General features: G+C 39.4%; 1 protein-coding gene across 2 annotated transcripts; it reads left to right on the top strand.

The window, feature by feature from the left end:
- The first annotated feature begins 30,923 nt into the window (after positions 1-30,923).
- SMIM13 (small integral membrane protein 13) lies at positions 30,924-58,797 on the top strand. Of its 2 annotated transcripts, XM_069493070.1 has the most exons (3): positions 30,924-31,183; positions 53,791-53,874; positions 54,513-58,797. In XM_069493070.1, the coding sequence occupies exons 1-3, from the start codon at positions 31,108-31,110 to the stop codon at positions 54,698-54,700; spliced, it is 348 nt and encodes a 115-aa protein (XP_069349171.1). In that variant the 5' UTR covers positions 30,924-31,107; the 3' UTR covers positions 54,701-58,797. The 2 variants fall into 2 exon arrangements, with proteins under 2 accessions (XP_069349171.1, XP_069349172.1); XM_069493071.1 differs by lacking the exon at positions 53,791-53,874.
- The last annotated feature ends 13,292 nt before the right edge of the window (positions 58,798-72,089 follow it).

Raw genomic sequence — 72,089 nt, 5'->3', positions numbered from 1 at the left:
ATTGTCATCAGCAGAGAGGCTTAACTGCACAATAAATGTAATGCCCTCCAGTCATCCCAAAACCATCCCCCACTTTGCACAGGGACATGGAAAAATTGTCTTCCATGAAACTAGTCCCTGGTTCCAAAAAGGTTGGGGACTACTGCTTAAAAGGACACATACTTTGATTCATATGAACCTATCCTGATCATTCTCCCTATAGTGAAATTGAATGAAACTTGACACTTCCAGTTGAATTTGTGCCCACCTGCTCTTTTACATTAATGTCTGCAACTTTACAAAGCAATGCTCTAATAGCTAGAGTCTTTGTGCAGCAATTTATAGTTCATCTCGAGTGAACTGAAGTCACTAAATTCCTAAACTTTGATACATAGAAGTCATTAAGGACCCCACCTCTGGAGGATGGGCTCTTTTACCATGCACCTCTGGACTCACCCTGCTCCCCCAACTCTCTCATTCCACCTCCAGACTCTCTAAAAAGTATTGCATAGCTTTTGACCTTGCTAAACGAACTTCTGCTGCTGACTCTGTATAATTTTGTCATCCAGACTAAGCTATATTCAGTAACCAGACTATCTTTTGGAACTTTAGCATGCTCTTTCATAACAGTACTTAGAGCATGCTTATAACTGCAAAGGTCTGACCACCTTTTGAATTCCTTAAACAAACAATTTAAAACAAACTGATATCCTTTGAAACTGGCTGGGGAACATATCAATAACCTTTATTGCACTTCAGGAAAAAGAATACAAAAAAAGAAAAAAAAACCCTGACCCATCTTTTAATGAGAATACTTAAGATCCTTATCCTGTCAGAAGATAGGTTGCAAATTAAAATTAAAAATATGAAATAATAGAGACCAAGTATATAGTCTCAGAGGCCTCTAAAGGTCATCTGGTAAAATCTTCAAGAAAAAGAAAAGTAATAGCAACTTTTAACACTTAGCTACTTTCTGCAAATGAAGAGAGCCAAGGAAATGAAGTGTTAGCATCGAAACCAAGCAGAGACTCCTTCCATTGGTGAGATGGTCTTCCAGTCAGACACATGACCTTATTGGGGTCCTTTTAATGGATATCCATCTGCACTCTGAGTATTTGTCTATTAGCATTATCTTGAACTCACCAACACTGAAAGCCTAATTGAGAAAGGAATTTTTTTTTTTTTTTTTTTGAGACAGAGTCTCACTTTGTTGCCCAGGCTAGAGTGAGTGCCGTGGCGTCAGCCTAGCTCACAGCAACCTCAAACTCCTGAGCTCAAGGGATCCTGCTGTCTCAGCCTCCCGAGTAGTTGGGACTACAGGCATGTACCACCATGCCCGGCTAATTTTTTCTATATATATATTTAGCTGTCCATATAATTTCTTTCTATTTTTAGTAGAGATGGGGTCTCGCTCTTGCTCAGGCTGGTCTCGAACTCCTGAGCTCAAACGATCCGCCCACCTCGGCCTCCCAGAGTGCTAGGATTACAGGCGTGAGCCACCACGCCCGGCCTGAGAAAGGAATTTTTTATGGAGACTTGTCATTTTTGTAATCTTGTCTAAATAGTCTAAATCCATCCCTGCATTAAGCCAAATCTTTAGAAAGCGGAGGACATGGACCAAATCAAATGGCCCCCACTAAATTGTTTGACTCAACTGAACTTTGCACAATACCATAATTTTATATTGATAAAAATCATATATATCCATTTTATATTGATATATTTATGTCATTTTATATTAAGAAATACCATAAGAAGTCCTATGGAATATTTTATTGTGCTTATCTTAAATAGCTGACTTTTCTATTATTCATCCTACAAGAAAGGACCTGAGATAGAAATCCTTACAACTTATTTTTGTCTGACTTTAGTATGTATATTTGTACTAAAATAATTTTTACTCACTCTAATTGCTAGAATAATCATCAAAAGGAATTCGAAAGAGTTAATCAAGCAGGGTACCTTTGACAAGGCCAAAATTCATTCATTCATTCATTCATTCATTCAACAGGTATTTCTGAGCTGTTTTTAACGTATGTATTTGCCACCAGTATGTCATCTCAGTAAAGAGTCTCTTCAAATTTTTTGCCCATTTCTTAGTGGTTTGTTTTCTTATCACTGAACTTTAAGAGTTTTTCATATATTCTGGATGCAAGTTCTTTATCGGATATTCATGGTACAAATATTTTCTTCTAGTTTATAGCCTGTTTTTTTCTTCTTTTCTCTCTAACAGTGCCTTTCAAAGAGATGTTCTTAATTTTGATGAAGCCCACGTTATTTTTTTAATGAATTGTGCATTTGGTAACGTATATAAGAAGTATTTGCCTCTGAAGGTCACAGAGATTTTCTTCCTCTTTTCTTCTAGAAATTTTGTAGTGTTATGTTTTACGTTTAGGCCTATGTGATTCATTTTCAGTTAGTTTTTGTATATGGTACAAGGGATGGGTCAAAGTTTCTTTCTTTTTTTTGCATGTGGGTATTCAATTGTTCCAGTACCATTTGCTGAAAAGACTGTTATTTTTCTTTTGAATTGCCTTTGTACCTTTTTAAAAAATTATTTGACCATATATGTATGGGTCTATTTCTGAAATTTTTATTCTGTTCCATTGATCTATGTGTTTACATTTCCACCAATACCACACTGTCTTCTTCATCACTGTTTCTTTATGGTAACTCTTAAAATCAAGTTTTATTAAGTTTTCCACTTTTTTTTTTTCAAAATTGTTTTGGGTATTCCAGCTCCTTTGGTTTTCCATATAAATTTTAGACTCAGCTTGTCAATGTTCCACAAAAAAATCTTAGAGAAAGTGTGACTGAGATTGTGTTGAATCTGTACACCAATTTGGGAAAAACTGACATATTAATGATATTGAGTTTTCCAATCTACATACTGGTATATCTCTCCATTGGTTTAGATCTTTGACTTTTTTCATCACTATTTTGTAATTTTAAGCATCTCTTGCATATATTTTGTTAGGTTTATACCTAAGTATTTAATGGACTTTTGGTGCTATTTTAAGTGACATTTTTTATTTCAATTTATGATTGTTTGCTGCTAGTATGTAGAATTAAAATGAATTTTTGTATATTGACATTGTAGCTTGTTATATTGCTAAAATTTTTAGATATAGAAGCTTTTTGGTAGATACTTTGAGATTTTCTATATATACAATAAAATTGCATATGAACAGAGACTATTGTATTTCTTTCTTTCCTATTTGTATATCTTTTATTTCCTTTTTTTGACTTGTTATACCGATTAGGACCTCCAAGGTAGTGTTGAATAGGCATAGTAAGAGCAGACACCCAGTGCATGTTCTTTGTCTCAGGTGGAGAGCTCAGTCTTTCACCATTAAGTCTGAGGATAGTTGTAGGGTTGTAGGTGTTTTTTATTTTGTAGAAGTCTTTTATCAGGTTGAGGAAGTTTTCTTCTTTTTCTAGTTTGCTGAGAAGATTTTTTTAATTGTTAAAATAGTTGAATTTGATCAAATGCTTTTACTGTGTCTATTGAGATCATCATACTTTTTTTCTTCTTTAGTTTGTGGACATGGTACATTTCATTGATTAACTTTTGAATGTTGACTTAACCTTTCACTTCCTGGATATAAAGCTCACTTGGTCGAGATTTATTATCATTCTTATATATTGCTGGATTTTAATGGCTTTTAAAGGAAAAATGAGGAGGATTACATAATTGTTTTGAGACAATTATCCTTGGCTACAAAGACCAATAACAAGGTGGTGCCAGTTTGAAATTGGCAGATAGTAGCTGGGAAGATGTGCTTGCAAAAGTTCTTTTCTTTTCTTTTGTTTGTGTGTATAAGGTCTCGATGGCTTTTGTGCAAAGTTGTGGTTTTTGCAGAGTCTCTTCTGGTAGTTCTTGTTATTAGGCATTTGTGCATGAGATTTCCCCGTTCATGGCTTTCCCTGGCTCTGTTTGTCAGGGTTTTTAAGACAAGTGACTTCATTTAGATTCTAACAATTTTCTCAGTTCCATTTACTGATTTTTTTTTTTTTTTGCAGCTGTGTCCTTGAGTTATTGTTCTGTTGTTTTCTGGTAATGTCTTTGTCTGCTTTTGGTATCAGGATAAAGCTGGCCTCAATAAATGAGTTGGCTATTCCTCCATCCTCTTCTATTTTCTAAAGGGGTTTGTGTTGAATTGGTATTATCTCTTTTTTAAAATGTTTGGCAATATGTACATTTGAACTCATATGAACCAGCAGTTTTCTTTCTCAGCAAAATGTAAAATATGGATTAAATTTCTTTAATAGACATAGAACCATTGGGGTCATTTATTTCTTCTTGAGTGAGCTTTGGTTAATTTGTATCTTTCAAATAATTTGTCCACTTTATCTAAATTGTCAAATTTGTTGGCATAAAGTTGTTCATCATATTCCCTATTGCCCTTTAAGTATCTATGCATCGGTAGTGATGTTCTTTCTTTCATTCCTAATACAGGCATACCTCGTTTTATTGCACTCCACTTTATTGTGCATCCCAGATATTGTGTTCTTTACAAATGTAAGGTTTGTGGCAACCTTGTGTCAACCAAGTCTATTGGTGCCATTTTTTCCAATAGCATGAGTTCACTTCATGTCTGTGTTGCATTTTGGTAATTCTCACAATATTCCAAACTTTCATCACAATTATATCTGTTATGGTGATCTGTGGTCAGTAATCTGTGATGTTACTATTGGAATTGTTTTGGGGCGCCGTGAACTGCAGCCATATAAGATGGCAAATTTACTTGATCAATGTTGAGTGTGTTCTGATTACTGCACCAACCAGCTGCTCCCCCATCTCTCTCCCTCTCCTGGGGCCTTCCTGTTTTCTGAGGCACAATAATGTTGAAATTAAGCCAATTAATAACCTTACAATGGCCTCTAAGTATTCCAGTGAAAGGAAGAGTTGCATGTCTCTCACTTTGAGTCAAAAGTTAGAAATGATTAAGTTTAGTGAGGAAGACATGTCCAAAACCAAGATAAGCCAAAAGCTAGGCCTCTTGTACCAAATGGTTAGCCAAGTTAGGAATGCAAAGGAAAAGTTATTGAAGAAAATTAAAAATGCTACTCCAATGAACACACGAATGATAAGACAGCAAAATATGCTTATTACTGATATAGAGAAAGTTTGAGTGGTCCAGATAGAAGATCAAGCCAGCCATAACATTCCCTTAAGCCAAAGCCTAATCCAGAGGAAGACCCTAACTCTCTTCAATTCTATGAAGGCTGAGAGAGATGAGGAAGCTGAAGAAGAAAAGTTTGAAGTGAACAGAGGTTGGTTTAAAGAAATAAGTTGTCTCCATAACATGAAAGTGCAAGGTGAAGCAAAACGTGCTGATGTAGAAGCTTCGGCAAGTTTGCCACAGGATCCAGCTATGATCATTGATGGTGACTACACTAAACAACAGATTTTCAATGTAAATGAAACAGGCTTCTATTGAAAGAAGATGCCACCTAGAACTTTCATAGCTAGAAGGAAAGTCAATGCCTGGCTTTAAAAATCCAAAAGACAGACTGACTTTTTTGTTAGGGGCCAATGCAGCTGGTGACTTTCAGTTGAAGCCAGTGCTCACTTACCATTCTGAAAATCTTAGGCCCTTAAGAAGTATGCTACATCTACTCTGCCTGTGCTCTATCAGTGGAACAACAAAGCCTAGATGACAGCACATCCACTTATAGTGTGGTTCACTGGATAGTTTAAGCCCACTGTTGAGACCTACACTCAGAAAAAAAGATTCCTTTCAAAATATTACTGCTCATTGACAATGTACCTGGTCACTCAAGAGCTCTGATAGAGATGTACAAGGAGATTAATGTTGTTTTCATGCCTGCTACCACAACATTAATTTTGCGGCCCGTGGATCAAGGAGCAATTTCGACTTCCAAGTCTTACTGTTTAAGAAATAACATTTTGTAAAGCTATAGCTGCCATAGATAGTGATTCTTCTGATGGATCTGGGCAAAGTACATTGAAAACCTTCTGGAAAGGATTCACCGTGATTCTAAATGCCATTAAGAACATTCATGATTCATGGGAAAAGGTCAAAATATCTACATTAACGAGTGTTTGGATGAAGTTGATTTCAACCCTTGTGGGTGACTTGGAGGGATTCAAGACTTCCTCAAAGTAACTCAAAATGGAGGAAGTAACTGCAGATGTGGAAATAGCAAGAAAACTAGAATTAGAAGTGGAGCCTGAAGATGTGACTGAATGGCTGCAATCTCATGATAAAATTTTAATGGATAAGGAGCTGCTTCTTATGAATGAGCAAAGAAATTGTTTCTTGAGATGGAATCTATTCTTGGTGAGGATGCTGCAAGCATTGTTGAAATGACAACAAAGGATTTAGAATATTACATAAACTTAGATGATAAAGCAGCATCAGGGTTTGAGAGGACTGACTCCAATTTTGGAAAAAGCTCTACTGTGGATAAAATGCTATCAAATAGCATGTCATGCTGCAGAGAAATTTTTCATACGAGGATGAGCCATTCAACGTGGCATTGATGCAGTCATTGTCGTCTCGTTGATTGCCACAGTGAAATTGCCACAGCCACCCCTATCTTCAGCAACCACCACCCTGGTCAGTCAGCGGCCATCAACCTCAAGGCAACACCCTCTACTAGAAAAAAGATTATGACTTGCCAAAGGCTCAAAGGATCATTAGCATATTTTAGCAATAAAATACATTTTAATTAAGGTTTGTTCATTTTTTAGACATTAATGCTATTGCACTCAGTAGATTACAGTGTAGTATAAACATTATTTTTATAAGCACTGGGAAACAAAAAAATTTGTGTGACTCACTGTATTGCAATATTTGCTTTATTGCCATGGTCTGGAATGAAACCTGCAATATCTCTGAGGTATGCCTGTATTGGTAATTTGAGTGTCTTTTTTTTATATCCGTGCTCAGTCTGGCTAAAGGCTTATCAATTTTATTGATCTTTTCAAAGAATCAGCTTTTCTGGTTTCATTGTCTTTATCTATTGTTCTTTTGTTTTCAATGTCATTGACTTATGCTTACATGTTTGTTATTTTCCTCATTCTCTTGCTCTGAATTTAATAGGTCATTAAATATGAAATGTCTGATTTCAAATCAAAATCAAAAGTGTAGTTTATTATATCTCAAATGAGAAGCAGTACAATTAATCAAAGTATGTGGCTAAACTATCGACACAATTTGGCTAGCTTAAGGGTAGCTTATTTATATCAGCAGTGAAGAAACCTGGCGAGCAAGTGGTGATGAAATCACAAAAGGCATTTTCTACAGCTTGTTGAGAATTCAGTATTTTTCCTTGCATGAAGTGGTCCAAAGCCTGGAAGGAAGTGGTAGTCAGTTGGTGCAAGGTCTGGTGAATATGGTGCATACAGAGTGTTTCCAAGTGCAGCCTCTGTAGTTTGAGCAGCATTGTTTGTGCTACATGTGGCCAAGAGTTATCTTGTGAGAGGATTGGCCTGTCTGTATTGACCAGTCTTGGCTGCTTAATCACAAGCATCCTCATCATTTCGTCCAACTGGTTGCAGTAGACATCCACTGTCATCGATTGACCAGGTTTCATGAAGCTGGAGTCGATAATACCAGCACTGGACCACCAAACAGACACCATTAGCTTTTTTGATGAATATTCGTTTTGGGGCTGTGTTTCAGCACTTCCTCTTCATCCAACCATTGTCCCAAATGCTTGCGACTGTCAGAAAGTATCCATTTTTCATCACACATAATAATACAGTGTAGGAATTGTTCACCTTTATGTTGTGACAGCGAAGAAAAGTAAGCTTTGAGATGATGTCTCTTCTGACACTCCTTTAATTCATGCACTACCCATCTATCCAGCTTCTTTACCTTGCTAATTTGTTTCAAATGGTCCAGTATTGGAATAGTAACGTCAACCCTTGCTGCTAAATTCATGTGTAGGTTGAAATGGATTCACTTCCCCTACAGCTTTCAGCTCATCATTATCCACTTTGGTCTCAGATTGCCTATGTGGCTCATTTTCAAGATTAAAATTACCAGAATGGAACTTCTCAAACCATTGACATACTGTGTGTTCATTAGCCACATCCTTCCCAAACACTTCCTTGATATTTTGAGCTGTGTGTGCTGTATTGGTTCTACAACAGAGATCATATTCGAAAATAACACAAATTTTTGACTTATCCATGGGTTCACAAAAATTGCTCTTAAAAAAATTTCGAAAAATAATCACAAGCCACAGCATGCATTTGAAAGACTGAGGATGTACCTTCACAGTTAAAAAAACACAAACAAACAAGAAGTGTCAAGGTGAACTGTCAGAGAGGTGAACTGTTAAACTTAGTATGTAAGGAAATTGGACATTTCATACCTAATAGTTTGCTTTCTTTTTTACAGTTTCTTATACCTTAAGAAATTTAGATTATTGTCTTCAGTCTATTCAGGCTGCTATCACAAAAATAACTTAAACTGAGTAGCTTATAATTAACATAAATTCATGTGTCACAGTTCTGAAGTCCAGGAAGTTCAAGATGAAGGTGTCTGCTGATTTGGTATCTAGTGAGGGCCTACTTTCTTGTTCATAGACAGCACCTTCTTGCTGTGTCCTTACATGGTGGAAGGCGGGTGAGCTAGCTCTGTGGGGTCTCTTTTATAAGGGCACAATTCCATTCATCAAGGCTCTGCCTTTATGACCTAATCACCTCCCAAAGACCCTACTTCCTAATGCCATCACATTGATAATTAGGTTTCAACATGTGAATTTGGGGGAGACACAAACATTCAGACCATAGCAATTACTAAGATTTTTTTCGTTTCTGATGTAAGCATATATAGTCAAGCCTTTGTATCTGTGGGTTCTGCATCCATAGATTCAACGTTTCTGATGTAAGCATATATAGTCAAGCCTTTGTATCTGTGGGTTCTGCATCCATAGATTCAACCAATCATAGATTGAAAATATTCAGGAAAAAAATGGATGGTTACATTTGTACTGAATATGTACAGACTTTTTCTCTTATTATTATTCCCCAAAAAATTCAGTATAAGAATGATTTACATAGCGTTTATATTGTATTAGGTATTATAAGTAATCTAGAAATGATTTAAAGTATACAGGAGGATATGTATAGGTCATGTCAAATACTACACCATTTTATATAAGGGACTTGAGTATTGATTTTGGTATCAGTGGGGGATTCTTGGAACCAATCTTCCATGAATACCAAGGGCTGACTGTAATGCTATAAATTTTCCTCTAAGCATTTGCTTTAGCTACATCCCACACATTTTGGTGTGTTGTTATTTCAAATTTATTCAATTCAAAATACTTTCTACTCTCTCTGTGATTTCTTCTTTGATACATGTATTATTTAGAAGTGTGTCTTTTCATTTCCAAAGATGCGGTAGTTTTCCAGACATCTCTTTGTTATTGATTTGTACTTTAACTCTGTTATGGTTAGAGAACATACATCATATAATTTTTAAATTTTTTAAAATTTGTGGAAGTATGTCAGAATATGAATGTATTCATTTAGTCCAGAATATGGCCTATCTTGGTGAATGTTCCACGTGCACTTGAAAAGAATATGTATTGGTGATGGAATGTTGGTTTCACCTAATGTCAGCTAAGTCAAGTTTGTTCATAGTGTTAGGTTTTCTACATACTTAGATTGCCCTGGTCATTAATCACAGTATATTTTTAAATAATATTATATGGCTTCCAATATAGTAAAATAACTTTATGACGGTATATTTCCAATCCCCCACTTCTATCTTTTGTGCTATTGTTGGCATGCATGTTATTTTTTATATGCCATAATCCTATAATTCATTGCTCCTATTTTTGCTTTAGATAATCAATTATCATTTAGAACAATTAAAAAAAATGTCTTCTGTACTTCCAGTTTAACCATTTTTGGAGATCTTCATTTCTTTGTGTAGATCCAACTTTTTGTCTAGCATTACATTCCTCCGCCATAGAATTTCCTTGACCATTTTTTGTAGTCCATTCTCAGGTAATGAATTTTCTCAGATTTGTCTGTCTCATAATTATGTGAGATTTCAAATATTTTCCCTGAGGTAGATACATCTCTAGAGATGAATGCCATCAATTCCTTTTGAATGTAGCAGAAGTAATTAGATGTGGGTTCTGAGTCTAGCCTTTGAGTACTGGCAGCTTCTGCTTTTGCTTGAGAAAGCCAGCCACCTTGGTAAAAAAGAAACTCAAGCATACTACTGAATTACAAGACGCAATATGAAGAGAGAAACACCATAAGAAGGAACATCAGGCACGAGACAGTGAGCGAAGCCTTCTCGGACCTTCCATTCCAGCCCCGCCACCTACTGCATGCAGCAGAGAGAGTGGCCTTAGCTGATTCCACCAAGAGTGGAAGAACAACCTGGCTGCCCCTCCCCAGATTCCTGACCCTATCATGTGGTGATGAGAAAATTCAGATAAATGTTCAGTTCACTTTTAAAATATTTTTTACATTCTTTACAAATGGTGTACCACTTTGGCCTGCACCCACACTGAACCGCTCCCCCACCCGGTGATATGCTGCAGGATAAGAATGAAAAATTTGAATGACGTGGAGCTAGCTATTCTATTCTTTAGCAAATCAAGATTATTAGGTCTCCACTAGCTGATTGTGTAGGCTAGCAATAATAATTTTTCTATGTATGTTTAACTAACAATTTCATCAAATATAGCTTACAGCTCCTCTTCAGATACTGTCACCAAGATTTCAGATATTCAGGACCTACTAGCATTTTTATTCGGTGAAAAAAATCTTATATTTTTTCTTCATTCAGATTTTAAAGTGTATTGTGTTTTTTGGCAAAAGAGAGTAAATGTTGTTTTACCCTCAGTTGAAACTGAATCCCTACTCTTTGGATGCGGCTGTTAGCTGGTGACACACAGATGCCCAAAGCATTGTTTCTGAGCTTAGCAAGGTGGGACTCCCTTGTGAAATGGAATCAGAAGCCTGCCGGTCAGTCTTAGGAGATAACAAAACTGGCTAGGATACTGTGTTAATTAATGTGGCTATCTAGGAATTTTCAGTTTGTATTTGCCTTTAGCTTTCTGTCAAAGAAGTTTTCAAGAGAAAGCTACTCAAACACCTAAGGGAGCATATAAGCCTAGATGGTCCACTCACTTGCACCCATTCTATAGAATGATATAAAGTAGCAGTCCCCAACCTTTTTGGCACCAGGGACCGGTTTCATGGAAGATAATTTTTCCATGGACTGGTAGGGGGTGGATAATTTTGAGATGATTCAAGTGCATTACATTTATTTTGCACTTTATTTCTATTATTATTACATTGTAATATATTAATATAATGAAATAATTATACAACTCAGCATAATGTAGAATCTAATGCTGATAAGAGGCAGAGCTCAGGTGGTGACGCGATTGATGGGGAGAGGCTGTAAATACAGATGAAGCTTCACCTGCTCACTGCCACTCACCTCCTGCTGTGCAGCCGGTTCCTAACAGGCCACAGACCAGCACGAGTCTGCAGCCCACGGGTTGGGGACTGCAGGTATAAATGATTTCCTCAAGCTAGTAACTAGTAGAGTAATGAAGAAAAAGATTGGTTTCCTTAAATACATGTAAAAATAAAATACCTGCTATCAGGCAGCCTTTATGAAGAATATATATATTTTTTATTCTTATTTCAGCATATTGTGGGGGTACAAAAGTTTAGGTTACGTATATTGCCCTTGCCCTGCCACCCCCCCACCCCGAGTCAGAGCTTCAAGCATGTCCATCCCCCAGACAGTGCGCATCGCACTCATTATTCGTATATACACCCATCCCCTCCCCCACCCACATCTGCCCAACACCCAATGTTATTCCTGAATGTACTCTTAGGTGATGATCAGTGAAACCAATTGGATGGTGAGTACATGTGGTGCTTATTTTTCCATTCTTGGGGTACTTCACTTAGTAGTATGGGTTCCTTAAAAGGTATTTATTGTATTTAAGATGGAATAAGTAAAGTGTTTTGCTACTGACTAATATTCATCATTATTCACGTCCACTTATTTCCCCAGTTGCTGCAAACCTTGACTTCTGATAGTTGAGCATGTTTCTGGACTTGTCCTATGCTGAAGCAGAGCCTGGCTGCCTTGATCAAAGTTACACTCCCTCTTTTGCCCAGGTTATGCCCATATCCAGTGACTGCTCAGATGAGGGTGGAACAGCCCAGCTCCCTGTGCCACTTCTGGAACACCCAGAAGGATGGAATGAGTCCCTCCCCCACTGCCCAGTCCTGTTCCTCACACCTTCACGGGCGTTGATCCCAAGAGCACGCCCCTGCAAACGTTCTCCATCTCAGAGACTGACCACAGGCAAACTGACCCACAACAAGATATTTAGGTAGGTATCTCCCCGAAAATTGAGATGTTGAAATCCTAACCCCTGCAATGATGGTTTTAAGAGGGTGGAGCCTTTGGGAAGTGATTAAGTAATCAGGGCTCTGCCCTCATGCTTGGGATTGGTGCCCTCAGGAAGGAGACCCCACAGAGCTAGCTCACCCTTTCTGCCATGTGAGGACACAGCAAGAAAGTACTTGCCAAACCAGGCAGTGGGCTCTCACCAGGCACTGAGTCTGCAGATGCTTTGATCTTGGACTCCCCAGCCTCCAGCACTGTGAGAAATAAATTTCTGTTGTTCATAAGCTGCTCAGTTTATGGTATTTTGCCATAGCAGCCTGAGCAGACTAAAATACCAATTCAGCAGCTAATCTTGATTCACCTAAACCCGTATTTATTTCCCCTGGTCCCCATCCTACCCTATATTATTTTGAAGCAAATCCAATTTTATAAATTTTAATCTGTAAATATATCAGGATATACTATATCTGTAAAAGGTAATGACACTTCTTTTTAAAAATCATAACCATAATACCATTATTATACTTTTAAACATTAACAGTAATTCTCAATACCATCAAATAAAGTTAATTAGCTTGAAACAGAATCTATATAAGGTCCTATAAACTGCAATTGATTGATACGTTTCTTAATTCTCTTTTGATATTTAGCTTCTTTCTCAGTTTTTAAACAATGTCATTTTCAACTTTTATGATTACTGTGCTTGGAGGTTCAGTCCCAAAAGCTTATGGTACGCATATGGTACTAATAGCAGTTGCCTTTTGAGACATTTTTCTGAGCCAGGTACTAGGGTAAGTGCTTGGCAGGTATTATCTCATTGAATCTGTATAACAACTCAGTGAGCTAGGTATTAGCAACCCCATTTTATGGACAGAAAGCTGAGAGTTAGAGAGATGAAAGAATTTGCCTGGGATCACATAGTTAATAAAATCAGAGCTGAAGTTGAAAACCACATCATTCTGACTCCAAAGTCCATGTTCTTAACCTCTAGGCTATATTGTCTGAATAAATGCATCGGGAAATATCAGTAACCATGCTCAGTGGGTGCTATTTTATTCTCAGTATTTTTATGGGTGTTTGACATTTTTCTTAGGTTAACAAAGGAAATTGAATGCCATCATAAAATGGCCACATAGTCACTCTAAATCAACAGACCCTTTGTGTACATGGAACTGGGTAGAAACTGAGCAAAATCCACAAATAAATGATATTTGATCTCTGCCTTCCAAATGCTCACAACCTAGAGGCTGGGTGGAAGGAGACAGAGAGATACACAGGCAGATCCAATAAAAAGTGGACATGGTTAGTGCTATAATAGAGCTGCAGACAGAAAACAATGGAGGCAGAAAGAAGGTAATTCTAATTTGGGAGGTTAGGGAAGGCGTTTTGGAGATTGTGGGAGCTGCGGGGCCCTTGAATGATGAAAAGGATATTAGCAAACAAAGTTCAGGTGGATGAGAACTGAAGATGATGAATATTAAAGCATAGTACCACATTTTTATGAAGCTCATTTGGGGCTTCTGTTTCTGCCTGTTGATCATGTGGAAATGCACAAAGCATTTATTGCAGGTTTCTCCACAACTCAGCAACTTGCCACATAGGCAGATGGGAACTAAGCCCTGACTCTACCTTTACTGCCTTTCGGGGTGGGATCCAGGTTGAGGGGGCAACATTAAGGGCATACTATCCACCCATATTGACTGCTATTATCTGTTTAAGTCAGGCAACTTGCCAGTTCTATCTTGGCAGGAGAGCCTCAGTTCCCAAGATAACCAGTTTTGTGCCTCTCTGGTTACAACCTGATCACAGCCGTGGATTGTTCTTGGTGAGCAGCGAGCAGCTATCACTGCAGGAGGTGGTCAGACCTGTGCTCAGTGACAGATCCATCTGAGATTCCTTTTAGGTCTACTGAATTAAAAAACGGCTCTCCTTTCCAGCACTTGGAAGGACTACTTCATTTTACACCTTTATTAGAGAAACCTGCTCCTCTGGCTTTATGAGACTAAGAAAAAAGGTAAGCTGAGCAATAGAGTCTTCATTTCTGTCTTGTCACCTGTCAGCAGCAGAAGCTCAGCCTCAGCCTACCTGACCTTTTCCCCAACCTAGTTATTCCCCTTCCTGCCTCCTCACACCTCGAGCAATTGTGTTTTCAAGAAAGACAAGGAGGTTTTAGCGTCAAAGCAAAACCTAAGTAGAGAAGTAAATCTGCTACCCACTCCTCCCCTCCAAGCCACGTGTAGCAATGAATTTAAGCCTCAAAAGCAAAATATTTGAATTATCCATACTAGCAGTTCTCACCATTAAGAAAGAAAATTGAGTTAATCATACAGCCTGCAGGCCCTCACTTCAAAATAACTTCAATGTTGCCATATTATTTGTAATAACATTAAAAAAATTTTACATTTGTATTTTTTATTAGTATAGTTATGGCATGTGGTAGTGATTAGTGCTATCCATTAAATATTTCAGGTTTTTCTCCCAGATGCATGATGGTATTATATTTCCTGAACTCTAGGAGTTAGGTGTGGCCATGTGCTTGCTGTGGTTAAGACACTGTGAGTGAAGGGAATGGATGCCACCTGCAGGGAAGTTTGGAGAGCCAGTGTGTGATTGCCCACGCTTTGCCTTCCCTCTGCCACCGTGGCTGGTAACCTGCCAGGTAGTGGTTGCTCCATCCATCTGGTTCCCCTGGTACAGGCCCCCGCCAACAATATGGTGGACATGCAGCACAAGTTAGAAGTAAACTTTTGTTGTTTTAACTTACTGAAACTTTGCAGGTGCTTGTTACTGCTGCCGTTATGTAGAGTCACTTGGCTGATGTATAGAGTTTCTTAAAAGCTTCTGAGGATTAAAATGAGCCTTTAGATAACCTTTCAGATAACTTCAGAAAAGATTTTGGCTTGATGAGTGTGATAAAATACCCTCTACAAATTAGAAGGACTAATGATAATTTTGTCAAACTTTCCAAGGACTCATTCTCCAATCCTTTGATGATTTATATAGCATAATATACAATTATGATGTATATAATACATAATATAGCCCCCACAACAAGTGTTTTCAAGAACATTAAAAGTTTTACAGAGTGGCAAGCAGGCATGGAAGACATTACCCTTATATTTAAGATCTAATAGTAAAAAATTCACACTTTTAAAACATTGGTTCTAAGACCTCCTATGCCTGTTGTCTGTAAGATTGACCCTTTCTGGATATATTTGCTGCAAGAACCTCATAATAAAGACTGAACTGGCTGGCAAATCTACACCATTATTCAACAAATTTATGCTAAGCTTCACTGTGCCAAAGTTATATTTTAGCACCCTCTGCTGGAGAAATTGTATACACCTCTGTTTTATATATAGGTGACTCCTGCCAACGTGATTTTTTTGACTTGTGCCTTTTAATGTAAACTCTGGAGAGTATATTATTTAAAATCTCTACTAAAAGAAGTCTCTCCTTTAAACAAATGCACTTCTGACAAACTATCCAGGTATCTATGGTATTTGTCTCCTGCAGATCCTGTAGAAAAAGAAAGATACATGCACGTGTAGTCATTAAAGTGTGTGTAATTTACACATACAAAAAGTAAAAACATACTTAGTGAAAATGAGAAATTTGTAATCCTATGCCTTTCTCCTTCACACCCCCACACATACTTGTTGAGCAAGTGTGCTTATCAGCCTTCAGTCTCTCTATGATATCTTCTGATTTATCTGCCAAATCTCAGTCCGTAGGATGTCATTCCCACGTATTCATTCAGCAAACCATGAGACAAAGAGCCAAGTGGTGAGAATCACATTTTAAGCTAAACAGATGTTATCTCTTGTCTTAGTCTGTTTTGTGCTGCTGTAACAGAATACCACAGATTGGGTCATTTATAAAGAAAAGAAATGTATTTCTTACAGTTCTGGAGGCTGGGAAGACCCAGGTTGATGGCATGTGGTGAGGGCTGTGTCCTTCCATGGCAGAGATGGAAGGACAAGAGGGCGGGAAGGCACAATTGGAAAGGGGGTCACCTTATCCTTTTTATCGGGGAAACAACTCACTTGATAACTAACCCACTCCCAAGATAATGGCATTAATCTCTTCATAGCCCTCATTACCTAAGCATTTTTTTAAAAGGTCCCACCTCTTAATACTGTCACAATGGCAATGAAATTTCAATGTGCGTTTTAGAGGGGACATTCAAACTATAGCATCTCTGTCCTCAGGGAGCTTACAGTCTTATTGTGGAGCAGACTTTTACCAAATGAAGAGATCAATAAGTATTTCATTATGAACCGTGATGTGCTTTGAAAGGCTGCAGCTAACTATGTGAATATGTTAGCTGTGTGAATATATTAACCTAACTTAGGCTGGCTAAGTCAGAAAGCAGTGTTTGGGCTGAGATGAACTGGACTCTCTGGACAGGTGCTAAGGGGCTGCGGAGCAGGATGGGCTGGGGAGGAGGAGAATTGCAGCCGTAGGAAGCGGCAGGTGCACCACTCTGGGTCCCCAGGGGGCAAGGGAAAGACAAACAAGGTTCCAGAGTAAAAAGATCCAGGGGGAGTTTTGCTCTTTGACTTAAGAATGATGAGTGGGGGGCAGGATACATGGGACAGGCAGTACACCATCCGCTCTGTGTTTCCAAAAAAAAAAAAAATTACTCTGTGTGTTTTGGAGAAGTAATAACTGATTGGATATAATGAGTGGCTTCCCTTGACTCCAGAGTTGAACCTAGTGCCTGAGCATGACATGTAGAGTTTTCTAACTAGGCTCGTCTATTTTTCCAATTTCATCCTTCATGTGATTTCTCTATGATTACTTATTGTTTCTTGAGTACATGCACCAAGCTCATTTGAAATGCCCTTTCCTTTTCTCCCCTCTTCTCTCTCCATCTATGGAAATGCCAATTATTACTAAAAGACAAGGCAAAACCACCTCCTTTGGGAAGCTTTCTCTGAGTCCCTATGCAGCATGAATTCTGCTTCTGTTTCCCCTCCACTTCCCTAACATAGCATCTGCATTTCTATACAAGACACCTCAGATTTCTCTCTGCCATAAAATTGTAAAATATAATAGGGACAATATCCTCTTCATCTTTATATGCGCCCCCTAAATATTTCCTAGATCATTGCTTTAAACTCAATAAATGCAGTTTGATGTGAAATTTCATTGTTACATTTTACTCCCTAATAAATTTCATTAAATCTCTCATAGACACAAACTAATAAGGATGCATTCACACACATAAATACATCTAGATGCACACTCCTAAGAGCAGAATGGGCAAGAGCTCAACATTTTGCTGGAGTTAAAAGAGAATACTGTAGAAAGGAGACAGAGGAAGGGAGGGGAGGTGGGAATGAACAGGGAGGTGAGTTGGAGTGAGTGGGCAAGTGGGTGAGAGGGGGAGTGGTCAGTGAGGTGGCCAGAGGATGAGCGTGTAAGTAGCCCTGCCGATATAAAGCTGAAGGCTTGCTCTGCTTCAGACGTCTGTCTTCTGCACATGTTTACATTACGGGTTGGAAAAACAGGTTTGCCACAATCACGGACAGATAACCTAGTTGAGGTATATATGTATATCTATCTCAAGATGTAAGACAAGATGTAACATGTACTTGCTATTCTCTTTGCCATTTTTCTAGTTTGGGGGAAAGCCCTATTAAATCTGAGTTGATGAATGTTATTCCCCTGCTAATGGTGAAAGTCCTGATTTGTAGGGATCAGTGCGTAAGTATCAACTGGGCATCTTGTGAAAACTTAGATTCTGATTGAGTGGCCCAAGGGTGGGGCCCAGATTCTGCTTCAGGTGATGCTGATTCTGCTGGTCTGTGGCCCATACTTTGAAATGCAAGGGACTGGATGATTTCTAGTAATCCTTTCCAGTTCTTTTGCAACTGTTTTGTTGGGAAAAAACCTTCAACTTTTTGGAAGTATTCATCTATAAATCACTTTAGTTTAATCTATATAGTTTTCGGGTGAAAACAAAATAGGTCATTGTAAAGCAAGGAATTAAAAAGGTACGTAACAATCCTAAATATAATCCAGAGTTTTTCTTAAGGCAATAAAAACTTCCAAAGTAAGTGGTAAGTGCTAGGCCTGAATTTTTAAGGGTGCCCTTAAAATCTGGTGGACAGCCACTGTTGAATGAAGGTTTGGTCCTCATCTCTCTTATAGGCAGAATGGACCAGATCAGTAGATATCAAAGTTTTTTGTTGTGATCACAATAAGAAATAAATTTTAGATTGTGATCCTACATATAAATAACAGTTTCACAAATAAGATAATACCTTTACTATATGCAACATACTCTGATAATTTTTATTCTATTGTGATCCATTAAAAAAATGCTTCTCACAACTCACTGTGGTGGCCTGTAGTTTGCAAAATCTGGACTCGATGAGCCTTTCAGCTTTCTTGCTTTTTTTTTTTTTTTTATCACTGTTCATTAGCAAAATGTCATAAGACTGTGTTGCATTTAGATTCCTGAAGCATGTATTTGTCTCTCTTTTTGTGCGAGATAGAATATTGGAAGGTGAGATTCCAGGTTAGGCTGGATGGCAGAAAAGACCTGCTATGTCTTCCAGGAGAAATTTTTATTATAGGTGCCAGTTATTTGATTTTTTTCCCCCCAATCTACAACATAACTACATGTTTGATCTTTGGAATTTTATGGAGGCAAGCTGGGGTATTTTTCTGCCCCTCAAACCTTTTAACTGTCACCTAAGCAAGGCAGTAGAGCAGAATGGTTATGAGCCTGGGCCGAGGGCAGACTGGTCAGCACTGTAGCCCTCACTATGTAGCTTTGGTCTAGTTATTTAACCACACATGCCTCAGTTTCTTCATCTATAAAATGGGAATAAAATAGGTTGAATATCCCTTATCCAAAATGCTTGAGACCAGAAATGTTTTGGATTTCAGATTTTTTTGGATTTTAGGGTATTTGTATATGCATGAGCTATTTCAGGGATGGGGCCCAAGTCTAAACATGAAATTCACCTATGTTTCATATACACCTGATACACATAGGCTGAAGGTAATTTTATGCAATATTTTAAACACTTTTGTGCATGAAACAAATTTTGTATACATGAGTTCAAGTGTGGAATTTTCCACTTGTGGTGTCACGTTGGTGCTCAAAAAGTTTTAGATTGTGGAGCATTTCAGATTTTGGATTTTTGAATTAGGGATGCTACAAGTTCCTACCTAATAGAATTGAGGTAAAGATAAAAGGAGTTAACATAGTAGACAAGTATGACAGAAATGTTATCAGTCCCTGTTAGTTAGATGTAAATTACAATGTGAAGTTTTGAGCCAAACTCTACTTTTCATGATAAAGTAGAAAAGTATTACTGTATTAATAAGTACTTTTTAAACAGTGGCTTGAAAATAGTGGCTTGAGCTAGAATATAAAGTTCAATAAAAGTCTTTTTCGTAATCTTCAAATGTAATTTTCCCCCAATCCTGATTCAGATGGGCCTGTAATCACTTAGTTATCCAACTGATTAACATCCTAAAACTATATTGGGGTAATAAAGATTCCACCAGAAATTTAAATTTTGTACTGGAAAATAAAGATCCAGTAAAATGTCACATTTCTCTGGAAATGTAACAATCAGGGCTTTGTTTAAATGGAAGGATTCTGGTTCCATTCTGTGTATAAACAAAGAAAACATGACACATTTTAGGAATTTGTTTCTTTGTGCTTGGTGGTGGTCTTCCCCCCACGCCCCCACACCCCCCGTTGTTACCCAGTTTTTTGGCAGGGGAAAGTGGTTATGGAAGTTTAGAGAAAGATAGATTGAGCTGCTAAAGGAAAGAAAGATGGTATCTATTTTTCAAGTATTCTACCTATTCAGTTGTGAAAATAATAGTATAGCTACCTTTTAAAAGTTCTAAATTGATTAACTTTTCCCTAAAAAACTAACAAATTAACCTAAACAGCTACAATGTAAACCTTTATACATATGATCCAGAACCAAATATTCTACCTGTCCTGGGAATGATTCCACTGGGAAAGGAAAGGAGCAACAGCCGTATGTGCCTTCCTGCCCATGACCAGTCAAAATCCGTTACTGCAGTTAGCAGTTTAAATTGCCGTACGGACGCTGGTTTGTGTCCCGTGCTTAATATAACTTAACCAAACCACTGCTAGGACTTGAACCACAAAGGCTTCACATTTACGTGGATTTCCATAAGGTCACAATGGAAATAGGGGACAGAGTATTTGAAATAAAGGTATTTTTCCAAGTAAGGTCTAAAAGGAAAATTTGAACTGTCTCCTTGGTTCCTCACTCCTGTTGGTCAGGAAGCCTGCCCTTCTCAATGACGCCTAGAACACCTCCTCTCCTCCTCACCTCTCCGCCCCACCCCATGCCCTTACCCAGCACGTCATGAGTCCAAATTTGCATTTCTGCAACCTCCTTCAGGTTGCCTTGATATATTTCCAACATATCCTCAATACTACTGCTAGGCCTAATCTTTTTTAAATGCCACTTTGGTCTTGTCACTCCTTTGGCTTTACCTTTCCCAAGTTTGCAGATGACTGCTTCAGTCCTGATGGGTCTCTTGAATTCCCTGCATACGTACACTGGAGTCTTCCTGCTGAACTCCTTTAGTCAGATGTCCTACCATCACGCTCTAAGTCCTGCATGGCAAATGTCACTTTATTCCCCTCCTGTCAAAGATTTCTGTTCAGGGTACTGACGTTCATTCAGTCACTCAGGCTAACAATCTAGAAGTATTGTCGGCTCTTCCCACGTCCTCGGCAGCACAGACAACTCGTGGGTCCTGGCTCTGCGGTGTTGCTCCCACCTGCCCTTCCTTCCCCAGGTTCAGCTCTTGTGGCTAAAAAGCCCAGATGAGTGGAATGTGCAATATATTAACATATAATACTATATATTTATATAACACTGTATATTGAGGACTTAAAAAGAAAATATGAGAAAGCTTATGTTTTTAAGATTAAGCTTTCCCTAATGTTTGCTGTAAAGACAGACACTTGGTCCTTAGGTTACATGTTCCAGTGTCAAATAGGATAACAGGAAGTATCCTGAGGGCATAGGAGTAGTTCTACTTTCAGTGTATCACTATGAATTTGTTTCCTTGCTATGAGTTGTTTTCCCTGGGCCTAAATTTATAAAAGCAAGCCTTTAAAATAATAGGTCATCACTAAAATGGCCAGGCAAACTTTTTGTACCACACAGGAGTTTTCTGGGTTTTATTGTGGCAAAGTATGTACAGAAAAGTTACACTTTGTTTTCTTTTACTTTTAGGTGACAGTGTCGTAGGTTGGATTCCTGGGAAGAAAATTCTGAGACACATTCTGCAGGATGATTCTTAGGGCACATCCTTGGTTTCAACACCAGCAGAGGGAAGGGGAAGAAGGAAGTAGACTGAGCAGAAGGAAAAGTCGAGATGCATTTCAGGCCAGCGACGGCTTGGCTGACCCCACGGGAGCTCTGGAGCTAGAATGGGCCTTCGGAGTTATCCTGAGTTGGGCTAAGATGGCCAGATCTTCAAATTCCTGCACGGGCCAGTCACTGGATGTGGGCTACCCCAGGAAGGGGTGTAGACAAGGCACACTCCCTGAAATACCACCAGCACTCCCTACAGCTGGAACAAGACCAACAGAGAGGGGGCTACATCTGGGTGGTGGATCACAGTGTACATCCCAGAAGACAAGTATACAAAGTTTGCTGACTGCTATGGTCTAAATGTTTGTGTTTCCCAAAATTTGTATGTTGAAACCTAATCCCCAATATGATGGCATTAGGAGGTGGGGTCATCAGTGATTCGGTCATGAGAAGGGAGCCCTCATCAATGGGATTAGTGCCCTTATAAAAGGGACCCCCCAGAGCTGCCTTGCACATTCACCAAGTGAAGACATAACTAAAAGGCACCATCTATGAACGAGGAAGTGGGTCTTCACCAAACACCCAGTCTGCAGGCACCTTAATCTTTGACTTCTCAGCCCCCTAAACTCTGAGAAATAAATTTCTATTGGTTATAAGCTACTCAGTCTATGGTATTTCGTTCCAGCAGCTGGAATAAACTAAGACACTGACCTTTTCTGCAACAAAAAGATAAAGTGACCCTCTTCTTTAGCATACCATGTAGCAGATGTTTTTGGGAAAAATAACCACATTTAATCTGGTTCCTCAACAAAGGGAATGTATTAACAATAAATGAGAAAGTTGTTACTTTAGAAAGAAATCCACTCTGGGGAGAGAGTACTATGAAAAGGAATGTTGATCAACATTTCCACTGTTAGATGATTTAAGTCCATCTCTGCAAAAGCAGTGGTGAAAAAAATCCAAAACTATATAATTCTGTCACCTATATGCACACAAGCATGGACAAAGAATTGTTTCATATTGCTTAAAATTTTCTAAACAAAGAGTTCCTGTGAATTTTTAAGCTATTTATAAAAACAGTAAAAAAGCAACATCTTCTAATTAGTGTTCAAGAACAACTAACATAGGAAAGATGGAATGCTAGCTGAATTTCACAAAAATCTTTGGTTAATAAATGGACAGGATTTAAAAAACGTGTCACAATTCAAAGTCAGTCAGAGATGCACTGCTATCATTTGGATCTCTGCATCTTTTTTAGGTATTAAAGGAAAACTGTTTCTCACCACACTGCTGACACTAGATGTGTATGTGTGGCGGGGGGCGGGGCGGGGGGCGGGGCGGGGGGCAGGGTGTCTAAGCCAACAAATTCCCTGACTCTGTAGATACCAACGGGGTGTCCTATAATTCAATTCTGACACTACCCAGAGTTAGTGTAGACTCTGGGTAGTATAGGCTCCCACGAGACTGTGCCCACTTCAAATGCCAGTGGCAAATCTGGGCTTCCTATACTTCTGACTAATGATCTATAAGTCAGAGTTTCCCATGATACTCCCTCAGGTTCCATAATTTGCTAGAATGGCTCAAAGAACCCAGGGAAACATTTTACTTTAATTTACTTGTTTATTATAAGTGCTATGATAAAGGATACAAATGAACAGCCAGATGAAGAGATACATAGAGTGAGGTCCGGAAGGGTCCCAAGCATAGGCACTTCTGTCCCCATGGAGTTGAGATGCACCACCTTCCAAGCACATGGACGTATTCACCAACCCAGCAGCTCTCTGAACCTGGTGGTTTAGGGATTTAGGCTTCATCATGTAGGCATAATTGATTATTAACTCAATCTCTAGTCCCTCTGTCCTCCTCAGAGGATGGGGGTGGAGCTGAAGGATCCACCCTGCTAATCATGGCTTGGTCTTTCTGGTGACCAGCCCCATCCAGGAGCCCACCAAGAGTTGCCTCGTTAGAACAAAATACTCTCCTATAACCCGGGAAATTCCAAGGGATTTAGGAGCTCTGTCTCAGGAATCTCAAGGTCAAAGACCAAATATTAGAATAAAAGATGCTCCTATCATACCTATTGCTCTAGAAACTTTAAGAGTTTTAGGAGCTCTGTGTCAGGAACTGGAGGCAAAGACCAAATATATATAATTTTTATGTCATAGTATCTTTTAAAATGACAAATTTTATTAAGATAAACTGAATATAGATCATTGAACTGTTGAATCTCAAAGTATTAATTATATTCAAAAGATTTTTTTAAAGCAATGAAGACTATTTGGTGATTGTGATGAGTTGAATTGTGTTCTATAAAAAGGTAAGTTGAAATCCTCATGTCCCCAGAATGACCTTATTTGGAAATAGGGTTATTTCGGATGTAATTAGTTACATTAAGATGAGGTCCCACAGGTGGACCTTTATGTCATCTTACATGCCTGGTGTCCTTATAAAAAGAGAGAAGAGACACACAGAGAAGAGGCCAGGCAAAGAGGAGGCAGAGACTGGATTTATGTAGCCACAAGCCAAGGAACAGCTTGGGTCACCAGAAGCTGGAAGAGGCAAGGCAGGGTCTTCCCCTAGAGACTTCAAAGGGATCATGTGACCTGCCACCACCTTCCTTTGACCTCTAGCCTCTAGACCAATGACAGAATAAACTTCTGTTGTTTTAAGCTACCCAGTTTATGCTAATTGTACTTTGTGTTTCTAGCAATCTTTCTTTTTCTTTCTTTTTTTTTTTTTTTTGGTGGAGACAGAGTCTCACTCAGTTGCCCCAGGTAGAGTACAGTGGTGTCATCGTAGCTCACTACAACCTCAATGCCTGGCTAATTTTTCTATTTTTAGTGGAGACAGGGGCTCACTCTTGCCCAGGCTGGTCTTGAACTCTTGACCTCAAGCCATCCACCTGCCTCAGCCTCCCAGAGTGCTAGGATTACAGGCATAAGCCACTGCACCTGGCCTGTTTCTAGCAATATAATACAGTTATATTAAAATTTTTCCCTACCATTAAAAATAAAATTTTAGGTAGGGGAGATATCACTTCACCAATTGCAGTGCATTTGTGTGTTTTTAACCCACAGAGAACTCTACATTGTTGGGTACTTGAGGCTGACTTGCAGATTAACTAAAGTTTTACAGTACCTTTTTTATTGTAAATATTTCTGTAAATACTACCAATTGGAAATTAGAATAGTAGAGTACTTTTCTGAATCCAATTCTATTTTTATTTTATACAGTATTTCCCAGCTGTGATCTTTGGATCAAATGCCAATAGCTGAAAAGAATAGTTTGTACCAGTTTCAAGAAGTATGTCTTTGGGTTTTTGTAAATAATTTTAACTCAAAACTGCCACTTTTGATACAAAAAAATAAATTTTTTAAACTTAAATTTCTCTTCATCTCATCTTTTTAAATTTCTTTTTTTGTACCTTTCATAATGTAAAGTAACAAGTGTAGTAATTTGTAAACATACATATTAAAGGTGTGCGCTCAAAATTTTTTTGTTTTAACTAAACAATGGCATACAATAAAAATGTTTGAGTATGTGCTATAAATTGTGTTTGAAAAGTTATTTGGAGAAATAATTGAGTCCTAGCATGGTGAGCTTCTTTGTTTCTGCCAGGCCTTGAGGCCATACTAATCCAGGATTCCCTTAATCCAATTTCAGAATTTGAACTTTCCTGGGTCAGTCAGATCAGTCAAAGCCAACCCAGGCTGCAGGTTTATTTTCTGGTCCCCACTTGTTCCTGTGGTGCAGCCCTTTGGTGTCCAAGCCCTGAGCCCTGTGTGCCTGGAGTCTCCCAGCGCCCCAAGCCTGAAACTCCAGCTTCCTCCCTGGCCCCCAGAGCTTTGGAAAGCACTGCTCAGACTCCTCGTAGGACCTTCCAATGCCCCCCTGGGTAAAGAAGCCTCCAAATGTTTCTGATTTTCCATTTCTATTTTCTCCCCAATCTTGGCCCAGTTATTTCTCATTGTCTTATTAGCTCTTCGATACCTGTGGAAAGATTTTTTTCTTAATTCTGATTTTTTAAGTTATATTCAGCAAGAGAGTTGGCCTGATTTATCTAGGCTACCATTTCCGAAAGCATAATCAAAAAACATTTAGAGAGACCACTATTCTAAACTGTGCCAATGATTTCTTAACTCTCCAATCTTTTCTCACCCCCAATCTCACCTCCACTTTGCTTCCAGATCTATATTTTTAAAACAATATTCCCATCAAGTCATTTTCCTGCTCAAAAAAAAAAAAAAAAAATTTTTTTTTTTCTCAATGACTCTCACTGTGTGGTCGCTCTGTACTATGTCAATTTAGTCAGGCTGGACTTTCCCAGTATTTCCGTTCCTGTTTATTTCTGGATTTTCTGCATTAGTGTTGGCCCATAGAGACATGCCGGATGATATTTGGGAGATCCAAATGAAACAGCTGCCAATTTTTTTTAAAGTTTTGATGGCTGGTGGGGAGTGCTAGGCATATTGTCACTGATCTGCAGCTGGCACACTTAATTGGCATGGAAAAGCACCCCAAACCACAGTTCTTTTATGTTCTAGGTTGAACATGCTGTCCTTCCAAAATTCACATTCAGAATGTGACCTTATTTGGTAAGAGAGCCTTGACAAATGCCATCAATCACATTAAGATAAGGTCATAAAGGATTAGGGTGGACCCTAAATCCAGTGACTGGTGTCCTTATAAGAAGGCCACATAAAGACACAGAGACACAGACACAGGGAAGAATGCCACCTGAAGGTGGAGGCAGAGATTGAGGTGATGCAGCTTGGCCACGGAACACCAAGGATTGCCAGCAGCCACCAGAAGCTAGAAGGGACTCCTCCCTAGAGTCTTCAGAGCGAGCACGGCCCTGCCAGCACCTTGATTTTGGATTTCTAGCCTCGAGAACTGTGGGAGAATATCTTTCTGTTGTTTAAGCTGCCTAGTTTCTGGTACTTTGTTCTGGCAGTTGTAAGAGGCGAATACACTCAGTTCCTGCCATATCTCCTCCATCAGTTTCTGCAGCTGATCAAACAGCTAAAATTCAGGCCAATTGCCAGGCTTTAGAGATCAAACATTTGGATCAATATCTGATAAGCACCTACTATGTGATAATACATAAATGCTGAATCTGTGGCTGCTTCTCTTACTTATCTTAAAAGTAGTATGGGATTGCTGAGAAGGAACAATGAATGATGTCACCCAACTGAGAAATTAAAAAAAGAAGTAAGATATCGGGAGGCCATAATATGACCTTTATTTATAATGAAGGCTATGTCAGAGAACCAGCCAGGCCTGTTAATTAAACCCCAAGTGAAAACAACTAGGGTGGACCTCCCTATGCTGATGGCCTATGTGGATATAAGGTACAAGGCAGCTCATATTCACGAGGAATGTGGGAGGAGTGGAACTTAGCAAACCCAGCTTATTTTTCCTAAATTTACCAATTAAGTCACTCCTCCTCTGACCACGGACAGAGCATAGAAGAAAAGCATAGGGAGACCAGACACATTATACCAATTGAGCTTCCTCTCCCCTGGAAGGAAATAGCAGTGAAGAGGCAAGTAAGTGTTTCCCCCCAATCAGATATGGGCAACAAGGCATATATACATATTTATATGCATGTATATATACCGGTATGGTTTGAATGTTGGGATTCCCCCAAAATTCGTATGTTGGAACCCAATATGATAGTATTAACAAGTAGGGCGTCTGGGAAGTGATCAAGTGATAAGGGTTCCACCCTCAGGAATGGGATTAGTGCCCTTATAAAGGAGGCTTGAGTGAACTCCCTTGCCTTTTCCACCTTGTGAGGACACAGCAAGAGGTGCCATCTGTGAACCAGATAGTCCTCACCAGACACTATATCTTCTGGTGCCTTCATCTTGGACTTCCCAGCCTCCAGAACTATAAACAACAGATTTCTGTTATTTATACGTTACCCAATTTGAGGTATTTCTTATAGCAGCCTGAACCAAGACAGATACAAACTTATGTGTATATATATGAATACTAAATAACACTATAAAACAATCCAAGGGATATCACAAGATAGGCACATTGCTAAATGTAGTTCATACAGTGTTCAAGTCTGACTGTTCATCAAAATCTGGAAGACATTAAAAAATTACAGATCCTCTATACTCCCTTCCCTACCTTCAGTATGCTATGCCTGGCATGAAACCTAGGAATCTGTTTTTAAAGCTCCCTGGGTAATTTCAGTGTACAGGTGAGGCTGAGAACCACTGGCTTAGAGGAGCTAGAAAGACAAGTGAACAGGAGTCAGGGATGTCTCATGGAGGAGGAATGTGGACAGACATTGCAGGAGAAGTAGAATTGAGGTAGTCAGAAAGGAAAGGGCAAAGCATTTTATGAAGGGATGAGAACAGTAGGACTCCAGAAATAACTATAGCTCAAGAGTAAACTCAAGATCTTATTTTGCAAACTCTTGCAGAATTTATCCCTGGAAATACGATCTGTGTTAATATAGCAAATAATAAGACATATGACAGCAATGGTTAGCACAAAAGATCTTGGACTTTTGAGAGTTAAGAGACTTTGGTTCCTGGCTGTGTGACTTTGCCCAGTCGCAATATCCTTCACCCTTAATTTCTGCAAAGGCTGATATTTAAGGATCTCTTCTAAAGATCAGAGTTTTGTCAAGACAGGAGTTCCTTAAGCATCCGGAGAGATGGTTGCACAGTCTTCCTCAGTTCAGGAAACGGCACCACCATTCACCTAGCACCTTGGGCTAAATATCTGGGAGTCATTCTTAATTCTTCTCCTTTCTTCATCTGCCCCAGATCAACTAATCCTGATGATTCTCCTTCCAAAATTTGTCTTAAATCTGTCCTCTTTCACTAACTCCATTGGTAACTACCCTAATCCAAGCCACCACCTTTTACTTAGATTATCCCAGAGTTTTGGATTCAGTAGTTCTGGGGTAGGGCCTGAGAATTTGCATTTCTAACAAGTTCCTGGTTGATGCTGATGCTGTTGGTCCACAGACCATTCTTTGAGAACCACTGCTTTAGAGTAATGGTTCTCAACCACGAGCCAACATTAGAACCATTTTAAATTCTAATGTTCGCTCACGGATGACAGAACATTAAATTCTAATGGGAGCTTTAAAAAACAACCATGATTGGGTCCCACTCCTAGAGATTTTGATCCTTTGGTATGGGGATGAGGTTTAGCCATCTGTAATTTTTAAATCTCCCTAGGTGATTCAAAATGAAATGCGCATCCTGGGTTAAGAAACACTGCCAAGGCTTAGAGGAATGGACAAGTTTATTTGCTTCTTGTGGCTTTTGCTCTAGGTGTTCCTATTACCTGGCATGCTCTCCTAGGGCTTTTCATGGATTCTTCTTGTCCTTCAGGATTCAGAATGTCACTTCCTCATTATGGCCTTCCCTGATCCCCTCAACCTAAAATAACACCCCTAGCTTTATCACACCGCCCTGCTTGTTTTCATTACAGGAATTAGCAGTTCCTGAGATTTCCGTATTTATACTTTTTGTCTGTATGTTCCAATTATAATATAAGCATCTTGAATGTAGGCACCTTGTCTGTCTTATTCAACGCTCTATCCCCCAGCACTTAGAATAGTGTCTGGCACCTATAGGTAATCAACAGATGTGAAAGAAAAATGAGGAAAAAAAAAAAAAACTTTAAGAAATTCTTTTAGTTCTGTGTTATTTTCGACTGGATTTTAATAAAATGTTTTACTTATGCAATAGAATTGAACTATCCGTGAAAAAAGTACAGAATTGATTTTTTGTAAATATATCTTAATTAATTGCACTGGGTTCGTTCTCTCTTCATAGGAACCCTACATTAAAACTTCGGCAAAGTAATTATTCCTTAATGCATTTTCATATATGGCATTCATTCATGATGCTGCTTCTTAGGGAATACAGCTCACACAGTAGGGCAGCTAGATATGGCCAGGATATTTTTATTGAATCAAGGGATTGCTGCCTAGATTTGTTTGTTTTTGGAGACAGAAGAGAGGGAACAGTAATTTCTAGAAGAGTAGAAAGGTAACGCAGAGAGCAACAGAGTTACAGGAAAACGTGAAGGCTGTGATTACTTCTAAAAGAGGGACACATTTATCCTCTCCTCTTCTGGGGGCACCTCTTTAACGAATGAATGGAATCTGGCGGAACTGGTGAGTTTTAATTACAGGTGGAGATAGAGTGCTTGAGATTATTAAAGTGTCTTGTTTCACAAAGGTTTGTTCAAGCCAGTGAGGCAAAATCTTCAACTGTGGGTCACCTGTCGTTTGGCCTCAAGGAAGCAGCTGAGTCAAGCTTAAAACTCAGGTAGGTGAATTAAGGGTACTGCGGATGTCCTTAAGTCACCCACGGGCCATTGCTGAAATATATTACCTATGAAAACACAGAACATAACATCTGTTCCGGGGGGGTGGGGCGAGGGGGAAGGAGACTCCTTGTCCCTGACGCCTCTCTTTGGCAGAGACCTAAGTACTTCCCCAAAAGTCCCAAGAATCCAACCTTCGCCCCTGGCAATAGGACTGGTTCAAGAGCAACCAGTTTTTCGGGCAGCCACCTCCCCTTTCCTCCTTCTGCGTACTTGGTCAATCGCAGCTTGAATCAAAATGACTTTGTGTATAGAGTAAGGGTTGAAATCTCACTGTCGCCTCGGCAGGAGGGGCTGCCAGCTCCGCGGGTCCAGAGAACACCATTCCACCCTCGGCGGACAGAAGCGATGGCTTGAGAAAGACCAAAGGCATAAGGGGCGAGAAGGAAGATGCAGCAAAGCCCCCGAGCTAGCGGTGCATTCTGGGAGTTGTAGTCCCTGCAGGGCCGCGCCCCTCACCCCAACCAAGCTCCGCACTCCATTTCCCAGCGGCCCTCGCGCCGCGGAGGAGGCAAACGACGGGGGCGCTTGGTGATGAGCCACCGCGGGGAAAGGGGGCCTGGGGCGGTGAAGCAGCTGCAGCCGCCACCAGGAGACGTTGACATTTGGCGTCTCTGGGGACCGCGAGACCCTTGGGCGGGCGGCGACGAGGGCATTGTGGCTGCCGAGTGCTCCTGTGCTCACCCTCTCTCCTCCCCACAGGCGCGGGGCGTCTGCCATGGAACCGCGTCCGGCCGTCGCCAGGGTTCCCGAACGCCGCGGCCCCGGCTCCCCCGAGCGATGAGGGGGTAAAAGCGCCCCGCGGTCCGCCTGCTTCCCGCATTCCGGCCGCCCGGGCGAGAAAGAGGGCCGGTTGGGCGGGTCGTTCGCAGTGCCCGCCCTTGCGCCGCCCCGCCCCGTGGGGGCGCTGCCGAGGGGGCGCCCGCCGCCCATGCCGCCCCGGCGCCCCGCCGCGCCCGGCGCCCGCCGCTGAAGCCCAGGACGCACCGCCAGCCTGCCCGCGCCCGCCGTCCTGAGCCGACCACCCTCCTCCCCCCAAGATGTGGCACAACGTCGGGCTGACCCTGCTCGTGTTCGTGGCCACGCTACTGATCGTCCTGTTGCTGATGGTGTGCGGTGAGTGGGGGCGTCCGCCGCGGGGGCACTTCCACACGCCAGGCTGCTGACTTGCTTGTTTTGTTTGTTTTTTTGTTTGTTCGTTTTTTAAGCGTGGATGGACGAGTGTTCTTAAAATCAGCTGTGTCCCCTTACCTCTCAGGAGTGAGCGCAGAGGAAATGTGTCCCTGACCCATGGCAGGCCCGCGGGCATCCTGGAGAGGGAAAGGTCAGGATCCAGGGCTGGGCATCTTGTCTGTGGGTTAAAGCAGATACTGCTTCACCGGCAGCGTCTGCTCTGGATTGCCGCTCTTACCACAGTCTGCCCAGATTTTAACCTTGGCCTGTATTCGAAGGTGAAGTGATTGGGTACTCCTTTTTCTCTCTCACAGGTTCTGACCTTAATGATAATGAGAGGTTTCACTACCTTGATTTAATCCGGGAGTGACATAGAGTTGGGCTTTCAGCACACGTGAAATCGTTTGTTTACTTAGAGTTCAGGCTTAAACTAAATTCCAAGCAGAGGTGTTGAGACCAGGCAGAACTTAAAAACACCGGCTATATTAAACTTCCAGGGTCAGGTAATCTAACCCTTAGTTTTGTAATAATGGCGCTATTTTGTTTGCTGTGGGTATTTTCCTTCTTGGAATGAGAGGAACATTATCTCAAGCTAATGTTAGTGCAATTTTAGCTCTTTTTGATTTCTTTATACACAGTAACTGATAACTACAGGTTTTTTAGCAAAGTGGCTGAGCAGTTGTGAAAATTTGAGAAGAATTTAGAACAGATGTCAGTGAGTCTGTTCATATTCACAGGACTGAAGAATGGGTTCAGGTTGATGCAGTAATTGGTCAGCATTCATAAGAATACTATAGGGCTTATTCAGTACACGATTAATGTACTAATGAATGCTTAGTAGAGCTATACTTGGAGAAGATATATGTGTGGACTTGTGCAAATGTATATGTATGTCTTTGTGTTTATATACTTGTATGTATATTTAAATTTTGTTCTATTTTACTATGATACCAGAATTAAAGCTTCTAACTTGCAGCCTTTCTTTTCTGATGAGATAAAGCAGTTGAATAACCTTTTGCAATTTTCTCGTGAAGTCAACATTTTGAGCTAATTGCAGATGTTTAAGGTTCTTGAAGTAGGGAAAACTAATTCCTTTAGATGTTTGTTTCTTGAAGTAGGAAAGACAAATCCTTGTGATTTGTTTGCATGTGGGGAAGGAGGAAAGAATGTGTTGTCCTTTCTAATTTGAACGTGCAAGCTACCTGGATGTGGGAATATGACGTATAGACTCTACCACACCTTGGATAGGATTTGCCAAACTTACCTTTGGGGCATCAGAATTTCTAATTGGTCTCTTCACTCTCGACAGCTATTTGATGATTTAATCTTACTCATTTTTCTAAAAGTGCCTTTAGTTTCAGAAAACATTGTGGAATAAGAGGTGAAGTATGCTAGGTAAAAAGATCTTATTTTGGTTGGAATCGTCAAGAACTAATAGCTCTGTGAAGAAATAATCCAAATACTTTTTTTGTTGAGAGAACTAATAATGGGGTGGACTCATGTTTTGACTAGGATGGGGCAGGGATTTGGGGAGAGGAGGGAAGATCTGACCAGACTTGAGAGAGAAACTAAGGCACTGTTTCTAGGGCTGCCATAACAAACTACCACAAGTGGGTGTCTTAACAGAAATGTATTTTTTCATAGTTCTGGAGGCTAGAACTCTGAGATTGAGGTATCAGCTGGGTTGATTTTTCTTCTGAGGCCTCTCTCCTTGGCTTGTAGATGGTAGTAGTCTCCCTGTGTCCTCTCGTGGTCTTTCCCCTGTGTGTGTCCCAATCTCTTCTTATAAGGACACCAGTTACTGGATTAGGGCCTTTAGATGGTGGTCTTCTCCCTGTGTCTTCACGTGATCTTTGTGTCTGTGTCCTAATCTCCATTTATCGGGACACTAGTCACTGGATTAGAGTCCTCACCCTTATTACCTGATTTAGTCTTAATTACCTCTTTAAAACCCTTATCTCCAAATACGGTACAGTCATATTGGGGGTTAAGACTTCACTCTATGAATTTTGGGGGGACAAAATTTAGTCTGTATCAAGCACCATGTCTTCAGCACTGGCTAAAAGATAGGGAGTAGCTGGATACCTTAGGTGTAAGCCCATAAAACAATCCTTCTTACCTTTCTGGTGGTCACAAGCTTTTTTGAGAATCTGATGAATGCTGTGAACCACCACCTCCCCTGCCCCCTCCTTTTTTTTTTTTTTTTTTTTTTTTTTTGAAAAATGCACCAATACATTCCACTCCTCCTGCGCCCTTTGAGAGATTTCCTGGACTCCTCTTCCTTACTCCCAACATGGAGATCAGATTAAGAGCCTCTGCCCTTTGGGCTGGGTTGCCTTGTTTTCTGATTTCATTCAGTTTTGCAAACTGAGTGCCGAGTGTCTACCAGGCAATGGGAACACAGAATTTGTGACAGGAGTCTGTCCCAAGGAATTCGTAGCTTAGTTTGCTTTAGAATTCTGACAGGCTCTTTCACATAGTGAATTCTGATTTTTAAATTTTAGGTTCCTAGGGAGGTTTTCCTTCTCCTACTTATATTGACTATCTCTGCTTTCTCACCTCTCATTCATTCTAAAATGTTTTCCACCTCTACTAGTCACTGAAGCTACCCTTGTCAAGACCAGTAACAAATGGCATCTGTATTTCCAAGCTCTTGGTGGTCACTTAACAGTGCTAATTGAACTTAACCTGACATACTCAATTCTCCACAGAAGTACAGCATAAAGATATTTCTTTGAGAAGCATTTCTTTTGGCTTTTGTAAGCTATACTTCCATGGTGGTCTTTCTACCACAGTGGCTAATTAATTATTTTTTCTTAGGTTCTCATCCCCTAGAATTTCTTAACTTTCTTTAACCACAACAAGTTTATGGACTAGTGTTTACCTTTACTCCATGAGATGATTCTATTTTCTATTTTTTTCTATCTCCATAATATAATACAAATATATTTCTATTTTCTTTTTCTCTTACCTATTTTCTCCCTATAGCATCTTATCCAATCCTAGAGATTTAAATACCAACTCTAAGAGTCTAAAATGTATGTCTCTAAATTTCACTTCTCTCCTGAACCCCAGGCTCAAGCATCAAACATTTTTATTATTGATATCCCCACTTGGAGATCTAATAAGCATGTCAAATTTAATACATTTAAAATAGAACTCTTGATTTCTACCACCTGTTCCTCCCCCCCTCCATTTTTAAATCCCATCTGATGTGTTAACCTGCTTTCACTCAGTAGTTCCAACCAAGGACTTAGGTGTCATCCTTGATTTTTGCCCTTTACTTTACTTTCCAGCCTTCTTTCCAAAAACTCATCAATTCCATGTGCAAGTCTTCTCACTTTTATATCTTTAAAAAATCAGAAATATGTTCTCTTCTCCATGACCACCACCATCACCATCATTATCTTTGTCTTGCCTTAATTTCCTACCTAGCCTTTTTTCTGACTCATCTTTTCTTTATAATTTACTTTTCGCATACTAGTCAGACTGTTTTATGAAGGAAATATTTTGTCAAAAGTTTTTAACAGAAATGTAGTTTCAAAAGTCCACAGTACTTATAACAAGTAGTTCCTTTCAACCCTCAGTTTCACTATTCTCCTAGTTATTCCATATTTCCAAATTACATATTCATTGCTGTCTATTGGTTTTGCAATTTTAGACATTATTAACCTTGGTAGATTCCACATTTCTTTCCATGCTTGCCATTAATAGCATAATTTTTGTCTAATTTGACAGGATTTATATTTTGATTGTGTAAATATTATTCCGTGCTGGTCAAATAGTGTATGTGATATGACCATACACCTCATTTCTTATATGGCTCTTCATTTTTTTTGAGGTTAATAATTGCGTTTTTAATTTACATAGTATTATTTTTTTGTACGTACCCATGTTATCTGTCTGCTCTTCCAAATGTTCCATAATCTCTTATACTCATCAGTAATATTTCCCATATTTTCAAATGCATTGCTCTTTCTTCTCCTCCTTCCACCCAGTCCCAGAGCCCTCCTTCTCAACAGCTGTCATTCTCCTACAGAAAGCTGTACTTTCTTTGCTATCCTGTTCTATATCCTGTTTTCTGGATCTCATGCCATCATCTTTCTCAGTTTATACTCTTGTTTTGTTGGAGCACATTTTTTAGTAGCTTTCTAAGAAAGAATGCCTTGAAAATAATTTTGAGCTAATGCCTGAAAATGTCTTTTTATTATTTTCTACTCTTATACTTGACTGATAATTTGAATAGATTTGAGGTTGTAAATAATTTTCATCCAGAATTTTGAAATCAGTATTCCATTGATTTCTAGCTTCCAGGACTAATTTTGAGAAATCCAGTGCCTTCTATTTCCTTGTCCTTATAGGTGACTTGGTTTCTCTTTCTTAATGCTTTTTGGGTAGCCTTTTTATCATTGGTATTCTGAAACATAATAGTAATATACCTTGGTATGTGTCTCTTTTTTTAGAACAGTAGGCCCTTTCAATTCAGATTTTTCTTCATTCTGAGAAAATTTTCTACTTGATCTTTGATAATTTTCTCCACTTCATTTTCTTGGGTTTTTTCTCTCTGAAATTTCTGTTAGTTGGATGTTGGACCTCATGGGCTGATTCTTTAATTTTATCTTTGTATCTCCCATTTTCTGTTTCAGTTCCTTCCTTCCCCTTTCTTCTGGGAGATATTTTGGGTTTTGTCTTCTCTTATATTGAATTTTTAATTTTAGCTATCCAGTTTTTAATTTCAGAGCTTTCTTGTTCTTTGATTCTTGCTTTTGTATGGCACTTGTTCTTGCTATATATATGCAGTATCTTATTTCCATAAGCTTATTAGTTATAGGTTTTTTGTTGGTGGTGGTTTTTTTTTTTTAAATAACGTGTTTTCGCCTTGCATTGTTTTGCCCATGTTTTCTTTCTTTCTGCTTGTTTGCTTTGGAATCTTTTATTGGTTAGAGGTTTTCATTAAATGTGTAGTGATCTGTTCTTTGTTTGTATTTAAAGAGTGAAACAGTAAAAGGTGTTGATAAAAATTCTGTGTTAGCTCTGGGCTTATTGCAGTATGATTAGGCAGCGACTTGGCCTCTTCTCTAGGGGTATCTGCAATTGTTAGTATCGGGAGATGTATTCTCTGTGGGTATTCTATTTCTCCAGAGAGGAATTCTCTCATTTCCCACTTGGGTGTGGGAAACTTGGCTGTCTTCCTGAATAGACTTTTACCCAATCCTCCTTTTTTCTTCCCTCCCCTCCTCCCACTCCTAGTCCCGATCTTTTCATGGTTCTTCATTGCGTTTTGTCTCCAATTGTTAGCTCCTCTCCTGCCATCCAGATTTTTGTTTGCTTTGCTTTGCTAGACCAGTTACCACTTGTTCTCAGAGTAATATTTTAAAATGCCTCTCCTTGTTTAAAACCTATTCTTTGATGGTTTCCCATTTCTCTTGAAATACAATCCAGATTTCTTACTGTGGCCTATAAAGATCTATGTGAGTAGCCCCACCTACCTCTCTGACTTCATCTCTCTACTCTCCTCACTACTCATAACATTCCAGGAACAGGTCAACCTTGTACCCTCTGCAGTGTCTTTATCCTCAGTCTTCCTCTTGCTCTTCATATGGCTGGTTGTTCTTCATTCAGGTTTCGTATCAAATGCTAACTTCGGAGGGACCTTTCCTGACCACCTGTGGTAGTTTTTATTCAGTCATTTTATCTCATTTACCTATAGTTTTCAGAGCACTTAGCATTATCTGAAACGAGCTGTTTTTGAGTCTATTTCCCCCATCTACAGTGTAAGCTTCTTGAAGTTATGGACCTTACCTGGCTTACTCATTGCTCTATCCCTGGATGTTAGAATAGTGCCTGGAGCATTGTAGGCCCTCATATGTTTGAAGAATGAATGAAGAAAGATTCCTCAGTTTAAATCATTAAATTCCCATTACAAAGAAGTCTTACTATTATTATTTTTTTAGCAAAGTACAAACATGTGTTGTTCATGGGAATAACTCATTTTTAAACTAAAAAAAAATTTTATTATGGTAAAAACACATAACAAAATTTACCATCTTAACCATTTTTGTCTACAGTTTAGTAATTTTTTTTATTTTTTTATTTTTTTTTTATTTCAGCATATTATGGGGGTACAAAAGTTTAGATAACATGTATTGCCCTTGCCCCCCCCAACAATCAGAGTTTCAAGCATGTCCATCCCCTAGATTGTGCGCATCACACTCACTATGTATGTATACACCCATCCCCTCCCCCCCTCATCTGCCCGACACCAGATTAATGTTATTCCTCAATGTGCTCTTAGGTGATGATCAGTGAAACCAATTTGATGGTGAGTACATGTGGTGCTTATTTTTCCATTCTTGGGATACTTCACTTAGTAGAATGGGTTCCAGCTCTATCCAGGAAAATACAAGAGGTGCTCTATCACCATTGTTTCTTATAGTTGAGTGGTACTCCATGGTATACATATACCACATTTTATTAATCCACTCAGGTATTGATGGGCACTTGGGTTGTTTCCACATCTTTGCAATTGTGAATTGTGCTGCTATAAACATTCGAGTGCAGATGTCTTTTTTATAGAATGTCTTTTGTTCTTTTGGGTAGATGCCCAATAATGGGATTGCTGGATCAAATGGTAGAGATCTGTTTAAGGTATCTCCATATTGCTTTCCACAGAGGTTGCACTAGTTTGCAGTCCCACCAGCAGTGTATGAGTGTTCCTGTCTCTACATCCACGCCAACATTTATTGTTTTGGGACTTTTTGATAAAGGCCATTCTCACTGGAGATAAGTGATATCTCATTGTGGTTTTGATTTGCATTTCCCTGATGATTAAAGGTATTGAGCATTTTTTCATATGTTTGTTGGCCATACTTCTGTCTTCTTTTGAAAAATTTCTATTCATGTCCTTTGCCTACTTTTTGATAGGGTTGTTTGATTTTTTTCTTGCTGATTTTCCTGAGTTCTAAATAGATTCTAGTTATCAGCCCTTTATCGGATGTGTAGCATGGGAAAATTTTTTCCCATTCTGTAGGTTGTCCGTTTGCTCTCGTGACAGTTTCTTTGGCTGTGCAGGAGCTTTTTAATTTGATCAGGTCCCATTTATTTATTTTTGTTATTGCTGTGATTGCCTCTGGGAGTAATGTTAAGTATATTGACATTGTTGTGAAACAATCTCTAAAGGACAATTTGTTTTTGACTGACTGCTGTTATTCCACAAATTCTTTTTTTTTTTTTGAAACAGAGTCTCGCTCTATTGCCCGGGCTAGAGTGCAGTGGTGTCATCATAGCTCACTGCAACCTCAAATTCCTGGACTAAAGCTATCCTCCTGCCTCAGCCTTCCCAGTAGCTGTGACTACAGGCGTGTGCCACCACACCCGGCTAATTTTTCTCTACAAAGAAGTCTTAATGTGACACAAACCATGATTCCCTCAAGATGGCTAGCCCTTATCCATCAATAAAATACACTTAGTGAAATTTATGTTCATTTGCTGTCGGTTGTGGTCATGGGAGTCTACAAATTGATAAAGCATAATCTCTGCTCTTGAAACACCTCATACTCCAGTAGGGAAGACATTCATAAAACAGGTAAAGATAGTAAAACCTAGGCTTCTATTCCTTTTTTGGGTCATTTGCCTAAGGCTCCAAAAGTAGTCAGCACTAAGTTCATCACTGTGATATAATAAAAATATATTTGGTCTTTGTTCTGGTTTCTGGCACAAAACCCTTGGAATTTCTTGAGTGCTGGAGTGTCTTTTGCCATTCAAGCCTCTTTTGACCACACCTGAGTTTATGCTAATAAGGTGACTCAGGTTGCAGCCCCTAGTTACTGTCAAGATGGAGGCTGATTACTTGAAAGACCAAACAGGTGATCAGAAGGTGGGAGGTTTCAGCCCCACCCCTGGCCTTCAGGGAGTGCAGGGAGGCTGGAGATTAGGTTATAAAAACTGTTGAACATTATGAGTGCGATAAACATTTCAAACTTGGCATATCTAAAACCATATTCCAGATCTTGCTCTTCTTGTAGCCTTCTCCATTTCAGTGAATGATAACTTTATCATTGCAATTGTCAGTGAGGCTCCCAAACCTCTCTGTAAGGTACTAGCCTCCCTCACACACACATGGCCTCTTTCCCCTTACTCTGGGTTATTTTTTCCTATAATAATTATTGGACAAATATGTTGCAATAAGGATAACGTTTGGAACATAGTAGTCCACAAATATTTGAATGAATGAATGTTCAGCCCTTGAATAATCAGCTAGGATGAAGTTATAGATGGAAAAAGAGGGATCTAAATTGTGGCACTATATGTATTGCCTCCAGAATTTATGCTTTCTTATAGGCGATGGAGAGCTAAGAGTTTTTAGCAGGAACTTAAAATTTTATAGGCTGCTTTGCTACAGTGTGTGGAGAGGGGGAGGCTAGAAACCAAGAACGTAGTTATGAGGTGAGCATTACGTGCCCATGAAAGTTTGAACTAAGGCAGCAACAGTCGAGGCTGGGAGTGGGTGGTGGCCTTCTGATTGTAGAATGACCCAGCAACAGTAATACCACTGTGTCTGCTCTGTCTGCCACTGTGCCTAAGGAGCATGTGGGATTTGAAGACTTTGGACAGAATTAGAACCCAGTCAACATAGGTCCTGGGAGAATATCAAGAGTGTGGGCCTACATGAGGAAAGAGGAGTAGTCATTTATCATCAGACCCTCCCTTCTTCAGAGGTTGTCTTGGTTATATCCCCTAGTTCAACCTGACCTGATAGACCCTGGGCAGACTATAATTTGCAGGCATGAGCTAGTACCCAGTCCCAAGTTCCTTCTGCGCCTAGCAAAGTTAAGTATTATAGTTAGTGAAACAGAACAGAGTTGGATCAGGGTGATCTGTGACTCTGTGATCAAGTTGCACAGCTAGCACTGCCAGTTACTACCTGTGTGACTTGAGCAATGTACTCAACCTCTCTAATTTTAGTAAGTAGGCAAATTCACAAATAGTCCAGGAATACTGAGGATTGACTGTGTTTCTGCTTATCTATCTCACATTGACGTGCAGGTGAATAAATATGAATTAATTGATATTTAAAAAGATTTTCAAAGATTAAATATGGTGTTAGAAATGTAAACTATCCTTAGATTAATGTGGTTTTACTTAAGATAATATCCATTTCAAAGATAATAGTAGAATAAGATAAAATGTGTTGATCATAGAAAAGCGTGAACAAATTTTGCAGATCATCTAATTCATTGGTTTTCAGTGTGTTAAAAAATAAATTTTGGCCCTTCAACATTTTAAACTGCAAGCAGTTGGGGTCTACCGGGGGAACGCAAGGGAGAAACTTTTATAAGGTGTTCATAGAAGCAAGACACAGAAAATATTCTCTTGGTTAAAGTAGAAAGTCCCTATCTGGAGGTTAGTTGATGGTTTCTGATTGGTTAAGCTTAAGTTTTGCTTGACTGTTTACTCCGAGTTGGGCATCGGTTTGCTTGTGTAGGAACCCGAGGTGCTGAAGTCGTATCAACCTAATGGCCTCCCAGTTATTTTAACAAGTGCTTCAGGAGTTTGACAAAGAATTGATTCTGTTTTCTGATTTTAGTCAGCTTTATTGAAGTATTAACATACAATAAAATTTTAAGTGTATTTGATGAGTTTTGGCAAATGTATACAGTAGTGTGACCACTACCACAATCAGGATGCAGAACATATCCATTGCTTCAGAAAGTTCTGTCATGTCTTTTTGTGATCAATTCTTAAGCTCCAGTCAACAACTGAACTGCTTTCCATTACCATAATTTTACCCTTCAAGAATGTAATATAAATGGAGTCATATATTGTGCTTTCTGTGTTTGACTTCTTTCACTCAGCATAGTAATGCTGTTGAAATCCATCTGTGTTGTTGTGTATATCAGTGATTGAGTCTTTTTATCATTGTAGAGTATTCCATTATATGGATATGCCACAATTTGTTTATTCATTTGCTTATTGACAGACATTAGAGTTGTTTCCAGCTTTTGGCTGTTAATATTATTACTATTAACATTCAATTATAAATTTGTAAATTATGAACGTATGTTTTCATTTCTTTTGGGTAACTTTGTAAGAAATTGCCAAACATTTTGCATTGCCAACAGCCACGTGTGAGAGTTCTATTTACTCCACAGCCATCAACAACTTTTGGGATCATCTGTCTTTAATTTTAACCATTCTAGAGGCTAGGTAGTGACCCATGATGGTTTTGATTTGTGCTTCCTTAATGACTAATGATGTTGAGCATCTTTTCACATGTTATTTGCCATTCTTTCTATCTTCTCTAGTAAAGCATCTATACACATTTTTTGCCCATTTAAAAATTGTGTTATTTGTCTTTTTATTATCAAGTTGTAACATCTCTTTGTTCTGGGTACAAGTCTTTTATCAAATATATGTTTTGCAAATATTTCCTTCTAATCTATGGCTTGCCTTTTTATTTTTTGTGTCCTTTGTTTTGTATTTTGATTGTTTGACAAGTCCAGCTTATCAATTTTTAAGTGTGACCTGTGTTTATTCTTTTAAAAAATTTTTAAGGTTTTTAATTGCCCAATAAAATTGTATGTGTTTATGGTGTACAATATGATGTTTTGAAATATGTATACATTGTAGAATGGCTAAATTGAGCTAATTCACTTATGCCTCACCTCACGTATTTTTTGTGGTGAGATCAATTTTTTTTCTTTCGTTTCGTGCTTTTTGAGCCCTATCTAAGAAATTGTTGCCTCCTGCAAGGTCACAAAGATTTTCGCCTGCATTTTAGGAGTTATACATTTTAGGCTTTACCTTTAGGTCTGTGATTTACCTTGAGGTAATTTTTGTATATGGTTTGAGGGAAGGATTGAGGCTTTGCCTATTTTAGGTTCTTTGCATTTCCTTATAAGTTTGACATCTTAACAATGATGAGTCTTCTAATCCATGACCTTATTATATCTCTCCATTGTGTATCTTTCAACATTGTAAGGTCCTAGCCAATGCAATGAGGCAAAAACTAAAAGAAATGTAACCTAAATTAAAATAAATATAATAAATGAAGTTAGTGGATACGTTATTACACGTGATTTTTGTAAATTCCTTAAGATTTTCTACCCAGAGGCTAGCATTAACTGCAAGCAAAGATAATTTTATCTTTTCTTTCCCATGTGTATGTTTGTCTCTTAGTTTTTGCCTCATTGAACTGTCTAAGGACTGTACAATGTTGAAAGAAAGTGAAAGCAGATCTTCTCTCCTGATCTTTTGGAGCAAAATATAACATTAAGTATGATATTAGCTATAGGATTTTTGTAGATGTTCTTTATCAGGTTGAGGAAGAAAAGGTCCCTTCTATTCCTACTTTGCTGAGAATTTTTCAGAATAGATGTTGGATTTTTTTTTTCAAATGCTTTTTCTGTATCAAGATGATCATGTGTTTTTTTCTCAGTCTATTAATATGGTGAATAACATGGATTGAGTTTTGAATATTAAAGCAGTCTTGCATTCTTCAGATAAACCCACTTTGGTCATTACATGTCTCTCTTTTTATTGTTGCAGGAATTGATTTACTAAATATTTAAGGTTTTTCTACTTGCATTCATGAGGAAAGGAGTATTTGTACTTTTCTTAAATGCCTTTGTCTGGTTTTGGCATGGTAGTGCAGACCTCATCAAATGGATTGGGAACTGTTCATTTCTCCTTTGATATTTTTAGAAGTGTTTGCATACAATTGGTTTATTAGTTTTCTATTGATTCATAACAAATCCCCACAAATTTAGCAGCTTAAAACAACGCACATTTATTAGCTCACAGTTTCTGTGGATCAGTAGTCTGGGCCTGGCTTATCTGGGTCCTCTACTCCCTACCTCCTACGTCTGCAGTCAGGGTGTTTGTTGGCTTGCTTACATTCCTTTCTGAGCTTGGGGTCCTCCTGCAAGCTCATGTGGTTGTTGGCAGGATTCAGTTCCTTGTGACTGTAGGGCTTATGGTGGCTTCCTTCTTCACGCCAGTAGGATCTCTGACAGCACGGAAGGTCCCAGTCTCTTTCAAGGCTGTTACCTAATTGAGTCAGGCCCACCCAGGGTAATTTCACTTTTGAATAACTCAGAGTCAGATGATTGAGACCTTAATTACATCTGCAAAATGCCTTCACCTTTATTGTATAACATAACCTAATAAAGGGAGTAACTATCCCATCACCTTTGCCATATTCTGTTGGTTAGAAGCAGGTGACAGGTTCTACCCACACACAAGGGGAGGGGGTCAAACAAAGGTTACACAAAGGCTTGACTCATTGGTATTACTAGAGTGTGTCTGCCATGGTTGGCATAATTTCTTTCTTAAATCTTTGGTGGAATTCATCTGGACCTGGACTTTTCTTTTTGGAAAGGTTTTCAACTCTGAATTCAGTTTCTTTAATAGATATTGGGCATTCCAGTTACTGTTTCTTCTTGAACCAGCTTTTGTATAATAGTTCGTGTCTTTCAAACACTGCTATTTACTTTGAATTGTATAATTTACAGGAATAAAGTTTATAATTTCATTATTCTTTTAACACCTGAAAGGTATGTGGTAGTGTCTTCTCTTTCATTACTGATGTTGGTTATTTGTGTCCTTTTTGGTTTTTTGTAATCAGTCTGGCTAGAGGTTTATAAATTTAATTATTGCCTGCCCCCCCACTCCCCCAAAGAACCAGCTTTAGTTTCATTGATTCTTTTCTCCCTATTGTTTGTGCATATTCTATTTCATTGATTTATGCATATATCTTTATTTCCTCTTTCTGCTTATTTTGAGTTTATTTGTACTATTTTTTTATAGTTTCTTACTGGGGAAGCTCAGATTATTGATTTTAGACTTTTCTCATTTTAAAGTTTTTTTTCCAGGTATCGCTTGTGGGTTGTTTTCGTTTTTATTCAGGTTAAGATATTTTCTAATTTCACTTGTGATTTCTCCTTTGAACCACGAGTAATATTTAGAAGTATGTTGTTTAAATTTTGAATATTTGGTTTTTTAAGGCTATTTTGTTATCAATTTGATTTTTTTATGGTCAGAGAATGTATTTTATATGATAAAATTTAGGAGGATTTACCCTTAAATTTAATGACTTATGATATAGAATATAGTCTGTCTTGGTGAATGTTCCATATATAGTTGGAAAGAATGTTTCTTCTGCAGTTGAGGGGGATGTTCTGTACATCTCAGGTGAATTTGGTTGATGGGGTTGTTCCGTATTTTTGTGAAAGGGCACCAGCAGTTCTTGCCATACAGTAGCCACTGTATTATATATTAATAGTAGAAATCTTCAGGCTCACATTGACTCTGAAATGGATCAATTGATGAAAGTCATCAAATCCTTGAATTCATGGGTAGTTTTTGTGGGGAAGGGGGAGGATAGAAAGGGAGGGAGGATGGAGGTTGGTTGATTTGTTTTGAGTACCTATTCTGTGCCAGGTACTGTTTTAAGGCATAGGGAACACATTGGAAAACACTGATTATTCAAGCCATACATTTCCCTCCCTTAAGAAACTTGCATCTCATGGAGCTGACAGTATTAATACAATGAGTGATGGATGTGGACACGAGGTGCTAAAGCAGTCACCCAAGAGAGCTCATGTTGAAGAAATAGTATTGTGGAAAGATTTTAAAATTATATATTAAAGATGCTTAAAATTCTCAGTAACAATGGTAGTAGTCTCATGTCCTTGTAGTTTGCCTCAGAGGGGAGGAGGTTGGAGCCTAGGAGATGGTAACAGTGCCAATATTTGATGACTGTTTATTACGTCTGACATTTGTTTTAGTTTGTTACGTGTATTAACTTTTAATTACCACATTGACCCTTTGAGTGTGGGTACTGTTATCCACATTTTATTGAAGAGGAAACTGAAGCCTGTAGAGGTTAACTTGCCCAAGTTACACGTAAGTTGTTGAGTTAGGATTCATGACAGAGCAGTGTGGCTCTAACATGCCTCTGAAATATAGAAGATTATTCTGATAACCCAGTTGACAGATAATAAGGGTTTGATCTAGGATAGAGATGGATAGGATGGCAGTAGGAATGTAGAGAAGGAAACAGATGGGAGAGTGTATGTTAAAGTAGAATCTATAGCACTGGAATAAAGTAAAGGAGGGCAAAATGCTGAAGGGGAACTCTTTCCCAGCAGAGAGATGGGGAGAGGATACAATACCCATTAGGAGCTGATGGGTCCAGGTACACATGTGTACACACACACTTTTTTGAGATGTTTCAAGCCAACTAGGTAAATTCCCTACTGGAAAGGTGGAAGGTATGGATGAAAAATTTGGTCATCTGTAACAGAGGTGATATTTGGATCCATGGGAATGTTGTGACCACTGAAGGGAAAAGAGAATGGAAAGAGGAGAGGAAAGATTTTAAGAGGCAACTTTAAAGATGTCTTACATTTATTGGATAGAGTTTGGATATGGAGGTAGTATGGTTCAAAATTATATTGATTCAGCAGTGGCAACTCCAGGGCCTTCTAGCTTTGCCTAGTGTGTCATTGAGAAAGGGGTGTTCAGTAGAGGGGGCATTGTAGTGGAAGTTGGAAGAGGTTGGCTCTATTTGGCTTTGTCTACATTGTGGACTTGGATGTATGATCTTGTAAGTGAGCCTTAGCTGCCTTTAGGTAAAATGGAAATAAGGTAGTAGGATTGAAAATGGAAGAGAACTTTATACAAATGTGATATTGGTATTGAGCCAGTCAGCCACTTAGATACTGTCACAAAGGTGAGATTATGTAACTCCATTGGAATGAGTCCATAATTTACAAAGAATTTGTGGTTATACTGCACCTGGACTGTTGGACTAAAAAGATCTTGGGTAATGTCTTAGTCCGTTCGGGTTGCTTTAACCAATACCATAGACTGGGTGGCTTACAGACAACATCAATTTATTTCTCACAGTTCTGGAGGGCTGGAAAGTTCAAGATCAAGGTACTGGCAGATTCACTGTCTGGTGAGGGCCTGCTTCCCAGTTCATAGATGGCTGTCTTCTAGCTGTGTTCTCAGATAGTGCAAGAGGAAGGGATAAGGGAGCTTGGTGGAGTATCTTCTGTAAGTGCATTAATCCTATTCATGAGGACTCCACACTGTGACCTAATCACCTCCCAAAGGCTCTACCTCCAAATACCATCACGTTTGGGATTAAGTTTCAATATGAATTTTTGGGGAACACAAACATTCAGTCTGTAGCAAGTAATGAAATCATATTCTCATTCCCTAAATAGTGTTATGTGTATTAGCCATATTTTCACCCTGAAAATCTGAGAAATTTGATACACAGCTAAAATTCATTGCTCTGTCTTATGTATCTGGCTCTCTTCAATAGTTGTGAGTCACTTTGAGCCTTTATTTTCTTATCTAGAAAACAGGAATAACGGTTGCTGGTCGAACTAATTCAGAGGGATTGTGAGGACTAAATGAGATGTTGCATGTAAAAGCACTTTGTGAACTGAGAATTGTGTAATTGAAGGTGAAATTAGTTATCTCCTGGGTTTGTGGTGTGTAGATGATGATGGTTCATCACTCAAGTTCATCTACTGTCACTACCCTTCTGTTACCAGCATGTTTATCTTACGTGGAAAAACAACATACAGTGTGTTTCATGAAATTCATTTTTTGAACTAATGCTTAGTTCTTGGCACACACAAGTGATTGCTCTTTGGATTATCCCAGAATACACACCCTCTATTGCTGGCCAGTTTTTCTGTCATACAGTGCTTGTCAACGTGAGACTGGAGCAAAGCATAAACTTGCCCTTTAAACTGAAAAATTCGTTTTAACAATCAGCATGAATTTTTTTATTATAGGCACATATAATTGTAGACAGTCCTTTTCCCCGTAGCTCTTTCTTTTCTCTCCCATTTCTCTCATTAAATCCCAGGACTGGTACCAGACACATGCTTATAGAATAAGAGTAGGTTTCTGGTGTGTGTGCATTAGGTTTGGGTGGCAGGAATTGTAGGAGCTATACTTCCATAAGAGGTCCTGTCTGCTGTAGGCACATAGTATACAAGGGGAAGGTCCTTTTCAATAAAAGGTAGCCCGGGTCCTAGTGGTTATTCTTCCTCCATCCCCTCTCCTCCCAAAAACATATGCATACCTGGGAGAAGTCAGTCACTAGGGCCCGGAGTCCAAATTAGGCTGGTCTATTCTTATGGTAAATTGGAGTTATCAATCTGAACTAATGTTTCTTTCTCATGTGTCTGTGGTGTCTCTTCCCCTCCCAACACACACACCTACACGCACACACACGCACACCCCTGTTCTATGATTTGGTGCTGTCTTATGACCAATAACATCCATTTTCTATTAGGTAACTTTTCATTTGTCTTCTCTTACATTCATAGTATAGAAGAGAATGAGCTCTGAATGTATGTACTATACTAAACCATTCTATTAACCAGATACAGTACAGTTCTACTTGGAGCAAAGATAACATTTTTGTGTCCAGCTTCTGACCATCCCCATCACATCCACAGTCCTTTTACAGCATCAGCCGGCTCATCAGCCATATCTGGTCAGTTTCTTTGTAACTCCCCTGACATACTTGCATGGTTTCAGTAAATATTGATGTGGCTATGGTTACCTTTTGTCAAGTGGAGTCTTCTCAGGCTATCTGGTCAGCTGTTTTCCCATCAACTCCCCACCGGCACTCTACTGCTGATCCTTTTCTCCTTTTCCCTGGCCAGTCTCCCTAATTGATTGGCAACACCCCTCATGCTTCTTCCCTCCCCACCTGCCTTTTCCAAACCTGCATGTTCATCAGAATCATCTAGGGAGCTTAAAAAAATGAATAAGCACAATTCCTAGAGATTGATTTGGGATATCTGGGATGAGCCCTTGTAAATTTGTAGTTTCTAAAAGCTCCCTGGCAGATTCTGATGAGTGGCCAGTTTGAGTGATTCCTCTTGGTGAATGAAGGCTGCAGCGTGGTAATCACATATCTTTAAACTAGAGTCATTCTATTGGGTGATAAATATTTTAGAACTTGTCTTACATTTGCAGGTATTCTTTTCCCTTAAAGGAAGAATATGACTCCCAGCCTCATCTGACCCCACTGTCCCACACTTCAAGTCATTCCTCTGCTCCAGAGATTGAGAACCTCTTGCTGTGTGAACATTAATTAAAGGTCATGTTGTGCTGAAGTTTTAAAGGAATTGAGGCAGATCCCAAGGAGATGGAAGGTTTTGGTTAGATACTAACCAAAGAGTTGCCTGCCTGGGTTTTTTGGGGTGGCTTCTATAGTGGAGATCATCCTCTAGGAGCCAGTAAAGATAGAGGAGCTACCTTTACTGGGGATCTTCTCCAGGTTATCCTATCCACTACCCTTCAATCTCTAAAAACACCTAAGGCCTCTTAGGGATAGGTCCTGCGTCCCTGTTCACTATTCCTGCTCCTACTCCCAGGTAATGCAGACTGCTTCTGGGGCTGATATTTGACCCAATTTAGGGCAGAAATTCTAGGCTATATATGTTTTGAGAGTATGACTGGAGAAGTCGTGGAAAGCTGGGGAAGGAGCAGCAATATACAAAGAGAAGCATAGGGGAGAATGAAGCAAGTGTGCAGAGAGAAACCAATAGTGCTGAGAAAATGATCTCAGTTCATGAGAACCTTCTCCTAGTTCTAGTCCCTGGTAAGGGTGCATCCTCCCATGGGCTCTGAGACATCCCTGTAAGCTTATAACAAATTCCCCTTTTTTTTGGTTTAGCTAAGTCTTAGGGATATTCTGTAACTTGAACTAAAAGCTGCATTATTAAAATAACAGGAAATGAACTGTGTATGTACAGACTTTCTACTTTGTATTGTATTTGTCATAAGATCAGTAAAAATAAAATGCTGTAGATGAATAGATCACAGGCCTATTAAACAGCAATAAGGAATGTGACATACCAGAAGTATGTGACAAAACAGTTTAGTTAAACTGAATAACAATTTGACTATTAGATTATATGTGCAGGGCATTTCTGCGTGGTACCTGTCCCAAAGTTTTTAGAGAGTTAGTTTTATTGATAAATAATTGTACAGATTTATGGGGTACATGTGATATTTTGTTATATGCATTCAATGTGTAAGGATCCAATTAGGGTAATTAGGGTATCCATCATCTCAAACATTTATCATTTCTTTGTGTTGGGAACATTTCAGATCTTCTCTTCCAGGTATTTTGAAATATACAAAAATCTGTTAACTTTAGTCACCCAACTGTGCTATGGAACACTAAAACTTTTTCCTTTTATCTAACTGCAATTTTGTACCATTAACCAACCATTCTTCAGGCCTTCCTTCCCTCCCAGCCTCTGGTAACCATCATTCTTCTCTCTACCTTTATGAGATCAACTTTTTTGTCCCTACATATGAGTGAGAATATGTAACATTTGTCTTTCTGTGCCTGGCTTATTTCACTTAACATAGTGACCCTCCAGTTCCATTCATGTTGCTGCAAATGACAGGATTTCATTCTTTTTTATGATTGAATGCTATTTCATTGTGTGCATACACCACATCTTTATTTATCCATTGATAGACACTTAGGCTGATTCCATATCTTTGCTATTGCAAATATTGCTGCAAATATACATGGGCCTGTGTGCAGGTATTTCTTCAATATGCTGATTTCCTTTCTTTTGGATATATACTCAGTAGTAGGATTGCTGGATCATATGGTAGACCTATGTTTAGTTTTTTGAGGAACCTGAATGTTCTTGGTGCCTTTGTCGAAAACCAGTTGACTATAAATAGGTGGATTTATTTCTGTATTCTGTATTTTGTTCCTTTGGTCTGTGTGTCTGTTTTATGTCAGTACCATGCTGTTTTGGTTGCTATAACTTTGTACTATATTTTGAAGACAGATAGTGTGATGCCTCCTAGCTATTGTTATTTTCCTGTCTAATGAATGTAGCCATTGAATATCTTATTAACAGTTTTATCTGGCACAAGAGTACTTCTTGGTTTCTTCTTTGCTCAGTCATACTTTTCCTGGTTTATATTCATTGACGTTTTAACGATGGTTCTTTTTCCAGAATAAATGTGTTATGTAGTTTTTCCACTCAAACTTCCTGACATTTTTAGTATCATCCTTTGTTCAGACTATTAAAATTCTTTCATAACAGTCTGTAGTAGAAACATCAGATCTTATGGTACTGGGATATAGAGACACCTCCCCCTTGATCCTCTTCCCATCTCTCCCCCCAGAATTACGGCTCCGTAAGAACTTAGTCATTTTACATGGAGGACAACTTGTGGAACTTCCCTCAGCTTAGTGAATACCACTGCAATTATCAAGACTACAATTTATCTCGTTCGATATAGAGACACCTCCCCCTTGATCCTCTTCCCATCTCTCCCCCCAGAATTACGGCTCCGTAAGAACTTAGTCATTTTACATGGAGGACAACTTGTGGAACTTCCCTCAGCTTAGTGAATACCACTGCAATTATCAAGACTACAATTTATCTCGTTCCTTCGCACTCCCACCCTGTGGGAGTAGGGTACAGTAGTTATTGTAAGAATCCAAGCACAGTGGATAATTTGTTCTTTTTGGCTGCCAAGCAAATGAATTCCATGTTTATATTAAGGGAATTCTCTACCTCACTTTTTTTTTTTTATGGGAAACAGTGTCACTGCCCGCATGCCCTACCACCGCCAGCCTGCACCCAGGCAGAATAGGGAGACATAAGTATACTCTTCAAGCTTGCTTATCTCTAGATTCAAGGATAAAAATTAGAGTGGTATGGAGTCAGAGTGGTTCTGCTGGTATGGGTAGGAGGAGAGTGGTGAGTGTGGACATAGTAGCCATAACTTGCTGCTCCAAACGCTAGAGTTTCTCTCATTGGCACCACGTTCTGAATTTTGACTTGAAATTAAATCCCTTATGTTTGGTTGCTGGCAGTGATTTAAAAAGAAAATTTTTTTGTTTCTTTTATTAAAATTGGGGAAGAAAGAGTCTGTAATCTAGCTGAATGCTCTTACATCCCAAGACTCTGACAGCTACAGCTATCCTCAGTTCCTTATTTTGTAGATTTCTGTGCTGAGAGACTTTGCTTTCTCTTACCCATCCTAAGGGCACTGTAGTATTTTATGGTGGGAGCCCAGTGATGAAGCCTTCACCATGGTCTCTCTTCAGTCAAAAGCGTTCCAGTCACCTTCCTTACTCTTCTTTATGGTCAGTTTATATGCTGTAGCCACTGTTGGAATCTATGGTTTTAATGAGGTCAAGACCATCATTTTTGAGCTGGATTATAATTCCTTGATGGTAAAGTTACATCTGTAATCTCTGTTTAGCATAATACCTTAGTCAGATGAGTTCATTTAACTTTTAAGTTACAGTCTCAAAACTAACCTAAGAGTTAGGAGAAAGTTTCCCTATTATCTGTTGAAATCAACTGTAGTCCAGTAAATGGCATTGAAGTATTTAAAAAATATAAGTTCACAGAGTATTCATGATTTACTTACTAGTTTGTTTCTTATTTTTCTGATTATCAAAACCATGTATGTTCATTGTGGGAAAATTTGGTAAGTAAAGAGAAGTATTTTAAAAAACAGTGTTGGTCCCTAAATTGATCTGCAGATTCAGTGCAATCCCTATCAAAATTCTTGCTGCCTTTTTTGGAGAAATTGACAAGATGATTTTGAAGTTCACATGGAAATGCAAGGGACTCTAGCCAAAAAAATCTTGAAAAAGAACGGAGTTGATAGACTCAAATTTCCTAATTTCAAAACTTAATACAAGGCTACCATAATCAAGATGGTGTGGTTCTAGCGTAGAGATAGGTATACAGGTCAACGGAATAGAATTGAGAGTTCAGAAATACACTGTAATACTTATGATCAACTGATTTTTGACAGAGGTACCAAGACAATGTAATGGTGGGAGAGAAGAATTTTTTCAACAAATGGTTCTGGGACAACTTGATACCCACATGCAAAAGAATGAATTTAGAGCCCTCTCGCACACCAAAATTAACAAAAATGGATCAAAGACTTTCATGTAAGAGCAAAAACTATAAAACTCTTAGAAGACAATGACTACATAGACCTTGGATTAGTCAGTGCTTTCCTAGATATGACTTCAAAAGCACAAGCAATCAAAGAAAACAAATGGTAAATTGGGCTCCCTTAAAATTAAAAACTTTTGTGCTTCAAAGGACATTTTCAAGACAATAAAAAGATGCCCACAGAATGGGAGAAAATATTTGCAAATCATATATCTGACAAGCATCTAATATCCAGAATATGTAAAGAACTCTTAAATCTTACAATTGAATAATAAACAAACAATCTGACTTTTAAAAATGGGCAAAGGGAGTGAATAGATATTTCTCCAAAAAAGATAAAAGGCTAATGAGCACATGAAAAGATGCTTAACATCATTAGTCATTAGGAAAATGCAGATCAAAGTTGCGTGATAGACCACACTGCTAGGATGACCATAATAAAGCAATAGACAATAAAAGTGTTGGTGAGGATGTGGAGAAATCAGAACCTTATATTTTCCTAGTGGGAATGTAAATTGGTACAACTGCTTTGGAAAACAGTTTAGCAGTTTCACTGGTAGTTGAACACAGTTACTGTATGAACCAGCAGCTCCACTCCTAGATACCATGTGGATTTTCTTTGGAGCTGGAGTTTGATAGTGGTGATAGTTGTACAACCTTGTGAATATACTAAAAACCACTGAATTGTACACTTTAAAAGGGTGAATTTTATGGTATGTGACTCATATCCCAATTAAAAAGATAATAAACAGAAGAAAAGTCACCTCAGAGCCTGCTGCCCAAGCAAGAATAACCGTAGCTCAGGTCAGTTGAGCATTTTACAAAATGCTAATTAGTGCTAGGCACCTAAGCCCTTTAGATACCTTCTCATTTATTCTTCACAGTAGCTTTGTGAATCTTCTGTCAGAGCTGGGACTCCTGACTCCTTGCCCAGTGTTCTTTCTACTAATTCACTGTGCCTATTTTACAAAGAATATTGGGGGAAGAGAGAACATGCTAAGTTGGAATATCATTAAAATACCATTTTACGAAGTTAGGTGCTTTACTCAAACACACAGTTGACCAAAAAATATTTACGGTTTGGTTCAGTTAACATTCAGCAGTCAGGCTTAAAGGAAAACAAAATCTTGAGAAATGAGTTAAATCTCTGAAGTTAGTCGTTTAGTGTCAAGGAGTTTATGGTAATCTTTTTTTTTTTTTTTCAGAGATTGTAATAAAAACAAGTAAAATTAGAAACTGTCCTTAAGTGTTCATTCATCTTGGTCTGTTTTATTTTAACACTGGAGTAGAAAAGCTGGTTGGATTTTGTTTGCGCAAAATATGCTACAATCCATTGCTATTCTGTGAAACCAGAGTGTTTAAAGTAGATGCATCAAGAAAACACTTGAACAACTTTGTTACACTGGTTGATTTTGTTTGTCTTCCAGCGGTCCCCAACCTTTTTGGCACCGGGGACCGGTTTCATGGAAGACAGTTTTCCCCAGGGGAGGTATGCAGGGGTGTGGGGGATGGTTTCAGAATGATTCAAGTGCATTACATTTATTGTAGAAACCTCTCTGCCAATGAGAATCCGTATTTGCAGCCGCTTCCCAGCGCCAGCATCACCGCCTCAGCTCCACCTCAGATCATCAGGTATGAGATTCTCATAAGGAGCGTGTAGCCTGGGTCCCTCGTATGTGCAGTTTACAGTAGGGCTCACACTCATATGAGAATCTAATGCCACCGCTGATCTGACAGAAGGCGGAGCCTATGCGGTGATGCAAGTGAGGGGGAGCAGCTGTAAATACAGGTGAAGGTTCACTGGTTTTCTGGCTAGCTGACTGCTCACCTCTTGCTGTGTGGCCTGGTTCCTAACAGGCCACAGACCAATACTAGTGTGCTGCCTGGAGGTTGGGAACTACAGTTTTACACTTTCAACATTTCAGCAGCCAAGTATGGGTTCAGAGATTTTGTCCTGTGCATTTCTTTGTTGATTAATGTTTGTTCCTTATTAGTGGGCATCTAAAAGAGTTGTTCATACTTTTTAATGACTTTGACATAAAACAATTGTATTTTTAAATCAATTTTTAAAATCTTGAAATTAAGATATTGGTGCTCTGGCTTTATTCTTTCATCATATAATTAAAATACATTTTCTGTGAAAATTATTTATATATATTTTTATATATGTATATATACTGTTTCGTAAAATACTCCCCAAATTAACTGTAACATTCTGAATTGATAACATTGTGTGTAACAACTGTCTTAATGTTTTTGTCTTTCTTTAGGTTGGTATTTTGTATGGCATCTTTTTTTATCAAAATTCAAGTTTCTCCGAGAACTAGTGGGAGACACAGGATCCCAGGAGGGAGATCATGAGCTTTCAGGGTCTGAAACCGAAGAAGACACTTCATCTTCTCCACACAGGATCAGATCCGCTCGCCAGAGGAGGGCACCTGCCGATGAGGGCCACTGACCCCAGGCATAGTCCTTTGTTAGTGAATGAGGAAAAGCAATTGTTAGCCTCTCTTTGGTGACTTGGCTTTGAAATTTGCTGAATGACTCATGAACATTTGTACTTGGATTTTTAAGTCCAATTTAGAAAAAGATTTACATGTAAGCCATATAAAAATAAAGGGAATTAAAACCAAATTGAACCATTGCAAACTCCATCTTAAAGATAATCTTTTGCTTCACTTAGCTTTCTACTTACTTATTCCTTGGCTCTTGGGCTTATTTTCTCGCTCTGGTGCGAACGGTAAACATTAAAAGCTTAAAAAAAACATATTAGTCCTAAAATGTACACTTTTCTTCACATTTTAATTTGTCTAGTACTAGGATGCATCTCATTACTGTCAACCAGGGGGCAGTCACGTAATTAATCTACCTTGTGCATGTGTGAATTTACAGCTTGTCATAGTGTCATCACTTTAACCAACATGTCTATTGTTGGTACCAAATGTGTCAGGTTTAGTTGACATTTAAAAATGTCTTCAAAAAGATTACACTATGATTCAGCATTGAAACGAAAAGTTATTGTGTATGCAGAAAAGCATGGAAACAGAGCAGCAGGACGTACATTTGATATTAGTGAAGCAAATATCCGTCGTTGGAGAAATGACCGCAATTCCATATTTTCTTGCAAAGCAACAACAAAATGCTTTACGGGACCTAAGAAAGGAAGATACCCACAGGTAGATGAAGCTGTACTACATTTTGTCAGTGAAACACGTGCAAAGGGATTGCCTATCACACGCCAAGCAATGCAGCTGAAGGCAGGAGAAATTGCCAGAACCCTCGGAATTGATGAAACAAAATTTAAAGCAACAAGAGGCTGGTGTGACCGTTTCATGCGCCGAACGGGACTATCGTTAAGGCATCCAACACCATTTTGTCCAAAGCTTCCTGCTGACGTTAAACAGAAGACAGCAGTGGAGCGCTCTTGCAGGAGATGCTGCATCACCACTCCTCTTGACAACGCTGAGCGGGGCGTTATGTGGAAGAATGCAGACATCTACGCCTGTGATTTGAAAAGTGATTCAGAAGAGTTGGACTCAGAATATGAAATTATAGTTATAACTTAGCCAATTTATTTCACACGTTTTCTTTACGTATGCACAAGATTGATGTGATAAGTCTGTTTAAAAGCGCTGTTTTAATAGATACAAAATAAACATTTTCTGTGATACGAAAGCATTGTGTCATAGTTTAATGGGCAGTGTTTTTTCTTAGTGATGCACCTGGTGCATCTTAACAATTGATGATAGATTAAATTAAAAAATAGTTTGCAAATTTATTTTTCTTTTTAAGATAGCAGTTATTTATTGGGGACCTTAATTCTGACTCTTATAATGTTGAAATTGTTATCCTGTGTGACATATGTTTTTTTGGATAACCTATTTAAGATATTACAGTAGTAACTTAGGAATCTAAGAACTATCTTCTACTTTAGGAAGAGTAGAATTAGTTACTCCCTTTGTATGGGAGGACTTATGCTCAAGGCATGTGTTGTGGAAAAAAATACTTCTTCACAAACAACAATTCAGTGACAAGACCTCAGAGGTACAAGGTATTGAGGAAAAAACAGTGGGCGAAAATACCTGCTTAGCTGTAAAATGACTGCTGCCAGGTTTCCGTGTTTGTCTTTACCGAACTTTGGACTGTTTACTAGGGAAGAGAGATGAATTAAAGAACTTCCCTGTTTAGTGTTACCTGCTTTGCATAAGAATGAAATGGAAAGCCAATTTATTTTTTAATTCAAGTTCTTTTTACGTTTTTACCTTGGTTTTCTTAAGAACTAGTCATCACAAAATATCTATTTAATTAACCTCTGTTTTATGATGGTGTATAATTATGTTTGATACCTCATACTTCATGCTTATAGTTTTATTTGTTTATTAACAGTTCACTGGTTCTTTACCACAGTTGTATTCCTGATGAACGCCTCTTTGCTGATACTGTAGCCTTTTGGAGATACTAAGAGGGAATTCACAGAGCATAACCTTAGTCTTACATATTTGCTAGAGGAAGATTCCCAGGTGCTGAGAGTGGGGCACAGTCTTTCTGTCTTTATTTCCTTATTAGATGCAATTTTCTATTTTTATGTGACTCTAGGGCATAACAAAAGTGACACAGTTTCAAGCATTAATTTTAATGCTTCATAGTAGCTAAGTATCACATTAAAATGACCATGAGTTAGAGACAAAAATGAGTGCCCAAAAAGCTTCTTGGTCCTGGGTGGATATTTAAGTTACATTTTTTCATAGTCTGATGTTTTGAACTATGGATTCTGCTTTATGGTGGATATCTAAGGTTTAGATAATAGTTGCTGAAAAACTTTAAGTAGCTGGTAAGCTTCCTGTTGTCATTGTTGAAAAATGATGGCTCATGTAGCCCTCCCTCCAAAATCCACAAGGGTCATGCCCAAATTAATACAAATTAATCTATGTGAAGATATACATGTTGGCATTATTTATTGACATTTATGCTTCAAGCATGTCTTATTTTATAGAATTTTAAGAAATGTTCTGTTTAACTTGAGAAATATACCTAAAAGTGTACTAATAGTTCACATCCATCATGTTTTGACTCTCACTTGGGGAGAGTAAGGAGAAATTATTGATGCCAATATGAAGATGTACAAAATAATACTTTGTTTAAAACTTTCTTTTCCTGCACCCCACAACACACTTATGGTATTTCTAAGGCCACTAAGAGAGGCAGGAGACATAGTTGTTAATGCAGAATTATTTACGTGGTATAGTGTTTCTGTTCTTTTTCCTATTTAGTGTTTTTGTAACAGCTTACCAGAACTATATCACAGCTGCATTTTCAGTCTCTGGGAAATGGACTAGCTATTGATTAATTTTAAAGTTTAAAAGGTTATGAACATTAAAAACACATGGAAGTATTAGAATCTTGTCTGAACCTCACAAAGAATGACGGTGACCAAGTTTGGCATCTTTTGAGGATTAATTCTAAAATTGAGGACTGTGGTAGGTTGTTTCATTTCCTTCCCAACCAGCCATTTGTTCCCAAATCTTCTATTGCCTCTGAAACTTTTTGTGAAAATTGCCTGTACCAATTGTATTGATAGCATTGCCCTGATTTAAATGCCTCAAACACTAAATATTTGTGTAGCACTGTTAAATGAGGTTGTAATATTTCTGTCAAACTGAATATAAAATTTGCTTAATGGATTTTGTAGTGACATTTTCATAGTGGAAACATAAATATATTGTTACATGATGAATCCATATCACAGACATGCAGACCCATTTGTTTAGATATTAGGTTTAAAAACCATTTCAAAATGTTATTTTGGTGGGAGTTTAGAATATATAAAGTAATGGATTCGCAAACTATGGCATCTTAAAACATGTTGAATGATTTGCAAGTGGTGCATTTTTACTTTTAAGAGCAACAATTTTTGAAATTATTTTAAGTCAATGATGCAATCTTTTTTAAAGTCATTTTTTTCACAAAAGATATGCTTTAATGTAACATGTAACTAATGTAACTTTTGATTTTGACTGGTAAACTTCAAGTGCTTTTATATTTGTGGTTAATTTTAAAAAGCCAAAGGGCAGTCCTCAAAGGTTACAGACGCTCAAGTGACCTAATGGAATAGTTTTCTATTATGGGGTCTAGAATTAAAGCACCTTTTATTGTCTGCTTCTAAAGAGTGAGTGTCCTATTGTTTTTAATTTAAAGCATAAAGAGTAACATTTATATTAAAAAAAGTTACATTTTCCATTTGTTAGTATACATGTACTGCCTGTTTTATGAGGAATGTTTAACATTACCCTCCAAAGTTAGTTCTGTGCATAACCATTCACCAAATACTGCTGCTGTGGTTTCTTAGAGGAAACATTCTATGTTGTGCTGTGATGCATTGTCATCTTGCTGCTTGACAATGTTTATAAGGAATTAGAATTATGTGTTTTAATAATACGTTTGTATAACAAGATGAAAAATTAGATGAGGAATGTGTATAAATGATCATTCACTGTTTTTGCTTTAAAACTGGTCAATACTATATCTAAAGCTTCTGTGGTTTGTATGATGTTTTAACTTTCACTTTAAACTGCACAGAATAAAATGAAAACAAAAGTTATGTGTGTCTTATTGATAAAAGATAGTAAGTGTGAAGGGTGCCTTGGACATGAAGGAATTTGAAAGCAGCCATTTTTGCTACTGGTCCACACTTCACCTCATTTTTGAAACTAAAAATCTGTAAGAATTGAGAGGATAGCAATATTTTTTAGTGCCATGAAAATAGTTCACTTGGAACTTAAAGGATATATAGATAGCTTTAGAGATTAATTATTACACTTAACCCCTTTAACCTTTTGTTTTCATACAGTATCCACTACCCTCAAGATTGTTTTGATATCCTGTTTGCCATAGATCTTGTCTCACATATTAACTACCAGGAAGATTGAGAAAGGTGAACAAAGCCAAGTAAAAAAAATTGAGGAATACCTTTGAGAACCTCTTCGAGATAGAAAGCAATGATTTCAGTGGCTGGAGGCCAAAGTTGTGATTTTTCTTTAGCAGTGCTCAGCTGCCAAGAATGTAGGATGGGAAAAAGTGGATTGTGTCCAGGTTGGGTTTTATAAGGCAGATGTGTCTGAAGGGCAAGATCATTAGAGATTGCTGGAGTTTGGGCTAGGTTGTAAGAGAAGTTACATCAATAAGGCACTGGCAAACTGGGTGAATGGAAAGGGTAGGGATCAGCGATAAAATAGGTCTGATGTATATAGTGGATAGAATAGGAGCTTTGGAGTGGAGACTAGGATTGTAGAGGTGAAACAGTTCTGAGCAGTGACAGTAAATACAGCCATAGAAAGAGGGGTCTGAGAACTGTGACTCATTCCAGGGCATCGTGTAACCCCTCAGCATGGTCATTAATACTTTCCACATGATGGCTAGAGTTGGGATGGAGAAGAACTATGAGCTGGGGGCCAGCCAGGTCAGGGACTTGGCAGACTGATGTCAAGGTCTGGGATGTCCGGTGGCTCTTAAAATAAGGGAGGAATGTCCTAAAAATGGAAGAGGTGTGTTCTGGGGGAGCTGTGAGAGTGCGTTCTCATCCTGCCCCTGTCCCCCGCTCCTTCCGGCATCTCTACAAGCCAGTATGTGCATTATTATATTATGTAAAAGTAAGTACTTCAACTGAATTATAACAGTGATGCTATTTATGGGGAACTGGGGGAGGGTGTTGGAGGGGATGCAGGGAAGGACAGCAAAAGCTTCACTAAGAATCTTAAAGGAAGGAGCGGGAGTTTTCCAAGTAGGAGATGACAAGAGGATTCCAAACAGAAGAAAGCACGTGCAAAGGCAGAGTCATGGGAAGTGCCTTGTTTGGGGCACTGTAGTTACCTGGATATTCCTAATGGGGTGGGGCGGTGGGGGGACGGGGTCACTGGTTTGACACCAAAGATGTACAGAAGATCTAGGTCACAAAAGGTCTTGTATGCAATGGCAAAGGCTGTGATGTTCACACCATATGGGATAGAGAGTACTGAAATATTAAATGGAGTGAGAGCACTGATTCATTTATTTATTGTACTGAGTGACTGCTTTTCCAGGCACCTGGACCAGATGCAGATGGCTTAGAGAGCTCGTGCTAACTGCAGTGAGGAGGACTGATTGGAGTCACAGTGGAAACTGGGTGTCTCTTAACTGATCAGAGCCAGAAAATAGAAAACTAGTGGCATACTGGAGGGAGTGACAACTGTGGAGAGTTTGAGGATGTGAAGAATCCGTAGGACTTGAGGTTGGATTGTGAGGGCAAGTGAAGGAAAAGGATAAATGAAAGACGATTTCAACATTTAAGTTTGAAGTTGATAACATTTAAGGGATACATATAGAAGGAGAAGTAGGTTTGAGATTGTGCACAGAGACATGGAAGATGGGAGTCCAGTTTGGGGCATACTTTTGAATTTGAGGTGCTTATAGGACATCAGGTAGATAGAAATAACCAGTTTTAAAAATAGTGTGAGGGGCATGGGTTGAAAACACAGATGAAGTTGAAGTGGTAGGCAAAAATAGGATTCCCCAGGGAGAGGATGGAATAAGAGACCCAAGGAGTGGCACTGTTGTGGCTTGAATGTTTTTTTCCTCCAAAATCCGTATGTTGGAAACTTAGTCACCAATATAACAGTGTTGGGAGGTGGGGCATAATGGGAGCTGTTTAGGTTGTGAGGGCTCTGCCCTCATGAATGGATTAATGTTGCTATAAAAAGGATCTGTAGGAGTGAGTTCTCTCTTCTGCCATGTGAGGACCCAACATTCCTCCTCTCTGGAGGATACAGGAAGGCGCCATCTTGGAACTGGAAACCAAACCTGCCAGCACCTTGATCTTGGGGTTTCCACCCCCCAAAACTGTGAGAGAATAAATTTCTGTTCTTAATTACCCAGTCTCAGGTATTCTGTTATAGCAGCACAAAACAGACTAAGATAGGCTGCTACAGTTTGGATATTTGTCCCCTCCAAACCTCATGTTGAAATTTGATCCCCAGTGTGGGAGGTGTTGGGTTGTGAGGGGCAGAGCCTTCATGAATGGCTTGGTACCATTCTCTTTTAGCAAGTTGAGTTCTTGCTCTGGGAAGGTACTGCAGTTCATGCAAAAGATGATGTGAATTTGGGCAAGGCTGGTGGTAGTGGAGACAAACTGAAGAGAGATTGATGGCAGTCAATTTGACAGGGTTTGTTGATTGATTGGATACGGGAGGGCAAGGATGAGTCAATGGTGGATCACTGACCGAGGACATGAATGGGACATGTGTGAGGAGACAGTTTGGGGATAAGCCTCGGTGCATGGAAGACCAGTGGAAATGCCAATGTGGATCTTAGGATAAAGGCCAGGAGAGCCAAGATCGTATCCAAATGCTGTGACTTGAAAGTTGGCAATTTATTTAACCTCTCTCTTCTTGGTCTGCTAAATGGAAATGATATCTATCTCATAAGACTGATTTTTAAAAATACCCATCAAGCATATTAATACATAGCCGGCAATCAGTAACTTAACCATCCTCCGTTTCATCTCCTTATTCATCTTTGTAACTGTAGAAACCTTCTTAATGACAACTTGATCCAGAAGTTGCCTAGTTCATTGAAAAAGAACCTACACTATTTCTAGGTAAGGCCAAGGCTTTCACTGTATATAGATTCATCAGAGTTGCATGTCATTGTCTTTGCAAAAGTCAGACATAATTCTCTGATTTATAGTTTTGTTCTCTTAAAATTTGAACAGGAGCAGAAACTTGCAAAGATTTTTACTATATTTACCACCATGACACTATACTTCCATTTTATAGTATAAGTAATATAGCACTATATTTTTACCTTATATTATGTACAGTAGGTATATTTTATAGTTAATTACTGTAAAGTATATGTATATTTTACAGTTGTCTCACTTGCACCTAGATAGACAGGATTTTTTAACAGCTTGTCTTTCCCAAAGCAGTTAGCTACGTCTTCATGGAAACAGCAACTCTCTTCATACTCAGTATTTCATTGTGAGATACATATATATATATATTTTTTTTCGAGATAGAGTCTCACTCTGTCGCTCAGGCTGGAGTGCAGTGGTGCAGTCAGCTCACTGTACTCTTGAACTCCTGGGCGCAAGTGATCCTTCTGCCTCAGCCTCCTGAGTAGCTGGGATTGTAGGCATGCGCCACCACACTTGGCTAATTTTTCTATTTTTTGTAGAGACAGGGTCTCACTATGTTGCCCAGGCTTGTCTCCAGCTTCTTTAAGCAATCTTTCCCACCTCAGCCTCCCAAAGTACCAGGATCATAGGCGTGAGCCACTGCACCCAGCCTCATGGTAATATTAAATTATGTGACCACAGTATCAGAGACAACTGTTGGAAATGACTTTGGTTAAACATAGCAGTTATTTGGTGAGAACAGAAATATGTGAGCATACAAAATACTAATCTGCTACTCTTGACTATGCACCCCAGTCTGGGAGAGCCTGGGCATCTTAATTCAGAGCAAATTGAAGCCTCAGCCTGGAGTCCACTCCCACCTGTCTATGTTCCTGTCTGTGTTCTCTCCTTCCCTCCTGCTCTTAAAGGACAGACCTCTCTGCCTGTCTGAAACCAATCCCTCTTCCTCTCTCCTCCCACCTTTTCAGGAAAGTGACACTATCAATGATTTCTTCTATATATTCAGTCACTCCCTGTCAACTGGATCATTCCCTTCAAGATTTAAATCTGTTCTTTAAATATATTCCATCTTGAAAGAACAGAAGAAAGGCCGCCTTCTTCCCTGTCCCCTCAGCTGCCAGCCACTCTTCCGTCTCCAGTCGAAGGCAGCCCCCACTAAGTATTTATCTCTGTGACTCCACTGACAAAATCTGAAGGACACTTCCCTGTCCTCATCTTTGACCTCCCAGCAGTGTTTGTTGTGGTTGCTCATCCCATCCTTGAAACATTCTTTTCCTTGACTTTTATGACACCAAATTCTCCTGGTGTTACTGATTTTATTCCTGCCTGTGTGGTCATACCCTTGTCTTATTCATAGGCTTACCTTGCAAATAAATGTCAGGGTTCCTCGGAACTAAGTTCTAGCCCCCTTTGCCTTACTCTGTGCTGTCTCCTCAGGCAATCCTATCTGTGACTTCAACCAGTGGGGCCCACGCTTCTAACTGCCTTTGCAGTGTCTTATCTTGATCTTGGCTGTCTAAAGTGCTGGTCAAACTCAACATCTGCAAGGTCTAGTTTATGACCTTCTCCAAACCTGGTCTTCCAGTGTCGCTGTACAGTTGGCAACCTGAGTGTCAACATTGACACTCTCTGCTGTCCTATCTCCACCACATCATCAGTTCTTGATTTTATTCTGAAGTAGCTCTTGAAACCATATACTTTTCCGATTGTTGTCTGTAGGCAATGTTGTATAGTGGCCACAAGTGTGGTCTCTGGGATTAGGATTCTCGTTTTTCATCTGGAAAATGGGTGTAAGAGTAGCACCTATCTCGTAGAGTTTCTATAAGGACTAAATGAGTCCATACACATAGAGCATTTAGAATGGTGCTCAGCATATATTGGATATTTCCTACCATTATAATGCACACTTGGACCACTGCGGTAGTGGCCGTCTCAATCATTACAGCCCATCTCCAGTCTTTTCTCCTCATTGTTATGATCTGTTCACAACTCAAATTTGTCTTCTCTTTGCTCACGACGTGAGTGATTTGCCATTGCTCCTAGATTATGGGAAAGTGGAACATTCTTACTGTACCCAGTGACATGCTGCATGATCGCATGTGCCAGCCTCTCCAGCATCGTCTTGTGCTGTCACTCCCACGCTTCCAGCTGTGTGAGTCGTCACGTAAGTCACACAAGTGTGCGGTCCCCACTCAGGTCCTGCCCCCACCACTGGGTCCTTCCACGCGCCCCACCCCCTCACTGGGACACTTGCCTTCCCCCTCCCGATCCTCCGGTCAGTCTCTAGATTTCAGCTCAGAAATCACTTTCTCGGGGAAGCTTTCTTTAAACACCCTCCCCCTTTCCAGACAGTTCCTTTGTTACCTACTCTCCTAGAATAGTCTTTCCTTCAGCGGCCTGATCCCAGAGAAGAATTAAACATTTGTTGGTGGACTTATTTGATTAAATGCCATCATTCCCACTATGTTGAATTAATTCATCTATGTTTCAATAGAAGGTAGAACTTACGTCAAAATAACATTTTAGCCTACAAACTGCCCATATTCAATCTTTTCTGTGGAATCTAAGAGGCCTTATTCCTGCCCTGTGAGTGTCTCCTGAGTATAACCATTCGGTTACTGTTTTATTTAATCAACAGACACAAAAGTGTAAGTTCATGAGATACTTATTTTTCAAGCCCACGACTCTTCCTGCATCTTCTGTGTTTGTTTTACTCCTCCATCCCTTCTGAAAAGGTCAAAGGGTCCTGTCTGATGCTGTCCGAACAGCAGCCTTTGGCCACAAGGTGGCGACAGTTTTCAAGAGTTAGCAGGTGAGTCCGGTGTCTATTCCGGTCTGGTCAGGGGTGTGCTTCTTTAAAAGGATGTTGGTGGGTGGAAGTTTGTTTGGTAATTATATGGCACCCTGTTTTGTGTCACAGGTGTTTTACCTAATCTCTTTACCTAAAGCAGCCAGGGCGAGCATATAAGTTGTCGATCAAACTGGAACACCTTCGAGAGTGAAGGGGAGGAGAGTGGATTAAACATCATTAGGCCAGGACAGCAGCTATAAACCAGGACTGTTCTGGCCACACAGGGACATCTTTTCTCTCCACCTAAAGCCGAGGTGATACTCCTGAGTGCAGTTGTGTAAAAAACAAAAAAGTAAAGCCGAGGTGAGTCGGGTGACAATATTTATAGTCTCTCTGACTCACTAATGCAGGCCTGAAGTTGGAGAAAAGAGCAGCACTCCCAAATAGCATGTGATCTTCACCTCCTAGCGCAGGACTCCAGAAATTAGACAGTTTTAGAAAATGAGTGATGAAAGGGTGATTGATCCAAAGTCCTGTGTATTTACTTGTGGGAGTCAGGGAAACCCTACCTTTGGTGAGATGTCATGGAAATAATAAGGCTTTCTGTTGAATTCGGCTTTTGATTTGCAGAATCCTTTTTCATATATTGCCTTCATCCAAACTCACAGCCTTGTGAGGAGTAAGGAAGGAAGGAAAAGTGTTATCCTTGTACTTTGTGGGTAAAGAAATTGAGGTTCAAAGAGGTAAAGTATAATGGCTTGACCATGGATGTGATAAGTGCCAAACCCTGGGCTTCCGCCTTGTTGCTTAGAGAAGGTGAAATACATTTTCTTTCTCACTGGAGGCATCCAGATCACTTTATATCATTCAGCACAAAGGGAAACAAATGCATATTCAAATGCAAACACAAGATGAAGTCCTAATTTATATGAGCACACATGACGGGATAAGCTAATTAAGAGAGTCATAGTGTTTATTTTTTGTTTCCTCCTCACTCCTCTAGGAGAACGGCCAACCTTCGTGCCCCGTAGTGCTGGCTTTCCCTCACTCCACCGGGACTCAACAGGTTTGGGCTCCCTGGAGTCCTAAATCTGGATTGTCTAACAAAGAAGGATTTGCAAAGGCTTGGAAGGAAAGGTGCATTTAAAGAGAGTGACCCAGTGGCCTGTGGGCAATGTGGTTGGATTCCCAAGGATAGAAACCTGCATCCTGTGCCCACGGAGTCCTGGAAGGTGACAGCTCTCTGATGGGAGTGGCTTGCAGGTACTTGGGATCTGAATGCGAAGCTCCTGCTTTGGAATCTGCAGCCATGTTTTCTGTGGCAGCATTGGGCCTAGGGAGTGATGCTGCGAGCAGTAGGTGCCCCTCTTCAAGTGGACCCTATGGGCCACGTGATGAGCATCTCTATGGCAGCCCTGATGGCCTGAAGTGCAAAGTCTGTTGTGACGTTTTCTGGAATTGTGCAGGAGCCTTCAGACTCTCAGGGAGAGAGATATGTTGCCAGTAATGACTAATATTGAATGTCTCACCAACCCTGGTGAGTAGACTCAGAGTCACATTTAATTTGATTTAGAAACAAAACAAAATATGTAACAAATCTTGCACTGTGTGTTGTCAAATTAATTCATACTCATTAATGATTACATGTAAAAACAAGCCATCTGCTCCTCTGCAGACCAAACACAGAAAGAAGCCCAGGGCCCTGGGTTTTCCAGCCGGCTTCCTCCCTGTCCCATTGGTCAATTGGTCTTCTGGTGTTGCTGAGCACCCTGCCCCAGGCTGCTGCAAGTTTCAGTCACCTTGTCTGGTGACCACTCACTTTTAGCTCAAGGGCCACCTCTTCCACTCGGCCTTCCCTGGAGCCCTGTGATCCTGTAGCCTTTTGTTGGTACCTCCAGGAGATCACTTCCTGGTTGTCTCCACACACAGAATCACCTGTGGTGCTTGCTGAATGCAGACTCTTGGCCCTTCCTTATTTCAGTCCACTGAATCAGGATCTCAGGAGGTCGTACTAGGATTCCATATTTTTAATGTGTTTTCCTCCCAGGTGATTACTATCCTTTCTTTACCCTCTCTGCTGGCCTGAATAGTGTCCTTCCAAAATTCATGTCCACCTGGAGCCCAAGAATATGACTTTATTTGGAAATAGGTTCTTTGCAGATGCAATCACAATAAGAAGAGGCTCTATTGGATAGGGAAGGCCCTAATCCAACGTGTAGAGTCCTTATTAGAAGAGGGAAATTCGGGGACACAGAGATACAGAGCAGCAACCTCACGTGAGGATAGAGGCAGAGATTGGAGTGAGGCATCTACAAGCTGCTGAATGCCAAGGACTGCCAGCAGCCACTATGTGCTAGGAGAGAGGCATGGAAGAGATTCTCCCTCTGAGCCCGTAAAATGAATCCAGCCTGCCAACACCTTGATTTCAGACTTCCAGCTTCTAGACTGACAGAATAAAATTCTGTTGTTTTAGACCACCACGTTTGTGGTACTTTGTTACTAATAATCCAGTGTAGCCCTAGGAAATGTATACCACCCCCACCTCTCTCTTTCTCTACCTTCTATTAAGTTATCCTCATATCCCCTTTCCCTCTACAGGAAGTTATATTTCCTATTTAAAATATTTTCATGTGGTAGTGGACATATGTCGATGTCAATTTTTTTGGTGGTTCAGTGGATGCTCTCTCTTTGGGATTGTTCTATACCTTGTATGTCTTGGGAGGCTGAGCCTATCTTTCTCGGCAAAAGTGAGAAAATTCCAGACCTTTGCTTTCCCTGCCTGCAGTGTACCAATTGTGCAAGCATATCACCCTGGCCCCATAAGCCACATGTTGCAATGAGTGGGAGCTAGTGGCCCCAAGGAGGTTGTCACAGGGAGACGTGCCTCTGGGTCAGCAGTCGAAGCCACAGTGGTCTGAGTTGCCCAGGCAGCTCTGCAGGGGTGCCAGGGTGGCATGCGTGACGCCTCGGCGTGGGATCAGTCCTGCTTGTGCTGCCCTCGGGCTACAATCCTTCCCCTTCCTGAGATCCTGTGAGCTACCTGACATTCTTTTTAATAAACCTTTTTCCTGCGTAAATTGGTTGGTTTCTGTTGCCTGCATCTAAAAAGCCTGATTGCCATGGGTGGGCATTCATATTCTTCTTTCTTTCTTTTTTTAAAAAAATGTTTGCTGAACAAACGTTTCCTTGTCAACCCCAGGATCTTAGGAGATAGTAAATGTTCCATCCTGTCCATCTTTCATGTTATTGGGGTTGAGTTTTTCATTCCACCTTAATTTCAATTATTATTGGTCACTAATTAGTCATCATCATCACTATTATATTTTTAAGAGTTTAAGCTTCTTTAGCTATACCAACATATTTTCCAGTTTCTTTGCGCTCCGTGTGTCTTGCAATCCGATTCTTCCTTCTGGCTTCAACTTCCCTTTCACCAAAGTGCATCCCTTTGGCGAAGGGCTTCACGTGGCACGTCTTCAGTCCTTGTCTGAACATGTCTTTGTCTTGCCCTTCTCTGTGAGATGAGCTGGATGCAGAACTTTAGATTGTAGTTATTTCCCCTCAGCACTTTGAAGTTACCATTCGGTGTCTTCTGGCCTCCACTGGTGCTGATGATAAATTAGGAAAGCTATAAATTCTCATCCCTCTGCAAGCAACTGCCCCCATCCCCACCCCACCAGGTCATTTTGCTGTTGCGGTTTTACCACCATGTTTGTAGAAGTAAATGTGTTTATTAATGTTGCCTGAGAGTTGTGTTGCTTCTTAGGTCCTTCTTCAATTCTGGAAAGTTCTCAGCCATTATCTTGACATTTCGTTTCTCTTCCATTCTGTTTAGAAGTCTCCTGGGCCTCTGAGTAGACTAATGTGGGACCCTGTATGTTTTTCAGCTCTTTATCTGCCTGTCTTTTTACTGGCTTTCTTCATCTTTACCTTTTTAGTTTATTAATTCTTTTTTTCACCTATGTCCAGTTGGTTTAACCCCTCCATTAAGTTCCATTCATTTCTCATTTCATTGTCTGCTTATACACAATTATATTTTTATATAAATATATAAATGTGGCCTTAAACATACGTGTGTGTGTGCGCGTGTGTGTGCGTGTGTGTGTGTGTGTGTGTGTGTGTGTACAATCTTGTCTTCCTTTATTTTGGCCTTCTCCTCCAGCTCTCTGCTCACTTCACCCTCCCCCATCCTAAGGAACTCACACTAAGGCAGTGTATATTTTCCTTTGTGTTTTCACCTTGCTCGTATAATCTTAAACTAACAGTTTGTATACAAATATATATGAGATATGGTTCTGGGTTTTTTTTAAGAGACAGTGTCTCACTTTGTCACCCAGGCTGAAGTGCAATGGTGCAATCATAGCTCACTGCAGCCTTGAACCGCTAGCCTTAAGGGATCCTGCTGCCTCTGCCTCCCAAAATGCTGGGACCATAGGTGTGAGCCACCATGCCCAGCCTAATTCTTTACCTTTAAGACTTGCTTACTATTCTGTGGTGTGGACAGACTATACTTTATGCAAACACATTTTAACAGTGAACTCAAAATTTTTTTGTCTCTACAAACAATATTGCAATAAGCATTCTTGTACACATAGCTGTCTATATAGACTTGTGCTTTTATTTCCATGGGATAGATTTGGAGTCAACACACTTTTCCTGTAAAGGGTGAAATAGAAAATATTTTAGGCTTGGTGGGTCATGTGGTCTTTACTTACCTCTGCCATTGCCCCCAAGCAGCCATGAGAAATATGTAAACAAATGAACCTGGGCTGGATTGGGCTCACAAGCTGGAATATAATGTATATTTTAAAAAATTGTGACAATAATTGCCAGATTACTTTCCAAAAAAGCTACAATAATTCACATCCCCAAGTAATGTCTGAAGTTACCATTTTCCCTGAATCTCAACAAATAGATATTATGAATATTTTAAATTTTTGCCAGTCTGATTGGTATAGAGTGATAGCTCACTCTAAATTTAATGTGCATTTTCTTAACTGTTGGTAAGTTTGCTTATCTTTTCATATATTTGTTGGCGATTTGAAATTTTGGCACCCATGAATTATCTTCTTATTAGTTGTCAATTCTCTAGTTTTTGTTCCCTTCTTGTCAATTAATAAGGAATATTGTGGATATTAACACTCTGTCTATTCTCTGCATTGACACTATTTTTCTGAATCTAATTTGTCTATTTTTTTTGTTTATGATCTCTTTTGCCATAAAGCATTTTTAAAGATTCCTTATAGAGTCAAATATACCATCAATATGTATTAAATAGCTCCCAGGTTTCCAGGCATGATTAAGACGGTCTCTGCCTCCCTTGCGCTGAATGCACAGTTGCCTGTGCAGGATTTTAGTTTTACTTTCCTATTTAAGTATTTAATCCATTTTGAGTTTATTTTAACATGCTGTAAGATTGTGATCTGGGTTTATATTCTTTTACATCCACAAATAAAAGATGCCTGGAATTTTTATTTTAGGTAGGGGCTGATTTTTCCCTGCATTCTGGTCCCTGCACAGATGATCAAATTGCTTGTTTCTTTCCTGGGCCGGTGTGCAGAAATTTCTAGTCTACCTTTAATAAATGAGGCTGAATGATTCATTCCAGGGCTTGGTCCTGTTCCTCTGCGTCCACAGTTTGGAAGTCATGTCTTCTGTCCATGTGGGATGCTGATATTCCAGGCCCTCCAGCCTGTGTCAGGGCCCTCGCCATGGTGGGCCACAGGGCACCAGGGCTGCAGCAGCTGCCTCTTACTGCCCTGGATCTGATTTCTATCTTAGTTCTGACTCCTGCTCATTCTCCAGTTTTTTTTTTAGCTAGATTATAAATACTGCAATTAAAATACTGCCATTACATCCAGCTCTTCTGCATGTTTGTGGTAGGAGGGAAGGCCTGTCCGTATCACCTTAGTCTGTGGTGTTGGTGGAAGAAATCCCTAACCTCAGATACACTTTTGGATGTCGGAAACACCTCTGGGCCCAGTATGGAATGGGTCCCCCTGTCCACATCACCCCGAGGTGCTCTGTAGTCGCCACCTTCGGGTCCTGTTCAGCTCTGCCAGTCCCATTAAATATCAGATCCTGTTCCAATTCTATTAGCCAACCTCCTGCCCAAAGGACTTACAATCTTTGAGATAGTTGCTTCTTACACTGTAACAAAAGTAGTTGGTTCAACTTAAGTACTGTTGTGAAACCTATAAGGCATGCTTTTGGGAAATCTTTATGTGCATGAAAGAAATTGGGTTGAGAAATGTGAGGATAGGGTCCCATGAAAGTGTATAGTCCAGTCAAAGGACCGCATAGCATACTGTATTTAGTAGGATAAAAGAGCACCACGCACCAAGCATTTTCTTCTGTAAGTCAGAAACTTAGAAGTTCTTCTTCTGCACCTGCTCTGCGTTTGTGAGGAGAGTGATTGCCCTGGGGAAATTTACTTAAATGACAACTGAGAATCAAAGAGTAGCTTCCCATTTTTTAAAGAGACAGTTCTATTTTTTATGAAAGAATAACATTTTCTGAGTTTAGAAGGTAAGCCTCAGGAAGCCTAGATAATATGTAAATTGGGTAAAATGTAAGGTGTGACTATAAAGTTATGCTACTTTGGGGAGCACCTTATGGAAATAAATTTTATTTGTTTATCATATAAATTTCATGCTGCTAGCTGTTTGTAGCAAGTACCTAAGGTACCCAAAGGTAGTTTAGGCACATCTGGAAAATTTAATATTTTCAAATATTAAAAAAATGTGATTTCAAAAACTCTGCTTTCTTTCTCTTTTCTCTTTATTAGGTTTTACAATGATTTTAAATTTGTTGTCTCCATGTAGGAGTTCCACTTTTGGTAATGGAGGACCAGGTGTTTCAGACCAACTCTCTTTCTAACAATAACTAATAAAGCTACATGAAATATATAATTAAATTTTAAAATCATGGAGAGCTAAAAGGTTATGAGAATTTACTGGCCAAAATCTGAGAGAAGATAGAAATCAAGAGAGTGAGCCTCACATTTGGGGAACATTTGTAGATCTTGAAAGGGCAACTGAAAGACTAAGGTGAATTTTAAAAGCTCCATGGGGCCAGGGAGAAAAAGTTATGGTCCAGGTCCTAGGATGTACCCCACACCTTGGGACTGTTGCCTTGGAGAGCCGCCCTGCCCTAGAAGTAAGGGTAGACTAGAACGAAATGAGCCTTCATTCGGATCATAGCCTCTCTTAAGTGATTTGGCAGGCCTAGAAAATCTAAAACCCTAAAGTTAGAGTCAGGTGAATCTAGAATGCTACTAGTGCCCCCAGAATTATGGCATGAACAACAAGAATCCTCTCTGGAGCAAGATATATTATCCTAGGCCTCAAATTATTTCTACAAATAAGTTTTTGAAACCAATGGCTAGCACAC

The sequence above is a fragment of the Eulemur rufifrons genome, chromosome 18 (genome assembly GCF_041146395.1).
Source record: "Eulemur rufifrons isolate Redbay chromosome 18, OSU_ERuf_1, whole genome shotgun sequence".
Lineage (NCBI taxonomy): Eukaryota > Metazoa > Chordata > Mammalia > Primates > Lemuridae > Eulemur > Eulemur rufifrons.
This window is presented reverse-complemented; position numbering and strand designations above follow the sequence as displayed.

What these genes read in the sequence shown, in the direction of transcription:
- SMIM13 (XM_069493070.1), top strand. Translation starts at nt 31,108, where the DNA reads ATGTGGCACAACGTCGGGCTGACCCTGCTCGTGTTCGTGGCCACGCTA. An exon ending in CCTGTTGCTGATGGTGTGCG is followed by an intron (nt 31,184 to 53,790) that starts GTGAGTGGGGGC and finishes CATTTATTGTAG; the next exon opens with AAACCTCTCTGCCAATGAGA. An exon ending in GCTCCACCTCAGATCATCAG is followed by an intron (nt 53,875 to 54,512) that starts GTATGAGATTCT and finishes GTCTTTCTTTAG; the next exon opens with GTTGGTATTTTGTATGGCAT.